The sequence below is a fragment of the Uloborus diversus genome, chromosome 9 (assembly GCF_026930045.1).
Source record: "Uloborus diversus isolate 005 chromosome 9, Udiv.v.3.1, whole genome shotgun sequence".
Taxonomy (NCBI): Eukaryota; Metazoa; Arthropoda; class Arachnida; order Araneae; family Uloboridae; genus Uloborus; species Uloborus diversus.
The window spans coordinates 93,613,183-93,674,130 of record NC_072739.1 but is presented as its reverse complement, the minus strand read 5'-3'; the positions used below and the strand labels follow the sequence as shown (position 1 = coordinate 93,674,130).

Here is a 60,948-nt window from a genome sequence, read left to right as displayed (position 1 = left end):
ATAACAAAATTTTCCCTAGGCAATGCAAATTACATAGCTACAGTAGGTAAATAACAAAAATTATTCTAAGCGATCAATAAACATTCAAGAAATTATTAAGGTAAAAATTATTGCGATCATTCAATTGTCTGATGAGATCATAAAAGATGCATATTTCATATGCACAGTCAAACTTCATGACATAAACAATCAAAGATTCCAGGCTTCTACATTATTTTTATCTCTACATATGCACATACAGGTAGATAAATCTTTTAAATGCTCTTACTTAAAACTCATTCTACTATCCTATAGTCATATTTTAAAACTTCTATGACGCATTCATTTTCTCTTTTGAAAGGACATAATTAGTATTTCAATCCATATTGATTCTAAAAACAGTTTTGTTGATAAATACATTAAACCCTCATTTTATGCGGATTTGATTATACACAGTTTAAGATTTAACGCCTTCATTTCATTCTATGTGAAATTAGCCCTGCAAACAGCAAAAATTTTCCCCTCTTTCAAAATCCAAACTTCTAAAAATGCAGATAACATGCAATAAACTGCATTCTTACATGCTAATAAGAGAGATTGGGCCACAGGAGATATTTTTAGTGGTTGGTTCCAAAGCTCTTTCCAAACCAAGTTATTAAACTCACACAATTAAGAGCTCACTGGAAGAAGAGCTTTTAGAAGTGACTAAGGAGGATGAAACCAATGAGAAGACCGACATTGATGACACACAACCAAAAAACTTGCACATTGAAAATTTCAAGCCATTCCTTAACAATGGCAAATGATATTTCTGATTTGCTGGTGAAAGAAGATCCTGTCATGGAAGTGATGTGAGTAATCATTGATGCGCTGATGCCCTACAAAGAACTGCAGAGAAAAATAATGACTACAATGCACTATTTAAAAGTGGATTAAATAATCAAACAACCTTAAGCTGCATTAGACTATAAAATAATAATTAAAATAAGCTTTTAGTAAGTGGCTAAATTTGTTTAAAAAGCTTTTTGCATGTTATTAAGAAGAATGCTTAAAAACTTTAGTCTTTTTTTTTCCCAGCTGAAGTTTTGGATAATTTCTCCATTTTTTTTCAACAGCATTACATTAATGGAGGAAGCCGGTTTTTTTGTTGTTCCACATAGCATAATGTTATTTGTAATGCATCTTTTTCTTCTGTATGCGATATGATGGACATTTTCATCGAGGTGGAAGTCATCCTCATTGGGCACCATTCTGATGACGTCTTTATCTAATTAAGTTTCTAGCTGAAGGTCTTTGTCAGCCGTCAATCATTGCTCTACATCTCCAACATTGATATCTTTAATTGTGGCTTATAAAAGACAAAAACGTGAACTGTGTCTTCTACCGTTGGGACTCTCTACCTCATCATCTGCGGTATTTTGCCATGAAAAGCAAATTTTCTGAGCGCCAAGATTTCATCAGTGTGGAATGGAAAACATCATTTTTTATGAAATGTTATATATTTTATTTTTACATTTATTTTTGAAACATGACTGGTTAATCTGTTTAGTCTTAATATACAGCTTTTTCGTGGAAAGTAATCCTCGCATAAAACAAGGGTCTAATGCATGTGTTCCTCAATTTATTTTGTATATTCCATGCAACACTATCAACAAAATGGTGCATATTCTTATTGCAAATGACTATGCAAAAGAAATACAAGCTTCATGAGACCAACAAAGTATGCTGGCGGAGTATATTTGTGATGTTAGCATATAATGTACCCTAGGTTAACATCACCATTCAAGCTGTGAAGTACCTGCTTCCAAGTTGTGAACCTTCAATGAACGTTCGTAATGCACACACACACAAGTGAAACAATAGATATCATAGTCATCAATAGGGGGAAGCTTAAAGCTGCATGGCCTGTATGTACATATGTGCACAGAATAACATAATTATATTTCATAAGTAAAAAGAAAGAAAAATATATATGTGCCAAATTATTTTATTTATTAATTTTTTTTTTTACTTCAAGAAAAATTGTGTTTCAAAATATCAACAAATAGGGTTTTTTTTTTTTTTGCAAAGATTTATTTTTGAAGAATATGAATGAAAAAATCCATAAATTTATTACAAATCAAGATAACTATGGCACATTTAACCTTAAAAAACTGCAACAAGTGACTGAATTCATTAAATGGATATCACAGGGGGAAAATAACTTATATAACTTAAATTTTCATCAAATATATCTCTGCAATAATTTTAACATAAATATTAATAAATGTTTTGGACAATACACAAGACATAAATACCTGATCAATGATGTAACAAGAAAAAAAAAAGATTACCTTCCGAAACATCATACAAAATCTTTCAACACTTACAAATGTTTCCAATTTTTATTAGTCCTTTACTGGGATTTAGATTTGTCCTCTTTAATCTTTGGAATGAATAATTTTATAATAGGAGATACTACTGGCCAACCCATATATATGATGTGGCCAATAAAATATACTGATCCATACACCTATTAAAAAGAAATGGATAAAGTAAGTACTGAGACAATATGGCTGTATAAATACTTTCAGCATTTACTGCTTGAATACATTTATAAACAGGGGTGATTGTGAGTTCATCAAAAAATACCTGAAAGTTTCAAAGCGTGAACGGGGGGGGGGGGGGTATCTTTGGCCCCTATTACTTAAGTGCACCTTTACCATAGTTTTAAATAGTTCTGAGTCAAAATATTGTGTGCACATTTAATTAAATTTTTAATGGATTACAAAGTTACTTTTGAGCTGGTGTTATACAAATTATCTTGACATTTGACCATCTTAAGGGATAGTTGTCCATCTTAACTCCCTTGCAGGTATATTTGATGAGTATTATATAATTCAAAATAAATTGCGGAGGTAGGGAGATAAAAGCATAACAAAAAAAGAACATAATTCCGGTATTTTCAGACATGAAAATACCGGAAATACGTCCGAAAATACCGGAAATTCGGTAAAATACCAGACCACAATCACCCCTGTATAAAGTCTTGCACTGAAAAAAAAAATTATAACAAAAAAAAAGAAACTATTTAAGATTTATACTCTTTAAAAATTTTGATCCTTAATTCGGAAGAATCTTTGTCTCGTTCATTGACAAAATAAAGAATAAAGACTCAATCAAACAATCAGAAAATATCTACAGCAGAGTTAAAATTTTTGGCATCAGTCCAAAATCTAGCTAATTCTGAAATTAGAAGTGACATTTCTGTACCTCAGAGCCAGATAACATAAGTCACATTATGATAACTTTACAGTAGAGGGGGAAAAAAATTTTCTGGTGCAGGCAAAGGATGGGACGTGCACTCTTCTAATCCTGGTAAAAAATTGAAAAGGATTATTTGTAAAAAAATTCATTCACATGGCTCGATGCGGAATAGGTTTCCACATACAATACACTAATAAACAGAAAATCGCAATTTCTGGACTTACATCACTCTGGCTCTAAGGTACAGATTTATAGACATTTCTTTGAAGGAAGACAATGCTATTACAGTAAGAAAAACAAAATTGAAAGCACAAATTATTACTTATTATTGCTTTGCTGTAGAAAGGTATATATTTATTCATTTAATAAGACAATATTGTACTATGGGGAGCAAAGTTAAATAGAGTACTTACTTGCATATATCGGTCATATGAAAGTAGGACAAATGGAACAAGACAATAACCCATGAAAATATCGACATAGATCTTCAAAAATAGCATTGTAGGATATTTCAAGGCACTTTGAGTAAAGAAAGCTTTCACTTTGGGTAGTCTAGTATTTAGGAACACTTCCACCTATAAAACATATTACACAAGTAAAAATATAAAAATTGATTGCACTAAATATATAATTATACTAAAAATGAAAAGTAAAACCATGAAATGTAACGTAAAGCATATGATAAAATAAAGCTAACTCATGTGCATGCATTAAGTTGATTTTTGTATCAGTCTACTTTCTGCTTTCAGAGAAAAGTCAAGAAGATTTTAGCATATTTGATGAAAATGAACATTTAGAAAAGAGTAAAAATGAATATGTGTCCTTTCATAAGATCAAAACTATAAACTTTTTAACTTGTGAATGAAAAGGTCTCATGTTAGCAAGCAAGGTTTGAACAAAAAGTTTGTTTTAGTGGTAACAATTTTAATCAATTGATAGTCCAGTCAATAGATACATTTTACCTTGCAAAAAATGGGGTCAAAGATTTTATTTTTTTAGTTTGTACATATTGGTGCCGACATGGAAAAACTAAGTTATCCAACACGAAAGACCCCGGGAGAACTTTTTGGGGCCGAAAAATGACAAAAAATTATGACTTTTTTTGTTTTTTCCAAAATATCTCAGAAATGGTTCAACTTAGAAAAAAGTTTTAAATGAAACGTTTAAAGAACATAAAATTTCCTACAACTTTTGTATTTACAACTTTTTTGTAGCACAAATAACAAGCTTGCTATAGCTCTTTGAAAATAGGCAGTTTTCCTCCACTCCGAAAAAAAAAAAATCTTTCACACTGAAAGCAAGGCGTCATAATTATTAGAACTTGAATAGAAACTTTAGTTTCAGAGAGTTTATCGACAGTTTGAGTAGTTTGAGTTTCTTGTTTTGTTTAAGTTAAAGGGAACGGAGGCATTTACCCTCAGCTGTGAAAGACAAATGATTTCCAAGGTCTCCTTTTTTCCTTCGTCATCCGATGCGCTTTCACGCACTTCGCTGAAGGGGTTCACAAAAAGTGTGACTTTCAAGAAGCTGTAACTCGCTTGCTTTTCATGCTACAAAAATGTTGTAATGACAAAAGTTGAAGGAAATTTAATCCTCTTTAACATTTGCATCGGAAGTTTTTTTGTAATTTTAACCATTTTTGAGATATTTTGAAAATACTACAAAAAGTCACACATTTTTGGGGGTTTTCGGCCCCCAAAAGTTCTCCCGAGGTCTTTCGTGTTGGATAACTTGGTTTTTTCATATTGGCACTAGTATACACAAATTTAAAAAATAAACTCTTTGACCCCATTTTTTGTAAGGCAAGCCCGTTTTTTTCTACCTATTGACTGGACTATGAGGCAGCGAAAAGCAAAGGGATGTAAGCGGTAAAATTAAAAATTTGAAGATAACCAGTACAAAACCTCTCCTCTATCTTGGGGCAAGACATAGTACTAGTAGCCCTGGTAGGTGCTATTATACAAAATGATTTAGAAAACTTTTCAACGATAGCCTACCCAGGACCTTATCTTTAACAGCGTTTTACTCAAAACTTGGAATCAACATTTGAGTAAAAATGTCCGCTTACATCTCTTTGCTTCTCCTGCCTCAATAGGGAAGTTGCAACCTATTAAATGTTCATATTTTGGCTATTGGATATTGTTAATTGACCCTCAAAACTAAAAAATTCACCATCACCGAATTTTAAAGCACTGTGGTTGATTTTAATATCCTCATGTAACATCAATGAGGATATTCGAATATTTCCGAGAGGATGAGAGGTTTAATGTTCCAGAAACGCGAGGAGATAAGCCTTTTACGTTTCGTCTTCGAAGTCGAATGCGTGACCTTCGGCTTCTCCCCTATCGGAAGAGGGCATGACGTCACTTCCTATGCCATTTGATGTCACAAGAGCTTGAACTATAAAAATTAATTAAAAAAAAACTACTTATCGTATCGCAAAAATGTTTTCACCTATGATGTTCATACATGTTACTCTATCATATAAAAATAAAATTGAAAAATCGAAAACTTCCCTATTGTTGCTTTCTTTCCACATTAATATTAAAATTTGTCTTGAAGAAGTTGCTTTTCATTTCTTGTAACACTTATTATGCATTGAGTGTAGTTTTTTCCGTCCCTATCATTTCAGAGCTATCATTTAACCCAAATTTTTATACAAAAATTTTAATACGTTTTTTATAGCATCTCACGATTGGGCAACTGCTAACATATTTAACATGCATTTGATTAAGTGACTGTCATTAAAAATCAAAACCAACTTTAAAAGTAGTTTTAAGGCATTAAATTTTATTTTACAGCTTCAAATAACTCATCCATTGTTGTAGCATAACTTTTCACTTAGAATTTCTTAAACTATGAAAGGAAAAGTAGCTTACGTCTTTTTCCAAGTACATCACAATGAATTCATTCAGAAAACAAACATAATATCCTGAATGAAGGCCATGCCATACTGCCAGGAAGAACAGGGCTGCAGCTTGAGATATATAACGGTTTCCAAGAAATTTTAATCTCTTAAACACATACCTTTCAATAAAAAATGTAGTACTTCAGAAACAGGTAACACACACACTAATAACTACAAATAAAAACACGTAAAGTGAAGAAAATATTGAAATTTTAAGAACCACATAAAACCAGTAATTTAAAGAAAAAAATAAATACACAAAATTACTACATTAAATTCGCCCTTATATCTTCGGTCTTGTCACGAAGTTAAAAGTTATCGATCAAAGTATTTTATGTTACTGTCATAGAGGAAGATTGTGTAGTCTTAAATTAAAAAAGAAGAAGTTTTGAAGGAGTACAAACCAAAATGAAGGAGTCTGAAGGGCCCTTCGGCAAAATTTCTTAAATGAAGGATTATTGGAGCAGTTTGAAGGAGCATACGAACCCTGTGCATAAAAACTTCAAGAAATTGTCACTGGAACTGGTTTTGCAAAAAATTTCCCAAGAAAAATTACATTAGAAACTTGCTCTGTACGCAATTTTCGACGTATCAAGGGTTGGGAAAAATAAATTTTGAACTGTAGAAAATACATAGGAATTTTTATGGAAAATATTTTTTTTTTTTTTTTTTTTGAGACATTAAGGGTTTCAAGGCAAGAAGGTTCGAGACATCAAGGTTTGACTGTATATTAATAAATTTCCCCATTCTCTTCAAATATAAAGTTCACATTCATGCAATGAATGTGATTAACAACATGATCTCTAAAGATACTTTATCTGGTTTTGATCATGTGGATTTGCAAGCCACTGATGCACTTGAAAGGCTTCATTGCGTTCTTTCAACCAATAGACAATGCTAGACCCACAATGTGAAACATAGCCCTATAAAAAGGTCTTTTCCTATATCAATGCAAAATTTAGCATGAACAGGTGTTCATGATATGCAGCAATGGGCATATGTAACCCAATGCATTGAGTGTACTTCCTATGCAAGAACTCAGGCTATGGAATGAAAAAATATTTCCCCCCTAACAATATTACCATCATTATATTCTTTTTTTCAGCATTAGCTACAGTACTTTTATTTTAAGATGTTCATCACTGCACTGTACAACAAACATCTATTCAACAGAGCAGAAAACAAGGATTAATATTAAATTAAAAATTTAAATAACCACGAATCTTGATTGCCAACCTCATATTAAGATGAATCTTGCAGATCAGAACATGCATAAAATTCAAACATTTAATTTTTCTTCTAGAAAACATAGGAAACATGGAAAGGGAAAGATAATCACAACTAGGAAAATTTGCTAGTCGCAAAAATAGAATTAAGAGAGAAAATCGAAAATCCTTTTAATAGCAGTTATTTATACTAAATTACAAATATTTTATTTGTTAACAAATACAAACCAGCAACCGATAAAAATTTTAAATCATCGAGGCTTTCCCTTTTCACTGGCTAACGATGAAATCATTACTAATAGAGGGGATTAGATTTGTATTTAAAATCTGCTAAACAAGTTGTACCTAAAGTTCTATCTATCTTGGAAGTTTCAAAGAAATTCCATTATATGCAGAAAGATTCGTTTTTTAAAGTTAGCACTATAGGTTAAAATGTGTTAGTAAGTCTTCACAATGGAAATTGTGAAAGAACAGAAATTAAAAGTTTTTAACTAGAATCTCAGCTAAATAAAATCCAATAAAGATGGGACCTAGCTAAGAACACTCTCAAATAAGTCATTTTTCGAACAAAAAATCAATTATTAAATCAGTTTCATCCGTTATGGAGCTACAGTATCCCAGACAAACACATAAACTACTTTCTTTTTATGTTGGGGGTTAATAAGCTCCCCCCACCCAACCCAATTCCAGACGAATGAGCAACAGTGCAGTTGTGGTGTTGCCATACAAACTGAACTGCTTTTGTTGATATACCTTCATCAAAATGTATGCAGCTACCATTCATGATTCGAAGCCCCATACAAAAGTTTTCCAGTAGAGACATTCCACAATTGACACAGGTCTGGAAGTCCCCTAATACACTTAACACATTAATTGCTTGAAAGTAGTATGCTGGTCATTCTAAACACACATTGTTGAAAATGGTATTTGTCTTTTATTTATGCCCATGACATGGTGCACTACAGCTTCCAAACTGCTGATGGTGGTGCACTTCACCGAGTGCAGTTTAACAAAATAGCCTACATTTCAGCTTTTATTTACCACCATGTTGGGCCTAGAGGCAACCGGCTAATTAATTGCAGTTAAACTTTAGCAGTAACAGTTTAAAACAGTAGTTAACTGCAGCGGGAAGATAAAGGGCAGTATTTGCAGAAATGAGTTTTTGAGATATTTGAAAAAACCTGTTTGGGATTTCAAACTAACAACATGGAAATGTTGGAATTGGACATTGTGTGGTTTTCATCTGTAACCAAACAAGCAAGCTTATACAAAAGTTCATGATACTTACTGGCCAATCCACAGATTTGTATTTATGTTAAAAGACTTGATTATGCCTTCAAATGTTGTTGTAATTGAGAAATCATGCAATTTTACATTAGCGCAGCCATCCCATAAATGCTCTCCATCTTTATCTTTTCCATTATAGGTCATTCCAGTCAATATACAAGTACCCTCCTGAAAAAAAAAAAGTTATTTTAGGAGACATGAGAGAGACATCAGTTTACATAATGAACCAGAGGTGATAGTGGACTCAAGTAAATTTTTCTGAAGAGTGAAATCTTTGGAAACTATGAAGAAGTTTGACAACTGAATCAAACTGAACTTATAACCACAATTATCAAATGACAGAATGAAAAAATAGTAATGACATTGTCATTAAAAGTTGAAAAATCAAGCCAAATGTAAATTACATAAATGAATTACATTGTTGAAAGCGGGAAGGACAACAAGTTTAGTTCTAATTACTCTTTAGCCACTTAATAGTTCTTCCCTCATATTCTAATCATACATGTGATTGAGGATATTTTAACTCTTCATTTGATTAAAAAAATAAACACAAGGAGAGCAAAAGGAATGTTATGGTGAATAGAATAGGGTGGGGGGGACTGAGTTAGTTCTATTTCCACTATTCATTTAAAATTAACAAGAGTATGAAAGCTCCATTAAAGCACTTAAAATATTTATTCTAAAGCTCATGAAAATTACTCTAACTGTCAAACAAATTTGTAGAAAAACCGAAACCTTTTCCCAAAAAAGGAATTTTTTTTGTTTCTGTAAAGTTTAAATCGCGAAAATTTGCCAACAAGCAGAAAATTCTCATCCCTGTAAGTACTCTCACTGGTTAGGAAGATCTGTCAGCTATTAGAGAAGAGTAGGGTTTTTTTTGAACTATTAATAATCATTAAAAAAAAGTCTTGATTTAAAATAAACAGCTATTACTTCCCTAAGAGAATGAAAGTTGCACAATATTTACTACCTAACTTTCTAAATGTGTACTAATCACTTTGTCAACACATTAGAATTGAAACTGATTTAAGTATCCAAAGTAACCACTTAGCAAAATTCGACTTTACCTTTTTGCAGTGAAAACTGTTCAGTATAAATATTTCAATCACTTGTTTTCCCTGGGTCTACAGAATTTCCCCTCTTTGCTCATCATAATCAGAAATGAGGAAAATATTTTTGTAAAAATCACACTCCTTAATTATTAGCTGTTCATTTTCATGATAGTTAAATGAAATATGACGAACTTAGAAGTTAGTTTTTAAAATATATTCTATAAATAACACTCAAGAACAAGTATAGGCTTAGACCAGGGGTGCCCACAGGGGGGGAATATAACGCAAGTTGCGCCATCAAAATTTTTGGGGGGGATTTTTTTTTCAGGTTTTTTTTTTTTAGAACATGAAATCTTTGAATTTTGGAAAGAAAAAATATTCTAACTCATTCAACAAGAAATAGATGCATTAATAATACTTTGTTTCATGTATCCCTCAGGGAAGTTCCCATAGCCCGTCCCCCCCCCCCCCCAGTTTTCAGAAATGGGGCCGCCAGTATCATTTTGGCGATGCAACTAACGAAGAAAAAGGGAAACTCTCCATTGTTTTGAAAAATTAAAATATTAATTATAAATGAACAATTAAAATAATTGTGACAAAAAAGTATTTTTTCTATAAAATTTTAATAGAAAATGTAACCTTAAAATACAGTTTAGGAACATCCATGATTCTCTTTTATTAAGAGTATCTAAGTAAGGGCCGCAGAAATGCAAGCTTCAAACTTTTTTTACTAACACAAAAAAAAAGAGTATTCAGCACAGCACAGTCTTCACTAGGCCACAGAGTGGGTATGTCTGCCTAGTCGGAAACTATGGGCACGGCTCAAATTATTGTGCATAGAGTAAAATTAGCATAATGGGAGGAAGGACCGGCGCCAAACTAACACGGTGCACGCCTTGCCTCTCGACGGCCCTGGTTATACAAAACCGTGCTTCACGGTTCTTCAGTAAAAACAAAACATAAATAAATAGGACAGCCCATAGAATAGGAGTCGCCGAAACATTCCCCTTTTTTTTGATAAAAAATGTCCTGAAAATCATTGCTAAGAGCACAAAAATGCATGGATCGCCGAAATAAATTTGAAATAGAGAGAGAGAGGAAAAAAAAAACAGTTAAGTGCAAACAGAGATCCAAAGTATTGTAATGAATACTCACACCAAAAATTTTAAATGTTTGAATGTAAAAATCGTAAGTAAATCAAAGCTTGATCAAGAGATGCAGGTGGTATATTTAAATTAAAATGAAGCCGAATAGAGACCTAAGGTATCGCAGAAAATTACCACATCCGTTCAAAATGTTAAAAGTCCTTTTTCTAAGTCCGTAAACACTTCTATTGCAAGAAAACAAAAATATTAGGCTGGGAATTGGAAAACTTTATTATGGAAAATCCAAGCAAATACAACGTGTTTGGCAAAGGAAAATTGGAAAAAAATATTGCCACAATATGTATATCAATAATTGAAATTTATAATTTAGATAGGAGGGACGTCGCCAAACTGAAAGGAAGAGTGGGGAACTCCAAAGCCTTCTTTTTACGTCCTCAAAGCTGGCCTGGAAGTGAGTTTTTAAAACTTAGGTTTTGAAAAAATCCTGGGAAAACGTTCTCAAACCCATCCTTTACCCTAACGTCATTAAAGATGGCCCAGACCTGAGTATTTAGGACTGCAATTTCGAAAAACCGAGAGAGTGTTCCCGACGTAACCTCCGAGAAACGTCCTCTCAATTAATCATTCATCATCATTCAAGGAAAAATAAATTTCGTCTTTTCGGCTTTAATTTCAAAAAAACTCCGAGATTTCCCGAAACTGTCATCCTCCAAATACTACCGAAGATCCTCAAAAATTTCATTGTTAAAGCTTCCAATCAAAAAAAATTTCGGGGGGTGATCTCCAAAACCTTCTATCCCTCTAACATTATTTAAAATCATCTACGATTGCGTTAATTGAATTTCAATTTTGAAAATTTGCCAGGGGAGGACTCAAAATCTCTCCACTCCTTAACATTATCAAAAAATCTTCAAAAACTGCGGTTTCAACAGATCGAAATTTTTTCCAGAGAATGCCCCACCCTGCTCTCTCTCTCTCTCTCTCGCCAACATCATCAAAAATGTCTTAAATCTCGCTTTTAGTGCTTCAATATTTCAATTACAAAACATTTCTGGTCGCGAGCCCCTTCAAAACTCCCCTCCCCCCGTTTCATCGAAGGTTGGCTTAAATAACGTTTTCGGAGTTTTGATTTCAAGAAACTGACGATGCACTAAATTTTAGCAAAGGTGTCTACAATCACGTTTTTAAGACTTCAAAATTTCAAAACATTCTGGAAGGGGGGTGGCCCCCCACATCTCTTTTCCCTTTAATATCACCATAGATCGTCTAAAACTGCATTTTTCGAAATGAAATTTTCAAGCTATTCCCGGGGGAGTACCCCCGGAACCCCCTTTACGTGTCGCAATCAGAAATAATTCACAATTGGGAATGTGTGCTTGAGGTTTGTATTTTGAAAAATTATAGAACGATGACCCAGAGAGTCTTCCTCCCTTAACATCACCATAGATCGTGTAAAACTGTTTTTCAAATAACAATCTTGAAAACTCTCGGGGGAGGACCCCCGGACCCCCTCTTCTGAACATGATTAAATATAACGTACGATTGTGTTGGGAACTTAAATTTGGAAAAATTATCGGGAGAGGCTATCCTGGAATTCCTCTCCCCTTCCTCCCAAACTTAAAATATAGTCTAAAACTGCGTTTTTATGTCCTCAATTTCGAAATAATGCAAGAAGGTAGCCCTCCGACGTAACCTAATTCTGATTGAATATTATACTTATGATTAAATTTATATTACTAGTACTAAGGTCTAGCAATATGACTTTCTCTGCTAAAAAGAAGCCAAATCTCTCTCTCTGCATATTTGAAAATGAGTTTGAAACAATTAAGGGGCCGCCAAAAGCTTACCCCCCCCCCCCCCCCCAGTTTTTTGACCTAGCGACAGCACTGGTACTCTTTCCAAAATTTAATGACCGTGTCTCTTTTTTCAATGAAGGGAACATCATAGACGGATGGAGTTGGTGTCCGTTTCAAAGCTGGATCAGACGATTTGATTTCTTTTCAGTTTTTTATTAATTTTCTAGAAGTAGCACGATTTTGCTTGATGTATACGTGTGACAGTGATGAGAGGGAGAGAGATTGAAAATGTTTTATTGTTTGTAATAATTCTGACCAGTATGCTCTTAGTTTTTCACTGATTCATTTGCATCTTGACAATCGTCAAGAACTAGTTTTGAAGTTTGCGAATAAAGTATTTTTTATCCCTCCAATCGACAATTAATATATTTTCTTCATTAACTAGCTTAAGCTTATAAAGAATTTTTCTCATTTCACTTTACCCCCATCTTCTCTACCATTTTTAAACTGATTATTTATCAATTTATCATTAGATTATTTTTATTAAAACTTTCAGTGATGTTGGTTTTCGCTGATGGAAGTAGAACAGTCTGTTCTTAAGTTGTTTAAATTATTTTTCGTAAATCATATTTACTTTCTTCTATGTCTGATATGTATAGAAGGATATTTGATTCGTTAAAGTTCTCGAGTTTTGATTTTCGATGTTGCTGAATTGCTGAATCCATTTTTGAGAGTTTCCGAAAAATATCTGTCACGGTGTGTGTGATCCATCTTTTTTGGCTATGTGACATCAATTTTAGAAAATTTCCAGGAGAGTGCCTCCACTGTAACGCCAGAATAACACCCTCTTTATCAACAGGAGTGATCTAAAACTGCGTTTCGAGAACTGCAATTTTGAACTGCATAGGAGAGAGCCCGATTCCCCCTTCCTTAACACGATCAAAGACAAGCCTAGAAGTGCTTATTTGGTGTATCAATTTTAAAAAATTGCCGGGGGAATGGCACCGAAATTCACCTTCCACTAACGTTTTCAAGATCCATTAAAACTGCGTTTTTAAAGCTACAAGTTCGAAAATTTAAGTAGATTGCCATTCTACCCCTCCCCCCCCCCCCTCTCTTCAACACTATTAAAAAATCATCTTAAATTTGGTTTTCAGGGCTGCAATTTCGAGAAAATTCCGGGATAGCTACCGAAAACTTTTTCTTAACGTCTCAAAGGTCGGCTACAATTGCGATTTTAGAGCTTCAATTTTAGAAAACTGCTTTTTTCCCAACCGTAGATAGCGTTTTTAAGACTTTAATTTTTAAAATTTTCCTGGGGTGAGCCCTATAGGATCTCTTCTTTCCCTAACCTTACCACAGATGGTCTAAAACTGCGCTTTTAGAACTACAATTTCGAAAACAAAGGAGAGTCCTCCTTAACACAACGTTAGACTATCTACAATTGCACTTTTAAAGTTTCAATACTGAAACATTAACCGGAAGGGCCCACCAAAACTTTTATCCCCCTAAAATCACCAGAGATCGTCTAAAACTGTGGTTTCGAAAATTTTCCGGGGAGAAACTCCCGGCCCCCTCTATTTAAGTGACAAAAAAATAAAATTCATATTGTATAGATTTATGTTCTATAATTCTAGTAATTACTCCATCTCAAGCCAGAAAGTTGAATCCCCTCTCCCTGTAATTATTCATACGTTTGGAAAAAAATCGTAGCAAAATTCAGGGGTACCCAAAACTTGTTTACTCAAGCTCAACGTTGTAAAATTTGGGAAAGCAAGGCGGGTCAACAATCCAAAAATAATCAAATGGTATTTGTTAGCGCTACCCCCCCCCCCCCCCCGTGAATTTGACTGGAAATTAAACACTCTAAAAACTGTTATCTTTAACCCGATTCGAAAGTGAGAAAATTTTTGGGGGGGAATTTGCGCCATTGAGCTTGGGGGGGGGGGGGATGGGCACCCCTGGCTTAGACTCATTCAAACTTTCTTTAACCTTAAAAATCAAGCTCAAAAAAGATAATGGCATGTTATGAATATTTTACCTGAAGTACATAAATTATCTTAACAAAATTAAAAAACATGTTAAATTAGGAGAAAAAGTGCACAAACTACCTTTTTTTCTTTCTTATTTTTCTAATGAGAAAAAAATTTAAACATGTAAAAAATGTTTTTATACTTACTGAAATAAGCCAACAAGCTATGTATTTATATAATGCTATTTTCCCCCATATTCCTATGATGAGAAGTTTCTTCCACAGCTGATAGTCCTATCACAAAAAAACTTTCTTCAAGTAACCAATTGTATCAATCAATTCAAAACTTATGTCAAAAGGAATCTATTTAAAGAGTACATTACAGTTTGTAAATCTGAAAATATAGTTTCTAAAGTTAGAAAAGGAAGAATTATATACATACAAATTAATTACAATTGAGCAAGGATGTTGAACTGTTGAAAAATGTATAAAATACTATTAAATTCATCTAGTTTTCCAGATAAGAAATAATTCACAGTTACGGTATTCTATGGATTGAATCTTGTGCAAAAGCAGAATTATAATCATTCAAAAATCATGCATCTAAATCTGTACTATAATTGAAGGGGAACGCTGTTCCCCAAAATATATTATTTACTATAGAAAAATAATGCAAATTTGCTTTGAATTGGCTTCTAATCACCTCTTTTTTATAAAATAATTGTGTTTTTAAATTTAAGGTGATTAAATAATATCTAAACTAACGTTTTTTGCCAAATAAAAATAATCTACCATGATGTCTACTCTGCATAGGCGGCTACTGTACAAAAAAAAGTGGGTGTCAAAAGAGGTGTGAAAGATTAGGGGGGCAGGGCCCCTAATGTTTTTTTTTTTTTCGTAAAACTGGACTACAACAGTAATGATTAAATGACTTCCAAAAATGTGGAATATGGCCTTTAAATTCAGAACCGATGGCCACCGTAGACTGTCCCCTTCTAATTTTAAGTTCCATTCTTATGAAATAACATGAGAAAAGCCCCTTATTTCAAATTTTTGGCTTTTATTTTCATGAAATATATTAATTCATCAAGCAAAAAATTCCTATGTTACTCTGTAAACAGGCGAGTTCCCCCAACTACAGCACTGATTTTTTTTTAATATTACAGCAATGATCTAAATACCTTTTCAGAAAAACATCAGTGGCAAAACTACACTAGCAATCTTAACCAGCCAAAAATACCCTTCCCTGTCTCATGGAACTTATTTGCAATGAATTTCATCCCCAGGGACCGCATTGAGCATTCGCCAAAGCGCCAAATGCGATAAAATCGTAAATTCGGCGAAAAAAGTTCGAATTTGGTAAATTTATTGTCCAAAATTTCCATAGAAAAAAAATCTACATTCAGACGTCAATCTAGATAAAAATTAGGTCCGTTTACAAACTTCGGACCATTCACAAAATTTCGAACCCTCAAAAACGAACTGTTCACTAAAACTCCCAGATTAGCAGTTACTGAAAGTTGTTTTATCCTCCGATCATCGAACCACTCCGGGCAGAATGAGGTGCGCGCACGCGCATTAGCATTGGATACAAGGAAGGATGATGTTTGGCTCTTGCCTTGTCTTGTCTTTACTTCATTAAAAGCTTTTATTTCTACTCACAAATTTATTAAAGAATGATAAATACCACTTTAAGTTGTTTTTAGCCATTTTCTCCTTTTTACTGTACTAGTACGAACAATCATATTTCTTGGCCATTTTATAAATTTCGAACAGAAAGCGTATGCGGAGCGAGGAAAATCAGATATTGTTGCTTTATTAAATTCTTTCTTCTTTCGTAACAAGCTTAAAGTATCATTTATTATTACTTTTCTAATTGGAAAAGAATTTAGTTTTTTTGAAAAATCACATATAATTTGTCAAAAAACTGTACTTGGCTTTTTTTCTCGCAAAATTCCTAAAAACGGACAAAAATTCCTGTATTGACCCCTGCCCTCATCCCCAAAAAATTAAGTTATACTTCACTCTCTGATTAAATGACTCTTTAAACTACCATCGCTTGACCTGTTAATGGCCATCTGAAATGTCTTAGATCTGCACTGGATCGAAAGGAGCCCATTCACCTATACTAAGTACAACACCGAGCAGGCATCACCAGTCATATTCTAGCTAGCCTGGGTTTAGATAAGGATTAGTTTTTATATGTCCTCTTACTGTTGTAGATTTTCCAGACAACTTTTGGGCTGGTGAACCTGATGTAGCCAAGAGTTAGTTAAGGTGGGATTAGAAATAAAAATACAAAAAAATAAAATAAATCAGAATTTAAGAGGAAACTATGACCCTGTGTTTAGATTGTAGTACAAAAATTAATGAAAAAAAAACTAAGTTAATTCTAAAAAATTTCATTAATAGCTCATGCTCAATCAAAAGTAACCGATTCAATTCATCTGCAAAATTACAGGGTCATTATTTTCCTCATATGAGGTACATGGGCGGATTTATGGGGGGGCAGAGGGGGGCAATGCCCCCCCAGTTTTGGGAGGACTTTATGTAGTTACAACACATCTTCCAAAAATTTAAAAAAAATCATTATTTTTTTTGTTTTTGAACAGTTCAGAAGAGCATGGGTGGATTTATGGAGGAGGGGGCAAAGGGGGCAATGCCCCCAGTTTTGGGAAGAGTTTATATAGTAACAACTTATCTTCCAAAATCTTATAACAAAAAGATGATTTTTTCTTTTTTGAATAGTTCAATGAAAATGAAGAGAATAGCGAATGTCCTTTTTTGAATGGAGAAAAGAAAAAGAAAAAAAAACGAACATTAAATACAAATAGTACAGCTGTCACTGGGGTACTGAAAATTGGTCTAAATTCACTATTTTGGACTGAAAACCATTTGGTCAATATATGAATGAAAATATAGGCTAAACGAGCTATGCATTCAGCTGCAACACTTATAATAATTGACGTTTGGGACACTCCCTTTCCCCTCCCCAATTTGCTCTAACAGAACGATCTACTCGTTACGATTTGTTTTCTCTCTTTTCAAAATGTTTAATTTTCAATTTGCGTGATTTCAAAAACTAGATGTTTTGGGTTGTTACAGACGAAAGATTTTGAAGAACCTTCTGGATTCACACGTTCAAATGAAATTGGCTGATTTGAAATGTATGCTATTAGAAAAGAAGTACATAGCTAAAAGGTTTTTGTACAGCAAAATACTATCAAATGTAACAATTAACACCATACTCAATGAATGTATGTAACAATGAAACAAAAAACTGGAAAAATTGTCCAACCATTGAACAAACAGAACGTAAAATAATTAAATCAAAACTAAATTTCTGATTTTCCAGAATCATACATTGTAAGGAAAACATCTGAATAAAAGAAAAAGTGAGGGAGATATATTTCCGGCATGAAAGTTTTGCACAATTCTTGTAAGATCGCATTATTACCTGATGAAATGTTTTTATAACTGTGTTTTCTTCATTTTTTAAAGGAAAAAATTTGTATATATGAAATTAATAGTTAGAAATGTACTTCATGCGCTTGGAAAGTTTTCGGCTTGGTTTTTTTTTTTTTTTTTGAGAAAGAAAAGTAAATACTATCGCAGACTGAATAAATTTTAGTTATCTGAATGTTCTGATTGATTGAATCTTTTTACTTAGAGGGAAAGTACCATTTTCCTTACTTTCTAAATACTGTTTAAAATTTATGGTAAGTCATAATCATCTAAGTCTAAATGAGACAGTTATTGTCATTATTGAAATCTGAGTAATTCAGTCATCAAAAGTTTTGGAAAAGTTTGCTGAAATTTGATAAAAATCTTACACAGATTGGTAAAACCATAAAAATCCTTTAACTGTAAAAACTGAGGAATATTCGTTCAAATTATAAAAAATCTACAGGTAAGAGTGAATTACGTGCAGGGCCAGATTTGCCTATAAGATAAACAAGCTATAGCTTAGGGCCCCTGCTTTGAAGTGGGCCCCTAACTCCCAAAAAATTGTGATTCGTTCCTTAAAAAAATGGAAAGTGCTTGAAAAACTAATTTCATTTTCAAGTACTTGAAAACTTTGAATATTTGGAAACGTGTGGCTACAAACCTTAAATTTTAAAATTTCTAACAATTTGTAGGGGGAGGAATGCCAAAATGTGTCAAATTCAGCTACTTGCTACATCCTGCATCAAAAACGTAAAAATCATGGTTCTCGCGTTTGTGACATATTACTTGAAATAAATTTTTGTGACTCACATGCTTCATATCTTGCTATTTATTTAATCCCGAAAGCAGAATTTTGGAAATTCTTTTGTACTGATTGCTTTTATCTTACTTTTACTGCATATTGTTAATCTGTTTAGCCCGGGGAAAAAATGATACACCACCCCTATTTCTTTTCGTTTTCTGCACTACTTATAATTTAAAAAAAGTTGTAATGAGATATTAAAGTTTATTTTTTCTCTTAAACATAAAAAAGCCGTTTCTTACAAAGTTTGAACAATACTGTACAACTGTATATAATCTACTAAATTTCAGAGACTGGAAAGTGCAAATTATTAATAGGTTCTAAAATCCCTGAAAAGAAAGTGTAGTATATAGCCTACCAGGGCTCTTGAACCAAAAACCCAATCTAACCAACCAAACCTTGAAAATAATTAGACAAGTCTTTGAAACTCCTAAAGCAAATTGTGCTTCAATTTTATTTCTTATCAAGTGTATCAATTAAGAATTGTTCAAATGGGTAGTATGTTACTCTCTTGATACCTATTCTCTAAATCTGTGCACCATTTCTTTTAAAGTATTAACTTGCATCACAAAGCACTTTTAAAGCGTAAAACTTAAAAAAAAAGCCTATTATTTCCAATTAACCTTTATAAGACTTCAAGATGCAGAATTTTATATCCATTTTATATAATTTCCTCCGGGGGAGTACCCTCAAAATTGGAGATATTCTATATCCCACTTAAAAGGGAGCCCTGCGTCACTCTCTCAATACCAGCCCCCTCTCTTTTAAGGTCAATTCAAAAAGGACACCATGATTACACACTGTAATGAAAACGACACATAAAAAAGTAAAGAATGGCCTGATACATCACAGAAAACAGAGAAAAACATGGGAGAGGGGTGGGGAGGGCAATTAAAAATGTTGCTCCAAAAAAAAATCCTGCCCCCCCAGGAACTCAGTCCTAAATCCGCCTATGATGAGGTAATGAGAAGTAAAGGGATGTAAGTGGCAAAATTAAAAATTTAGAGAAAACAAGTACAAATAGTAGCGAACCTCTCCTTTGCCTTGGGGCAAGACAGTCTTACACACAGTAACATTAGATACTTACATTACTATACATACAGTACATAAATACAGTAACATTAGAGTATCTGGGGGCAAGAGATAGAACTAGTAGCTCTAGTAGGTGCTGCTATACAGCATGATTTATAAAAACTTTTTAATGAAAGCCTACCTAGGACCTTATCTTTCAACGCGTTTTACTCAAAACTTGAAAATGTCCACTTACATCGATCCTTTTGCTTCTCCCTGCCTCATGTAATATTTCATTAATTATTTTACTCTTTTTCTGGAATGCATTTTAATGTTCACTTCTTTGGCTTGTAGTATGAAAATATTCTTACCATGAAAGCATCAGACACGAGAGTTCTTTCAGGAATAAAAATACTGCCCACTTGATAGATAGATAATATTAACATGCCGAGACCTAAACGAGTCATTGAAGCCTTCACACTAAAAAAATATACAAATGCAACTAACTAAACAATCATTAAAAAGTTTTTTTTTTCCTAATTTACAATTCCCAATCACAACCCAGGTGGGGGGAGAGGGGATTTTTAGTATTTTTAGCTGAAGGAAATTCTAGAAAATTATTCTGTTATTTGATTAGGGATACTTGTTTGGAATTTTATGGCAATAAGAAAATTTAATGATTAACAGAAATAGCTTCTAGGTGTTCTTATACAAACATGTCAAGCTCAAGACAGCCCTTTTTTGTGAAGAATACTTGAAAAATGTACTTAAAAAATATATAGAACATGCCTTTTTTAAAATACATTATGAGAAAATCTAACAGCAGAAGAAATCGCAAAACAATATAGCCAATTTTGAAAATGAAAACACTCTATTTTAAAAAAACGATTTTGTCTTAACACCAGATAACCTTGAGACGTCTCCTCTCCTTTTCAGACCGTAGAAAAGTAACCAAAAAGTTGCAACCAAGAAGACTGGCTCAGCTTGTTGTACATCACACAAGATAGATTTTGTACATTAGAAATCAAAAGAAATACAGTGAAATCCTGTTACGAGAGGTTCATGGGACCGCAAATTTTGTTCGTTGAGACGGGAATTTCGTTACAATAAAATTCAAGCAATGTTTTGAAAATTAAATCAGGGCTGAAAATTCATTTCATTGAAACAAAAATTTTGTTGAAATGGAATCCTAAAACTTTATGAGTATCTTCACACATCTTCAGAGATTGAAATTAGATAATTTTAAAAGGAATTGTTTAAAAAAATCACTTTTTATTGAAGTTTAATACACTATTCAACAGTTACATATTACTGGGTAAGCTTTATTGGTAGCATTAATATAATTGGTAGCATTAATACTTACGTACTTTGTTATTATCGTGAGAAAAATTATAATACCAAACCACTCTCCTCTTTGAAAAGATATTTTAGAATAGAATTTGAAAATTAATTTGAATAGTACTTAGATTGTAATCCAAACAACTGATTGTTTTATGTGCTTACAATTGGCTACATGGGCAAAGCACAAAATGACCTTAAGGTTGGTTGAAAGACTCACAGCTTGAAGTGGAATTTTATTTAACAAGAACATGATTAACAAGGTTGCTATATCAATTTACTAGCAGTACCCGCACAGCAATGCCCGTGTCAAGAATTTAATGGAAGTTTGTTGAATAAAAAAAATTGACGCCCCCTCCCCCACTGACGTGAAATGATCATTTTTCTTTGTATAAAATGCTTACACACCTTTTCAACAAAAAAAATATATATATATTTAAGTTTCTTTGGAATATAAAACTTTTCGTCAAATCACTAAATTAGATTTACAGTTGCTTTAAAACTATTTTTTATGACTTTACTAGACATTAATGGGTGAAACCAAAACAGACCAAAGTCAAACTACAGGGAAGTGGAATGAAAACACTATTTCAAGCCATAAAAGAAAAATGAGCTTTTTCAGACATGACATCAATTTCATGACTAAGCAACAACTATTTTTTAAAATCTGATTTAAATTTATATCATTTAATGTATTAACATAAGAAAAAAAATATAAGAAAAATAAAAGAAATTGTTTCCAAATTAAGCATATGGACATTTTGAATGCAAATTCATCAAATCAAAAAAAGTTTAACTATGTTTAAGCACAAGAGAGGTTGAAAAAAAAAATGTCATAAAAAGAATACAAGTTACTGAAAATACTTACCAATCAGGTTTACCATCTGTTGTTTTTGCAAGGCACAAACCTTCAACAAACTCTGTGTACCTTTTCATCGGAAACTGGGGAAAACAAAGATAACATGACCTTACTATCAGTTTGTTTTCATTTTAAAAAAAGAACAGAATCAATGGAAATCATATTAGAGTAGTTGAAGCTTGAGGTACAAAGTAAAGATAGGAAATTCCTTATGGTACCTTATATATTCTTCCCAGAGAGTAGAAATTCACTAGGGAAAAATAAATTCCAATACAAAAAAAAATACATAGAGGATTATCTTTGATAACACTGGATTAAAACTTTAAGGTCCTAGGTTAAAGTACGCACAAAAAGAAAATATAAAATGGTGGTACATTAATTATTTCAACAGTCACAATTACTTTGAACGCAATGTAAACAAGTATTGTGACATACAGATATCATTTTGTGGGATGGACTTTATAAGTAACTCAGTACTTTAAAGTGGTAAAATTACTTTGATAAGCTTAGGCCCAGACAACAACAGAGGAGCTAGCATCTCTAGCATTAATAGGTCATAATGAAAAAGAAATAGAACATAGTGGTCAACTAATAAAACATATTCACCACTCTTACTACAGAGAAAAACAGAATCTTTAAAAAAAATTCTTTTCTCAAAGATTTTTTTTATTTAAGATATATTTTTCAACAGATGTGCTTTAAAATGTTGATCCTATTACTTTTAAACAAATTAAAAATCACAAATAACACATAGCTAACGGCAAGATAAGAAAAGAAAACATTTAGTTTTTACAGGAAAAGTCACTGAAATAAATTGCTGCAACAAAAATTTTAAAACCATAATCTTTACTAATAATAAAGCTGAAAGTCTCTCTGTCCGGGGGATGTCTGTAAGATGTCTGGATTTCTGTGACGCGCATAGCGCCTAGAACGTTCGCCTGATTTTCATGAAATTTGGCACAAAGTTAGTTTGTAGCATGGGGGTGTGCACCTCGAAGCGATTTTTCGAAAATTTGATTTTTTTCTTTTTCTATTCCAATTTTAGGAACCAAATTATTATAAATTCGACGAGTAAATTACGAAATTATCATATCGTGGAACCGTTACATGGGCACAAGCCAATTGGCGAGATACGAAATTATCATAACGTGGAACTGTAACATGGGTACAAGCCAATTGGCGAGAAATCTTAACTAATAATAAAGCTGAAAGTCTCTCTGTCCGGAGGATGTCTGGATGTCTGTAGGATGTCTGTGACGCGCATAGCGCCTAGACCGTTCGGCCGATTTTCATGAAATTTGGCACAAAGTTAGTTTGTAGCATGGAGCATTGGCGTCGTCAGCTGAAATTTATTGGGGGGGACAATTCTGACACTGTCATTTTAAAGTTGTATCAAGAAAAATGCGTGTGTATATATATATATATATATATAGTATAGGAGATAAAAACTTGACATCAAATAGAAAGGGGTTTACATTTAAGACAAAATTTTTAAACAGGTACATCTTGATTTACATATTTACACAATAAGAAAAAAAAATTAAATTCCACCAAATACATTTTTTCTAGACTGCACATGGGATACGAATATCCGTGCTATTTTTTGTGATTAATTTCATCCAAGATATTTTTGTGAACGTAACATAAAGCAACATGATTAACCGCTTTTGTGTCATAGTCGACCTTAGATACATTTTGAGCTTTCTCAGCGCACTAAAGCTTTTTCAGCTTCACACGACGAAGCGGGGCACACCAAAAGCAGCCGCACCAAATTTTCAACATTTTGAAACAGACCCTAACTTTAACGGCTGACGACAAAGCTTTCTTTGCTTCATCTAAGCAGCTAACTTCAAAGTTTTTATGGGATAGTTGAAGCTCAGTTTTTAAAGTAGCCATTCTATTAAAATTTATAAAAGAAGGAACATTTCAAAAAAAAAAAAAAAAAAGTTGAACGCATTAGTTTCGATAGAACTCATAATGTTAAAATAATTCTAGTAAACGCATACCTGATTAGCAGGCATTCAGGGGCTACATGATAGAGGTCACTATGACCTCCCATAAACTTTTCTTTCCCAGAAAATTTTGTCTGACAAGTCCAAATTTCGAGTAGTTTTTTGTGAAATATTGCATTAAAAAGATACTCTCATTAAATGTACAGTGGCTCCCAAAAGTGTTCGTACACCTTGAAATTTTGTAGTAAAACTAAATTAACGCAAAACTAAATTCGAATTTGAAATCTAATTTTTTTTTCACATCACAACTGATTTTATTTTTGAAATTTTTCAAAAAACAAAGAGATAGAGAAACACTACGCCACAAAAGTCACCGTACGCTGAAATATTTTGGAATATATTCATGATTAAAATTGTCACAGGTCATTTTTTAAAATTATTTTTGCATTGTGTTGACACTATAAAATCATTTAGCTTGAATTTTTTGTGCATTTATTCTCTAATATTCTGCTTATTATTTTTAAATGGCTGGTATTCGTGAAAAAGCAATAAAGAGCATTCAAAATTTGATTTTTACCCCTCACAGTAGTGGTAAATTGGTTTGAAATGTCTCTAAATTAATTAATGTATACCATTCTATAGTAAAGTGCTTAATAAAATACTTTTGAGAACGGAATCAGATCAAAAGCAAGGTTAGAAAAAGTCAACCGGCTTAATTTTCTCCTAAAATTGTTCGCCAAGTTCTCTGATTAGCTGGATCAAATGGGACCTTTTCTCACAGAAATTTTCTCGTTCTTGCGAAAAACAGAAAGCTTACGCTTTTCGTCGCAAAATCAATGATAAATAAGCTCAAAATGTTTTGGAATAACGTCTTACTTACAAATGAAAATGAATTCAACATTTTAGGTTAAAATGTTGTAATTGTAAATAGAAGAAAAAATGAGGAATTTGAAACACAATTTTTAACTATTAGCCCAAAATTCGGCTATTGGGAACAACTTTGTATTTTATCAAGATAAAGATGAGAAGCACACGGTTTTCAACGTTTGCATCTGGTGCCTCAAAAATTGTCCTTAATCTTAGAAATATCTCCTCAATCCCCAGATTTAAACTTAATCTAGAAAAATTAGAGATATCTGATGGCTAGATTACGAAAATACGGCATTGAAACGAAAATCAAACTAGAAACAGTAAGACTCGAAGTGCGGTTGAACACTTACTCAGAAATTGCACAAAAAAAGAAAAGAAGAACAATGAAATCTATTTCCAGACGTTTAAAAGGTGTTGTTGGTATATTGCACGAACTTAGTAAAAAGTTAGATTATTTTTCTAATATATAGATATTTTTTCAAAGTGTACGAAAACTTTTCAGATAAAGTTTCTGGCACTTTTTGATTATTGATTTCTTAAAAATCAAGTTTTATTATGTTATTAAAAATTTACATGCGGTTTTGTTGAAAATAGATCATAGATCTTATAATTAAATACCTATTCCAAAATATTAATTTTAACCAATGGATAGGGGCGTATTTCATTGAAAATTGTAAGTGTACGAACACTAACACTTTTGGGAGCCACTGTTTAGGAATTTCATTCGGAAAATTGAAAAGTAATCCCATCTGAATGGTATAAAATCGGGGCGCCCCTGCAGGCATTACACTTAACAGAATGGTTCTTACCAATCGTTGTCTTTTGCCTTTTTGAAGACGGTTCCGTGGGATGTTGATAGTGGCACCTGGATGTTGATGGTGATTCAGTAGATAAAAATTGCTCAGGTTCATTTGATGTAGAAGGTTTGCTACATTTTCCCGTTTAAAGCCACCTCTCCATAGTTGTTATTGAATGTGTAAAAAAAGTATAATAACCAAAATAGGAGCGCTCTTCGGGTCACCTACTCTCAAGGAAATCAAAAGATCACATGAAATTATCTTAATTTTTGTCGCAACTTTTCCCAACAGGGGAAGCTTATTTTATTTCTGTCTTTTTTTCTGGTCATCTTGAGCTTTTTTCGTTGGTCAATTGGAAGTGACATCACAGTATCCGTCGTTCTGCTGGCTTACGATTTGCTTTCGAAATTACTCTTTAATTTTTAGTCTCCTCTCCTTTTTTTCTTGTAACGTAACGCTTTTTCGGTCAAATTTGAGATGCCGCAAACACATTTAAGAAACCTCGCTTCGGTAAGGTACTTTGAAGCCACGTGTTGAATAGTTTTAAACACATGAAGCGTCTCCTTTCCCTTTCTACCCCAAATTTAACCTTTGACCAGCAAAGTGGTTTTCTAAGTTTGTTAGCATCCTTTGGCCAGGGTGTTCTTGCCAGCTGCAAAAAACCGCCAAAGAGGTCTGGTGTCTCATTTTGTTTGGGTAACATTGGGGTCGATATAAATTGAATCGAATTGGAGAAGCAAACACTGCAAAACTCGAAACAGAACCTTGCCAGCGCCGAGAAACGAGATAAGAAAGAAAGGAGCCGAAACTCAGATCCCCGTCTTCTGCTGACTTATTAGCGCTTTAAGCGAGAGAGCCGAAAAAAAGGGGGAGGGGAATTGTCCATCTGATTTCAGTATCACAAATTTGTCCAGTTGTTTCCCCCCAAATAACAACAAATACGCTGGAATCACTTCCAAGCTGGGAACGCCGGGGACACGACTTGTGTTTTCAATACGGGACCGGAATTAGGATACTTTTTGTGAGTTAAGGCATGGCTTCCTGCCATGGCTAAGGGATCCCCCTGTTAACAATTTATTACCCCGCTAACACATCTCTACTCTGTGACTGGTTGACATTGCGCTCTGAAGAAAGTGTTACCTTTCTTGCATCCTCTACTGAAGCTATGCTCAGAGAGCAGAGCAATGGTTTGTCATTGAATTTCACTTTCCGTTCACTATACACATCGCCTATTTTGTTATTATTTAGTTCTTTTTCGCTTTTTTTTCCTTCTTTTTTTCGATGTTCATTTCGTTTTGTTTGATATGAATTAAACATGGTAAATTATGTATTATGCAACTGTTTAAAGCCTTTTTTTTTTTGCCAAAACAGTAATAATTTCCCCCAAAATAATGAATTTCATCTTGACAATTATCAAGAGGGTCCGATTTTCAAATATTGAGGGGGCCCGGTTCTCAAATATTGGGGGGGCCCGGACCCCATGGACCCCCCCGGCCGCGACGCCCATGGCATGGAGGTGTGCACCTCGAAGCGATTTTTCGAAAATTCGATGTGGTTCTTTTTTTATTCCAATTTTAAGAAAAAAACTATCAAATTGCGAAATTATCATAACGTGGAACCGTAACATGGGCACAAGCCAATTGGCGAGGTACGAAATTATCATAACGTGGAACCGTAAGATAGGTACAAGCCAATTGGCAGGGGCGTAGCTAAGGGGGGGGGGGGGTTTGGGGACAAAACCCCCCCCGAAAAGTTAGTCTCAAAAAAAGAGAAAAAAGAAGAGAGAAGTGAAAGAAAAAAAAAAGAAGAAAAGGAAAAAATTCCAAGCGATTATACATTATATATATATATATATATATATATATATATATATATATATATATATATATATATATATATATATATAAAAGAAGTAACCCCCCCCCCCCCGAAAGTCGGGTCTAGCTACGCCACTGCCAATTGGCGAGAAAATTCACCATACATTATTTGTAAATATACAGGCGAACCAAAAGACCTTTTAATTTTTCTATTACGGGCAAAGCTGTGTGGGTACCACTAGTCTCTAATAAATTTGGAAAAGATATATTTTGCACATTTATCATGTAAAATTGTAAACTACTTGGGGAAAAGAAAACAACCTGAATTATTAAAATAAGTACAAAAATATAGATTCTCAAGTCAAGAAAAGTTACTTGCAGAAATTTTTTTCAACTTGTAATATGAAAAATAAACAAATTTAGGGGTATTTCCAATGAAAAATAATTGTAATTACAATACACCTTTTAAAGTGTGAACTGTTCAGAATATTTTTCAAGCTAACCTGTGGTCCAACCATAAACCCTCCAAAGAAATAAGTGTGTCCAGCTATCTCTAACAGTGAAGGACAATGTTTCAATGCAGTCTTTTTCTGCTCATGAGACAATTTATCCTATTTAGAAAATGAAAGAAACATAATATTAATTTTACCAAAGAATCTTCACAGCATAACATTTAAACTCAATTTTGTAAACTGTTTCACTGTAACTTTTTTTTTTTTTTGCATTTGAAATTTATTACAGATTTAAATATTTGTTGTTTTTTAATGTTTTTTGAAAACTTTACAAATTAAAAGAATTATTTATTAATTTTAATTGTACTTTTCCAGATATTCTGTGACTTTTTATAATAAATTTACCTTAGATGGCTTGGAACAAAAAAGAATGTATTGGCATGATCTACAGTTTGAGAAACAGTACAATGAAGGGCCAAATGTCCCTTCATTCAAGCAGCGAATACAAGGGAAGGGTCATGTGGGTCATGACCCCCCCCCCCAAACCATCGACAATAGTATCCACCGACATTGTGTTCAAACCTTTTTTGAATAAAATGTCAAGGATTTTAGTAGTCTTTTCAATTTATAAACGATTTTTGAAAGTAAATATTTGAAATTCTTTATCTTTTCATTGCTTATGAAATTAATTTATATTGTTTATGCTTAAAAATGTGCCGTATTTCTGACTGATTTGTTGCTTATTATTGTTGACGCCCAAGAAGTTTCAAAAAAATTTCATACCCAAAATCGGAGGTTCGTTCATTGTGTGTATGTAGGGGGGGGGGGGGTCATTCTTCAGCACGACCCCCCTCTACCCTAAAATGATATTCTGTTTCCACCCCTGCTTCTCTCCACTTTCTTTTTCAAGAATATAAAACCTTTAAACTTACAAAAGATTTGCCTCAGATACATTACTGATGGCATTCACAATTTACACTGACTTTAGAGAAAATTTGTATGGCAAGCAATCTCATGAGATATACATCTGAATTTAGCAGAATATAAAAAAGCCCCATACTTGGACCCAGAAATAAAAGAGGCCCAACACAATATTAAATATATTACTTACATATATCTCAAACAAAAACAAATAAATTTATAACTTTGTCTGCATGAAAAGAAAAAAAAGGTTTTGTTTCATAAATGCACATAGTACGATCCAAAAGTTCAAGTTGCATAAAACCGCGCCCTGAATAGTAAACATCACCAAGCTACATTCACCTTCAAAATAGTCACCTTGAGCAACTATGCACTCCTCCCAACATTTGTATAACTTTTGGAAGTACTTCTGGAAACCATATTTCGCATCCTCTTCTAAGGCCTCCTGTTATGCAGCTTTAATTTCTTTGTGGTGAAGAAGGGGACTTCCATGTTGAGGATGCAAACATTGATTGGATGTCAACAAATAACACTACATTTCGTTGGACTTAGCCCAGTATGACTTTTACCTATTCCCAGCAGTTAAAAAACATTTGCAAGGGCGCTGTTTTGGTTTGTCAGATGAAGTTGCATCACAGGAGGCTTTAGAGGATGTTGCGAAAAATGTCTTCCAGAAGTGCTTCCAAAAGTTATACAAATGTTGGCAGAAGTGCATAGTCACTCAAGGTGACTATTCTGAAGGTGGATGTGCTTCAGTGATCTTAACACTATTCAAGATAAGATTTTATACAACTTTTTCCCGAACTTTTCGATCGTAATACGTATAGCAAGTAGCTGGAGGTTGTAAATAAATATTGCAATAACTTATTGTTCATGCATCAAAGTAAGTATCAAAGTGTCTGCACTTAATCAGATATTTTTTGCAAGAGTTTTTAAAAATTTTCAATAAACTTAAAATTCTGTCCAGTCCAGGACTGTATATATCTATTACACATATGAATATGAAAAAGTAAATGTTTATTATTAGTTAAACTAATTCTTACCGGATCTTTTTGTCCATCATAGACATCGTAAGCAAGACCTATAGTAAAATAAAACATCAGTAAGCAAACTAACAGTCAAATTGAGCACAACTTTAATTCATAGCAAAATCATGAATATATACCAATTAGTCTCAAGGTTAAAACACATTGAGGCATGCTCCATTTGATGTCATAATCATCAGTTCCAGTTAAATAGTAACCAAATATTAGGTAACCCTGCAAAACATTAATAAAAAAATCATGTCAATGAAACAAAAAAATAAATTAACTGTTTTTAAAAAACTTTAAAACCCAAATTCTTTACGTATCATATTACATATCTTTTGGAAATTATGATTATGTAATTGTCTTGTATAAAGGTGAAAGTTAAATTTTAACGGAAAAAGTTGCACTTTTGTACAAACTACGAAAGCTAATAAAAGCCCAGATAAATGTGGCACTTTATCGTTACAGCAGGCATGTGCAGTGGCCCAATTTTTGTAATATATCTGTTTTTTGAGTAAAGCGTGTCAATTGTAGTAACTGCCATGTTGAATAACAAATTTTTTATGTAGCAAAAACAAATATGTATTACATAACACTGATTAATTACAAAAATACATTAGAAATGTATTTTAGCAACAAATTAAGAAAACAATGGCTGAATCTGGGAGTCAAAAATAAGCAGCGTTATAAAATAATAAATACCACCAACTTTAAGAGTTTTTAGAAGCAAATACTGCATTTAATTTGACAGCATTTTATAAAATGAATTCCTTTTTTTTCATTAGCAGCAAACTATTCAATTAATGAATCAAAAAACACTTTTCTCTCTTTCAGAGCGATCATTTAACAATTCACCTTCAATCAAAATCAGTCCAAGATTAGAAAGCCACTTTTATCCTGACAAAATCCAAAGAAAGTCAAGAAACCAAACAATTGTTTTTCCCAATACATCAAACAAATGAACTAAACCATTAAAATTTGGATGCTTCAGAAGCTCTATGTAACTGCTGGATCTGTTTTGGCCTTGATATACACTAGCCTCAAAAAGTTAAGGTACAACATGTTTTTCGAAGCTTTTGTGTTGTTCACAGAAAAGTCCAGATTTACATTGGAGAGTGTTTCGGGGTGTCCACTGATCTGGAGGAAACAGCGCGCTAGACACTATCAATCCAACACTGTTGAAAGACCACAGTCATAGACAGGGATGGCAAATAGGGGGTGCGAGAGGGGGCGGTTACACCCCCAAATTTTTCACTAAGAATAATAAAAAATGGGAAAATTGAATTTAGATAACTTAGAAAATCATTTGCCTGAATTTTCAGAACAGAAAAAAATGATGGAGGATAAGTGTTTGCCTTAACTAAAGAAGTAATCTCTTCATATGGGTAAAATATTTCAAAATTGAGTAATCTATTTTATGATGGTGCATCTTGTATGAGGTGTCCGTACAGTGTAGAGACTGCGCAATTTTTACGCGTAAATTCCATGTCATCTATATATATATATATATATAAATGAATGTTTGTCTGTATGTCATCCATAAACTCCAAAACTATTCGGCAGATTTGGCTGAAACTTTCACCGTTTGTTATTTTTGGTACTGGGAATGTTTATAGACCAGTTCGAAAAAATCCGATCGATAGTTCCTTTTTTATTCCAATTTAAGTCACAATCCATTGGATAAATACGAATAAAATTATCGGCTGCAGAAATTAATTCGCGTGAAAGATCTCATTGATAAAATGTTAGCTGTTGCCATTTTTCTTGAGTTTGAACAAACAAATTCTTTATTGTTTTATGGCTTTTCATGCAACGGGGGGATTTAAAACTTTTTCTATTTGATATTTTTAGCGATTGATTGATCTTGCAAACTGCGTGAGCAGGGGCGGCAAATAGGGGGGTCAAGAGGGGGCGGTTGCACCCCCAAATTTTTTGAGCAGAATGATAGAAAGTGGGTGAATTCAATTTATGTAAGTCGAAAATCAATGTTCATGAAAGGAAATCTCGCTGGTTTTCAGCAACTATTTGATGAAACTCGAGACATTCTCAGACTAGAAAAAGTTTTTTTCGTTATTTGGATGATGACTTAGAAATTTATGAAGTATTTTCGGCTTTTTCACAACATAGACAACTGACAGAGAACAATGGTTAATTTTAACGAAAGAAGACATTGCCTCATATAGGCTAAATATTTCACACTTGTGTGCCCAGTGTAACGATGGTATCTACAAGGCTCGTGAAAAGTGGTGTGGCTGCATGGTTTTCACAAAAAAATTCCTTGATATTTTACATTCACTTTTACACTCATTTTTAAGTGTATATTTATTTAATGAGTGTTCATCGCTTTCTTCTGCTCGAAACACTTTTCAGCTGCTCAATACATTATAATGCTTTAATAGAAACTTCTTAAAAATGCATGTGATTATTGAATAAAAAAAACATATCAACCAAATACCTTTTATGGGGCTCTATAATTATGCAATCGCGGAGTGACACAAGATAATCTTCAAGCGTTAAAACGATAAAAACATTTCTCTAACTTCAAAGCAGTGATTTGATGACTGGAAGAATTATTGCAAAACGATTCTTTCAATGGTGAAAAAGCTCATGCCCTTTAGGATGTATGACTTCGTTTGAATTTTTATCCACTTTGTTTGCATCAGGAAAAGGTTTTTGAAAAATGCTTTATACTCTATCAAAATCTATATCTTCAATCCGCTACTCGACTATTCAAACCACAGTTTAATCTACAATTGATCTGTGCACCAACTACCATAGTTGAATCTACAATTGAAACTGAAAATAGACTTTTTATAGATGTATATTTCAATCAATCGTGAAGTTTTTCCAAAAAATTCTTCCTCCGAGTCAAGTTTAAAGAGGCGCAAAAAAAAAGTGACAAAAATTCACATGATGATGTGAAGTTAAACATTGGTTTTTGAATATTTTGTATGAAGTAATAGATTCAGTTTCAAATGAAATTAACACAAGATTTGATGATAATTATTTTTCTGTATGATTGGCTGGGATTATTATATGATTGGATTGGATTTTGAAAACGAAAAATAAAATGTTTCAACTGTGAGTAAAATTTTTAGCATGAGGCAAGAAAAATTACAAGCAATATACCGACAGAACGGTTTTCACATCCAGAGACTGCAGTTTCGCCCTTGTTATGGACTCATCAGCCTGGAAGAGTGAATAACAGAGCTGGAGGCAGATGATATCTCATTGAAGCTGAAAGCGCCGACATGACTAGATTATTCAATCATGAAAAGTTTAAGCCCCTCACAGTTTTTGAAGTAGCCTGGGTGATTTTGAAGAGCAAGATATAAAAAGTGTTTTCATACATAACTTTGTAATACTTCAATTATTTTTTAACTATTACAAACAGCTCAGCTAGTAGAGAAAGATTTTTTTTTAATGTCTCAGAAAGTTAGAGAAATATTTTCGAAGCGCAAAGGGGAAAAAAAACTTTTTCCATTTAGCTGAACTGGTAAAACAGCAGACATTGAGCACTGATACATTAGTAACATGATTCCCTGCTCTTCCGAATTCCAAAAATCAAGCATTATAACTTTTCCAAAAGGTATAAAAACTTTAGTAGCAAGATGTTTTGTATGATAACTTTTTAGTAAATGAATCAAAATTTTAATTGTTTCTAAACACTAATTTTATTCATATTAAACCGATTTTATGACAACTTCTTGTTAGCTAATGTGTGTATGGTTTCGCTTTGGGGTTATACATATTTAAGAAACGCGACCCCCCAAATGAAATGGTGAAATGCCGCCCCTGTGCGTGAGTACAAAATTTGAGTATAGTCACTGCTTCACTTCATACCTGGACCGATTATTATGAAAATTGCTATATATATGTATTTTTCCACGGAGAAGGTGTATAATATGCTCATTGAAGCCACTCGCCACCAGGTGGCACTGCAGAGTAGCAACTTCTGCCCCGTTCAACCGATTGTCATGAAAATCAGTATAATGATGTATTTTTTTGTTGGCGTAGCAACGCGCGTGGGGTACAGCTAGTTTTACATAAATTTTTATGCTCATATTATAACTTAATGTTTAGCTGGTAAGTGTTCATTGATGTCATGTACTAGAAACACATTTTAGCAACTCGGTGTATCATATGATTTCATGGAAACTTTTTGTAAAGATATGCTATTTTTGAAAAACATCCCACATCAAAAAATACTTTCACATCAACAAATGTATTTTGAGGCTTTTTACTTGACAATCTCTGAGTAACACAAGATGGTCTTCAAGAGTTAAATCTTTAAAAGACCCATGGAAGAATTACTGGAAAGCGACCTTTTCATTGATAAAAAATTTGATGTCATTTTAATATGTATGCCTTTGTTTCAATTTTTTGTTTATACTGCGGAGTGTTTTTTTGATAAATGCTACACTCTATCATAAAAATTTTAATTTCCTAATCTTAATTCTTGGATTGACAATTGAAACTCTTAGTAATTTTCGCACTAATGCATACTTGAACCAGGTGTGGAACTTTGTGACAGAACTTTTCATAACAGTTTTCACTGTATGCCAATGTAGAAGAGGTGACAAAACATAGATGAAGTTTTAGTCAAAATATTAAATCAATATTTTGAATAAACTGATCAATTCAGTTTCTCAAGAAATTAAGACAGGATTTAATGAGATATATTTATTATTGGTCTTAAGTTAAATATTTTGTAGGTCGGTTATAGAAAGCGAAAAAGAAAATATTACACTTATAAGTAATAGCATGAGGGAAGAGGAATTGTTTTGTGAATTGTGACTATTCTTTTTAATGACACAAAATAAATACTAGCCCATTTAAAAAGCTTTCTTGGTTATTTTAAAGAGAAGAATCTAAAGGAAATGTGCTTTTTGACATAACTTTCTTACTTCCATTGTTTTTTGACTGTTTCAATCAGGTCAGTCATTTGTAAGATGACTTTCGTGATTAAATTGAAAAACCAACGCAAATAAAGCACAAATTTACATGAAAATACAGCATGTAGCTATTTCAAGGCTACAATAATGAACCTCTTCATCGGTGTAAAAAACTCCGCACACAACCAGAAAGTTGTAGGTTGAACGTCAACCAATTTTGACTTTTGTGTCTCAGGAGGTTAGAGAATTACCTTCGAAGCGCAATGAGGCAAAGCAAAACCTTCCTCTTTAGCTATACTGGCAATAAATTAAGACATTGGATATTGATTAAATTTTCTGTTCTTCCCGACTCCAAAAATAGCAGATTAAAACTTTACTAAAAAATAAAAACTAGTACCGAGATATTTTGTGAGACAACTTATAACAAAATTAATTTAAAGCTTTCGGTTGTAAAAATTTTAATTGTTCTTTACAAACCTAATTATTCTTAACATTAAAACCATTTAATTATCAGTTCTTGTTAACCAATATGTATTTTATACCGTACTGAGGAAATTCAGCTTCAAGAAACTCGACCCCCCAAACAAAATGCTGAAATGCCGCCCCTGGTCATAGAGGTGTTGGAATCATAGTTTTGGTCGAGGATCTCGCTCGGTGGTCACACTGATCTGCATGTGTTCCATAGAGGAACTCTGACTGGTCTGAGACATCAGGTTGAGATCCTTGATCCAAATGGCTGCCCATATGCTAGGGCTATTGGTAATGACTTCAGTCTGATGAATAACCTCACTGAGCTCAAATTGTTGAAGAATATCTTGAGGATCATGGTTTGGAACGAATGGAAAAAAAATTGCCAGCTCGATCTCCAGACCTGAATTCGATAGAACATCTTTGGGACTATCTAGGCAGACAGGTTGCTGTTTTTAATCCTCTTCCTAGGTCGTTACATGAACTGGAACAAGGCTTTGGTCTTCGCTTCCTATTCCAGTGTCAGAACTTACTAAACAACATGGAAAATCGATGCAGCCAATGTATTCAAGTTGGGGGGGGGGGACCATTCTTTATTACAACCCATTTTTGTATTGTTTCTTTGACATTTTACTACATAACACTGTGATTAGCTATTTTCCCTAAGAATGGACTATTCTGCAAAAATGCTTTTTTTGTTGTAAATAGTTTAATTTCTAGGAGGTATTCAATAAAAAACTATTTTTGATGCACATATCCTCCAAATTCTTCATTTCAATGTTCATTCATTTGCAAATTAGACGCAAAAAACAGATTGTACCTTAACTTTTTGAGGTCAATGTATTTTTGATTCCTTAGCTCTGTTGTATTTTTTTTTTTTTTTAATTTTCCTGAAAACAAGAGCTGTTGTTGCATAATTGACATTCATTTCCTAAGACTACTTTTGAATAACTGTTACATCCATTTTAGCTTTGTAATTTCAACAAGATATTCAAAAACATTACCACATGACAGCAACTACCAGAATTCAAAAATATCATGATATTTTCGAAAACATCGAAAATATCTGATATTTTGATATACATCCGATATTTTCAATTAACGCAAACTAAAGTCTTCAAAATAGTAAATGCATCCTCAAATCACTCTTTAATATCTTATTTTATAATTATGATAAGTAGACTTTAAATTAATGTTTCTTTCATTACTTAATATCTAATATTTCAGTTTACATTTCTATCAATTTTAATGGAATTAAATTAGCATTAGCTGTTTTCCTCATTTTTCTTCTGTTATATACTTTTTTAAAATTGTTATGTTACTAATAATTTTATGAATATTAAACAGAAGTAAAAAAGGAATATTATATTACTTTGTTATATTAATTATGTATTATACATTACAAAATATAGTATATTATTTTTTGGTTATTTTTTATAATGAATAAACAAAATTGCTATGATTAACATGCTTTTTATATTGAAAATACCATAGTTGAAAAAATAAATATTGAAAATATCATATTTTCAAAATAAATATCAGATACATATTGTGATATATATCATGATATATATTGACTGATCAGGGGTCTGTCCAGAATTTTTCACAGGGTCCGTTTTTTGTGAAAAATGAAATAATTTTGTGAAAAATGAATTAATTTTGTGAAAAATCAAATAATTTCACAAAAAAAAATAAAATAAATAAATAAAAAATTGTTAAACCAAAATTTTAGAATTTAGAGATTTCACAAACTGCATCATTTAAACTTAAAGTTGAGTGTTTTCCTCTTCTACATCGAGAAGATCATTCTGGAGTGTTTTTCTAGTTATTGGCGGGGGAAGGGGGGGGGGGCACATCGCTCTCTCAAGTATCAATATTTATCTACCATTCTGCATTATGTTAAATTGTACTGGAAATATTTTTTGTACTGGACTTAATTTCTTTCCAAGAAACTAACAGGCATAATATTTATTTGGCAGTAGCAATTATCTATCACTTGCAGGAGCATTGCAAGAGTGCAGATTTTTTTTTTTTTTTTTTTGCAGAACTAGCAGATTTTGTATAAGCTGATCCCTCTAATTTGACTTCAAAAAAGGTTCCAAAAATTATCGGTTTTATACATGGAAATATACATCATTTTGCTTTCATATTTGCTCTTTCAATAAACATTTCGTGAAAGATCCGATCTTGTTTATCAGTATTTTGTGAAAGGTCCGTTTTGTTTGATCGGGATTTTGTGAAAGGTCCGTTTTGGTTGATCGGATTTTTGTGAAGGGTCCGTTAACGGACCCAAATATCCTCTGGCCAGACCCCTGCTGATATGTATCAGCGAACCCTGGTAACTACATACGAACTTTGGGATAAATAAGACAAATGGGATGACCAGGGCTCTTTTGACCTTCGAAATTAGAGGAACTGCAATCCCATTTAGGGAGCCCCTCACTTTTTTCTTGGGGGAACTTAAGGTAAAATTTCTATGCCCATTGAACCAAAATATACTAATGCTGTTAGTTCCAAACCGATTCAGTAAAATTCAGATTAAAGTTGAATTAGTGTAAATTATGCCTGTAGTCGTTATGTTCGTTGTAGTAGTTCATAGTTTGCTGCTAACTTGCTTTTTAGAATCTTTGATATTTGTTTTACTATTTATTCATTCATTTGCAAATAAAATAATGCTATGAAATCACAAGAATGTTTTCACTAAGACCTGAATAAAATAACATTTTTCTTCAGTAAATATAAATTACATAATAAAAAATATTATGATAGAAACATAAGTAGAAATTCAATGAAAAATGACAGTAATTATGATTCTACAATAGATATTGAAATCACAGGCCATATTCCTGATTTTCAAACAATTTAACATTTCAATCAGATTAGAGGACACTTTTCAAAGGCCATACGCAATTCATCAAAGACGCTGCTTATCAGTTTATTGATTGGATGTTGATAACTTGATACTTTTTAACCTTCATAATTTCTTATTATTATTAAGTAAATTCCATTTAAACTACATTCAGTTAATTTTAGAAGGAAATAGATCCTGTATTTTCAAAAAGTAAAAGCTTCATAAATCTTACACTTAAAAATATTTTAGCTGAAGATTTTTTTAAAATATTTTTTCCCCCCAAGCTTTAAAATTGATTGAGGAGTAAAAATGCTTTATGGGACCAATAGATTGGTTGGATTTATACCATTTTTTCTGGGAAGAATGGACTCCCATATCCATTCCGTGAAATTCATAATATAAGGCCTTAATAATAATTAAAAAAACACTTAAAATGCATAACATAAGGCCTTGATAATAAAAACACTGAAAATAAAATAAACACATTTAAATGTGATGTTGAATAATTCTAAATTTCTTTAACCTCTCAAACACAATCTTCAAACACAGTTAATTTAAAGTCTTATTCAGTTGATATTAGAACAAACCAGTTCTTATAGTTTCAACAAGTATTAACTATTTTGTTATTCACACTTGTTTTGACTTGATTTTCGAAATTTTTGCAATTGAAAATTTTTCGTCAGGTTTCTTAGCCTATAATTTAGTTTCTTCCTTTCATGTTTTCTACATCAATTTGGATATTTTGAAGTTCAATCCAAAATATACTTACAACAATATTTTACTTTTATTTCTTCTGCAGCAAATTTTGACAGGATATGTACAGTAGGGTGGTTCAAAAAAACTTTTTTTCAGCTAAAGTCCAGGACATCCTTTTTTTTAGACATACTAATAGTACTATGCTGTAAAAGTTTTAGCTTCTTACTCAAATTTTAAGAGGGTGCTCAGTGACCCCTTAATTTAACATTAGGCGTAGCATAGAAAATGACACAAATTTAATAACTTTTAATTTCCTCAGCTGTATTTTTTTTTTTGTAAATAATTATTTTATTGCAATGTTTATGCGCATTACTAGTGTATATTATAATATGTAGCATTGTTTTTTCCAGTTCGATATATCTTAACCCCCCCCCCCTTCATACTTATGAAGTTTGGGGGAGAGGGTTGAGCACACTTTTTCAGTTGAAATAGGAAGCTCTAGTATATTACTATCTACAGGTCCAAAAATATTGAGGGATATCCCTGTCCCACTATCTAAGAGAAACTTTTTTTACATGCATTTTTGAACCACCCCAAATGTACAGTTACATGAGTAATAATCAGGAACTATTTTAGGCTACTATAACTTCTTGAATTAAAGAATTTATATTTGCACATGAAAAAACCTTACCATGAGAAATGTAAATGAAATGACAACTGATTTAAATGTGCCACCAATGGTGATGAGAATGAAATACATAATAAGTACGCAGAAAACAGAATGAAGTACATCAATTCCTGTAATAAATTATTATTAATTAGAATATTTTAAATAAAAATTACAACACAAAATCAAAAAAGCTTTTTCTACACTTTTTGATTAAAGAAACAGGAGCAAAATAGCAAGCTTTATGCCTTAGTATTTCCAATTTTAATGAAATTTGGCATGAAGGACACATATAGTCATCACTGAACAACAGTAAAACATATAATTCCAAAATAACACTAAGATAGCTTACTGTTGCTCTGAGGCGACGATATGACAAGATAAGGCTGGTACCCGCGATGGCAAAGCACAGCAAAAAAAAGATATATGTATTTACATGTTTTCTGATCTTTTGTTTCATTACAGTGACCTCTCACTCATATGCGACCAAAGGGGAAAACTAATTTTTCGCGCACAAGTGAGATTTGCGTATAAGCAAAAAACTCAAAAATAAGCTTAAATGTGAAAAGTTATCAATACTAAAACAAATACTAACAGTACACTAATACTAATCAATAAATATGCACATAACTTCCATTTATGTACTGTAATTCAATAAGAACTTGAATTTTTACGCTTTGTCTGCTTTTATACAGTGTACAGAGGTAAGCGAAATTTCCAAAAACCCTAAAGCATTGAAAAAGAGTGTTCTGGGAAGAATCCGAACAATGGATGAAGAACGTTTGAATGCATTCCAAGAGACAGAACAAGAAGGGCGTGTTCTTGTGACAAGCAAAGTGCAGATCGGCGATTTTACTAAAACTTGAAAATTTTAACTAATGGCAGGGTTCTTTAAACAACTAATGCTTGTAGTTTTGTCCCAACAATACTCAAAAACTCATTTAAAGTCTTATGACTCTTATGAAAAAAAATTCTCAGAATTATTTTAAGTAAAAATGTTTTATTCGAACAATACACACCAGAAAAAGCTCATTTCAATAACTATCATCTTAAAAGGTAAAACCAAATCTTTAAAAACTCATTTCATATTTTTAATAATGAAATGTGTTTATCAAATAAATTTGTACTCATTTGCACTCATTCTAGCTTGTGTTGAAAAACCTGTCTATTTTTTAAAATATAGGTTTTTCATCAATATAACGCTCCCAAAATATTAAAATACAGAAATAATGTAAAACCTCGGCAGAAAATATGTGACTATTCCTTTTTTATTTTTCAGTGCCTTGTTGTTTCAGTGTCAGTCTAATTTTTATTACAATGTAAGAATTGTGTTCAAGAAATAAAATATATTTCTGTCAAAAAATTCGGAGAGCGTGTTTTAGAGATATTCCAGGTCAAAAATCAGTGAATGACTTTGAAAATTAAATCCACTGGGAGAAAAAAAAAAGTCATGTGATTTATCAATAGAAAGTTCTGTTCCTGTGCTTTACAAGGAGTTTTGAATTTTTATTCTACACGAGACAATAGAACTCCAATAATCTGAATCACTATTAGAATTTGAAAAGAAAAAATAATAAGATGAAGATGTACGAAGATTTTGCTAAACTAGCTGTGTTGCCCGGCTTTGCATGGTCTACCTCAAAATTAAAAGTTATGTCAAGTGACAACAATCAGACTTGAACAAAAAAAAAAATCAGTAAACTTTTTTTGCAAATTGCAAAAAAATGACCAAAACGGAAACATTTTTTAAATCCCCCATTTACAGGAAAAGCCTTTAAAACAAAAGCATGAATTTTATTTGTTCATGTTCGAGAAAAAAAATGGAAACAGATCTTTCTTCTCAATAATTTTCTTCAAGCTACTAATTTTAATACAAACATATTGTTACAGAAAGTTGAGATGAAGCATTGAATAATAATTTGACTGGAGGAAAGCCTATGAAAAATAGGGACTTTATGACGAAATCTAAGTGTCATGATTAATAGTTTTTAATTGATATCTCCGCCAATTATTAACGGAGGATTATGTTAAATAGCCAGACATAAAAGCGGGAAGATTACGAAACCATCGATACCTGGTTCGATGGTCAGTTCACTGTCGTTCGGGAGGAGTAACTTGAACATAGATACATACATACATAGATATAGGCACATGCTCTCAGTTTTTAATATAAGATAATAATTCTGTACATGGGTGCTATTTTCCTTTCTTCCACAAAGCTAGTGCAGGCAAAGCTCTATTGGGATGATGAGTCACACTCCCAGTGCTGTTCTATTATTGACTTTTATTGCGCAGCACTTGTAACTTGTAAGTATGCCAAATTTGAAAGTATTGCTTTTCATTTAGTATATTAAAAGCTATTTTTCTTTTAAAATGTGTTTTTTTCCCCTCCTATATAAAAAATATGCACAGTAATTAAACAAAATAGACCCTTTGTCAAGAAAATTCCAATTATCCAAATGTTTCATTATTCAAACGGGATCTGGTCCCAATTGATTTGGATATTTGGGTTTCTGTTGTACTACAATTTAGAGAGAAGTTAACAAATATTTGTATGAGCACTTTTAATTTTTCTCATTCACATTGAGTTTTTTTATCAAGCCTTTATATTGAACAATTTTCGAAACAAATCTAAAAATTGGCAGAATTACTTATCTTGTCATATACATGTCTTATATGCCAATTTTTATTGAAATCAGAAACCGTGAGGCCAAGAAGGTGACTGATTTGACATGGAATTGCTCATAAGATTCAAAATAAATTTAAAATGAATGTATGTTAGGTGTAGATTTTTCATGGTTTTTGCAAGATATCATTAAATGTAACATTACTAGAAACCAGTAGACTGTAGTAGTTTACCTGACCCAGCAAAATGTTTACACAATCAAAGAATGGCAATCTAGAGTCGGACCTCCATATATCGAAGTAGGAAATTGCCGGAAAAAAATTCAATATATAGAAATTTCGACATATGGAAACCAGTGGCGCCGACTCCATGGGGCCTGAGGGGGCCCAAGCCCCCTCAAAAATATTTTTAAGGGGGCAGAGCCCCCCCAATAAATCAAGAAAATTATTAGTTATATTATGCTTTCTAAACTCATAAATTTAACTTTTATTTTCTTTCTTTGAAGATAGCTTTTCTTTTAAAATACATTCAGTAACAAGTTAAAACAAATAATTATTGCGGTAGTAAGCAGGTTAACTGAAAACGAGTGGTGTGAATAATGATAGTGTTACGGTGCTGCAAGCACACTTAGAATTTGTCCCAGTGCGCGAACTTACGGGTCAAGTCAGTTGCTGGTGGGCAGCGATGCGACGCGCTCATCTAAATGTTGCTGATCTGGAAAAAATATACGAGGGTTTGATTTGTATATTAAATGAGAGGCGTGATAGTTTTGAATACTTTTGGGTATTGTGTTTAAAAGAAAAACCTTCACAAAATGAACAAATTCAACATCCTTCGTTTTCTCAGAGTCGACGTATACCAAAGAAGTATGAAAACAACGAAGCCAGCTCACCGCACACTTTCAAAATCCCACAGGGGCCGTGGTAGCCCGATCGGTAGAGTGTCGGATTCGGGGCTGGAGGGTCCTGAGTTCGAACCTCGATGGTTGAAGGTCCACCGTCGTCATTAAAGGGGACTGAGCGACGTTAAATATGCTCGTGGTCTCAATGTCCTCCAAGTGAAACAATACCTCTGGGGGTGCACCAGGTAGCTATTAGCTCCTGGACTAGTTCTAAATTCTCATTAACTGTTCAATCCGGTGATGGTGCTGCCATCTATCGGTATATAAAATAATGGAGGCAAGGCACTTAGTATGCAGTCCTCGACATAAATACAGTTGTAGTCAGTTGTGACTCTGATTAGGAATAGGAAATCCCAAAGCACTACAAGGCAATACATTGATGAGGTTTGCGAAATGGCGCAATCTTGCATTATTGGGCGGTTTACATCAACTGAACTCCCACAGGTTATTGCAGTTGAACAAGAGTGCTTGCTTTTGTTAAAGAGAGGTGAAACAAATTTTGAAAAAATCAACTGCTTTTCAAGAATGACCTAGACATTGAGAGACTTGCGTTTACATATGAGTATGTTAGCCGATATCACTAATGAAAAAAAAAAACTGGTCTTAAAAAACATGTGTAAATTAAATTACCTTTTTACAAAAAATACTGTGCATGTTTGTATTTATTTTTTTCTTTTTTCAAAGCCAAAAAATGTTTCAGGCTTGTCGAGTTTTCGGGGTTCTAATGTTCATTATATAATTTTGAAATGCTTTAAAACTCACTATTTTTCATCTCAATTTTAGAAAATTTCCCGCTGCGAGACCCTCCGGTATACCCCCCCCCCCCCCGCCCCCACACACACAATATATTTTTTTTAGTCCGCGTCTCTGGGAGTGCCCTTCTATGCAAGTCAAGTGCCCTACCTTTTTCAATGCCTAGCTACGCAACTGCACGACTCCCCGTAAAAATGAACAAAAAATGTCTCTTACTAAGACAAGTGACATGATCTTAATGAAACAGAAAATTTGTATACCAATTTTTAGATTGTTTTACTTTGAAAACGCCATATCACATTTGTTTGTTTAAATTATACACACCAGAAAATATGTAAATTGGCATTTTCAAGGAACAAAAATCTGACCTTTATTGTGGGGGGGGGGAGGACCTGCGTGGAAGTACAAAACCCCCTAAGCCCCCGGTGATGTCTAGCCCCCTCAATAATTTTTGCAAGTCGGCGCCCCTGATGGAAACGATCTTATTTTAACATAAGAGTATCCTAAAACATTAAAACAAATGCTAATTTTCGTGTATGAAACCCAATTTATAATTTATACGAGCATCGGATTAAATGAAAGTTAATGATTAGAAAATTAACAGAAATTACTAGTAGAGGGGCTATGGTAGAAAATATAGCTGGAAACTGCATTTTGTGATAAAATCATGAAACTTGGCATACATGTAGACAATATACTACCAAACATTTTTGGAAGGGGAGGCAATTCAAAATCCCCCCCAAAACCCCCCTGGCAGCCATTTTTGGTCAAAAATCCAAAACTACTTTTCTTTTTTATTTTTTGAAAAATACTCACTGTATCTTCTTTTGGGAGTTCTATTATGCTTAATAAAGCGTAAAAAGTCATCAAAATAACTCTAAACCTCCTAATTTTAAAAACATGATTTTTTTTAAACAAAACTTTAACAAATCAAAGTTTTTAACATTTCTTGAGGGGTCGTTTGAGAAATTTTTTTATGAATTTTAAAGCACTGTGTTAAGGAGAATCAATTCATTTACAGTAGAACCCAATAATCCGAACCCCAGAAATCCGAAACATCAGAAAATCCGGACCTATGTTTTAAAGTTTACTATTAAAAATTGATTACAAAACTAAGAATAAAACTAAAAATTAAAAACCATAACCAAAGCTAGTAATTTTTCAAAACTTAAAACAAACATTTGAATTGTTGTTTAAGAATAACTTTGATTAGTTAAAACAAAATCAATTTCATTATCGGTGAAAAAAAAAAATCAAACACTTGGAAATGAAATATGCAATTTTTTGGAAGTTTCACTCACATTCTGCAGTTTTATCAGTCATATGTGCACTTGAAATAAGGGGGAGGGGGCACGGACGTTGTTTTTGCAGAATTCCAATCTTTATTATTATTAAACGCTTTAAAACAAGTTTCAAGTTTTTTTCTCATTAGACGATTTGAGGCGTTTGTTCTATGTTTTAAACGATGTAAGAGGATGAAATATGTAATTACTACAATAAGAAGCTTAGTGCTATGTTAATAAAGCTAGCAATATTTTCACTATTGATAAAATTGTTATTTATTGAAATATAATTCACTGTTACAAAAACTACAACTAAATTGCAATACAAATCTGATTAAGTGATGCATACAACGATTATATGGAAGGCAATTTAAAACGTTTGAATTTACAAGTAATTTACACGAGTACATACCATTTTCCATTGCAATATTTACACATAGGTGTTTAGATAAGTTCATTTTTGAAACACCCACAAATTATTTGAGAGCAGTTGGTTTTTTTTACACTTGCATAACGTAAATTCGCTTTCAGCAAGAACTTGAAACTTTGGGCAAACTCAAACAAATAAGAACGTCCTTTTTATCAGTTACTGTAAAACCCCTATCATAAATTGAAGTTAAGGTTAAATTTTTGGACATACTGTCCCACTGATGTCCACCTTGATAAGCACTAAATAACTTGCCTTAGGGTTTCAGCTGTGGGTGGTAAGTTATTCATTGATCACTGTTCGCTGGTGGAAAAACAGTTTCCAGCTTCATTTACGGACGGCAAGTTGCATGCAGAGGAGTAGTAGCAAAGATTAATCGCTAAGCTATTTGAAATTTTTAATTAGGTGTGCATTTTTTAGGTTAGGATATATATATGAAAATACATCAGGATAGTCTTTTCATCATTTCCATATCGTCACTTTTTTTCCGACCTGCAAGAAAAGAGGTAACCATGAGAGTTCCGCTGAGAATGAGTGGAATTCTCTTAGAACAACTGATTTTTGCTGACCGAATTTGTACGCTAAGTCTTGGACTAATATAAATCGAAAGTGTTTTCCAGCTCCAAAATCTTCTATATCCCCTTTTTGTTCAGCTGATGGAAGCATCGTTATCAACTGTTCCAACGAATATGGTCATGTGTCCTCTTATTGTAAAATGCAAAACATGAACCAAGATCCAGAAATTAGCTTCCTCGTGATTTTATAGCACTAGAGATGTCTTATTCGATGAAAATCACCGTCACATCTTTAAGAGCCAACATAAGATCATATAGCTAGTGCAATCATAGAAAACAATTCTGTCTTATCTGTGTTTCGTAGAAACTGAACCAGTTCTTAGAAAGCAAACCATTTTCTCTAAAATGATATCTTTCTCTTATTCCTCTTATATGTCTTACTTGTTGTATCCTGAAAAGAATGCAGATACTCCACCGAAAAAATTTCTGTCCTAGGTCGTTTTATGTGAACGATGAAAGAACCATCATAGACAATGGCGTCACAATGTACCTCCATTGCATTTATTTTAAAATTAGCAGTCATCATTTGCATCTTCATCATCCCATCTTAACTCGTTTTCTTCTTCTCTCGAATTGTTTTCATCCGAATACTATAATTTAACTCACTGAGCAGGAATGTTATTGACCAGACTTATTTCCCGTTCAAAGAGCTCCATTTATTGAAATCGATGGAGGGCGAGGTTGATTTTCATAGAGGAAAAATTCAACAAGGTTGAAATTTACGGTATTGCAAATAATGAAAAGCTCTGAAAACGAATCTGTATCGGATTTTAATCTTTTCAGTAAAAGAGCAGACTTACTGATTTTTCTGGAAAAATGAAATGCAAAAAAGTTATTGTTTTTCTATCCGTGAACATAAAGTGACTTTTGAGTCACAACAATAAATTTGTTGCACTGTTTTTTTTCCTCAACTTGCCCAATCTTTATCAGTTGCTGTATATATTCTTCGTCTACTGCTACATTCGTCTCCAATGAGAACAATTCTTTCGATGACTCTAAAAATGGATTCTCATGTTTAGCTATTTCTCTTCAAGACCTTTCTTGAAAATATGCTTTGGAAACTTAACATTTCTTCATTGCGCATATACAGCGTTTCTTTAAATCAGCAGAGGGGCAATTCCATGGTGTCGGACGTAAAAAATTGAAGAAAAATTTCTCAGTTTTAATTCCATTTACCAAATATAAATTGTTCCAAAATGATTAAATTTATGTCCAAGATACTTACTGCATCCCACTGAATAAGAAATCATGTTGGTTTTTCAAAATAGATCCCTAAACTATAAATTAAAAATTTTTAAAGAGTTGGTGTCGGACGTAAACACACAAATAGTAAAATTGATGGTTCACTTGAAAATTATTAAAAGTCTGTGAATTGGCTTACATTTTAATTTTAAAATCAGCTTAATCCTAAAGTATACTTATGATTGAAGCATATTTCACAATTTTCAAATGATATTATAAAGAATAAAATTATTTTAAAAATATTTTTTAGCTTGGTGTTGGACGTAAATTTTCGGCGTCGGACGTAAATTGTTCATATTGGGCATTAACTATTGTTCTTAAACGTAAATACATAACAATGATTACAGTTATAAATATATAAATTATAGGTTACATATACTGAAACAAAATTTAGCAAGTAAATTCAAAAGTAGGGTTGATTGGGGGAAGTGGGACACTGGGGTAAGTGGGTACCCCCAATTCATTAAATCAATATGTATTTTTTGGAAAAAACAGAATTTCTTTGAGAGTCACCAAATATGGTTTGAAAATACTCAAGATGTTGAACTTAGTTTAACCTCCTGTAACTTATTTATAACTGAAGCGATCAAATTTTAGACAGGCATTTCAAAATATACAACTCTTTACCTTTAAATTGACACCTCATTTGTTTAGAAATTTGGATTTTGAAAATTTGATGATCTGGTTGACCTTATCATGGAATTGCCCAGAGGTAACTTTTTCAAACTGTGTAATTAAATCGATAATTTGAAGACCAGCCAACACCCATCTTCTTAACGCAGTTGGATCTGTGAAAGACCAATAGCCCCACCATCTCCTTTTACTATTGCATTGTTTTGCTAAGCATGGTCCGATCCAATTACAGAAAACACGTTCATTGTCTTTTTTACAACAAACGTTCCTTTTTCAAAGGCTTTGTGTACGTCTGGAAGGTTTGTGGGTTAAAGAAAATGATTTGAATAAAAGCTGGTAACCATCCAGCATATAGTTACCAAAGTATATGTATAGCGTATAGCAATAAAATGAAAAAGAAAAAAAAAAAAAACACACACACACACACAAAATCAACTCCTTCAAAGTTTTAGTAAAGATACTAAAGTTGATTGAAATCTATGATCTAATAAACGTTAATTTTAAAAGCACCAGCTTTAATACGGGGCTCCAAAACTTGAATTTGTTTATATATATATATATATATATATATATATATATATATATATATATATATATATATATATATATATATACGGATAATTAACAACAGCAACAATAGTAATAATAATAAAGAACAGAAATTTAAAATTCAACTTTAAATTTCTTTCTATTAGAATTATGTTGTCTTGAAATTAATTTCTCCCTTTTTTCTTCAAGTCCTTATTCTATTATACCCTTCGCAAATAGTTTCAATTATGCGTACTCAGTCATTTAAAACAAGGGGCATCATGACCGGATAATTGGACAGTTCGGGCAATTAGAGTTCGGATAACTGGAACCCTACTTTGATATAACACTAATGTAATGTATCTTCAAATTCAAAAACCTGTAATTCTGTTATGGGGGGAAAATTCACTTCAGGGAACTCACAATTTAAAAATATCGATTTTTTTTAAAAAACCACTTTTTGTGAAGTTATTTCTCAAATTAGACATTTTTTGGGGTTTTAAATAGTAAAAAATGTAATAAACATCCATGGAATGACACAACCAATAATTTAAAAAATTATAATAACAAAAATTTAAAAAGAATCGCCGATTTTGGTTTTGGACCGAAAATGGCCGCCAGGGGGGGTTTTGGGGGGGATTTTGGAATGCCTCCCCTTCCTAAAATTTTTGTTTCTACAATGTCTACAAGCATGCCAAGTTTCATAATTTTATCACAATTTGCAGTTTTTCCCCCCGTAGCCCCGCGACTATACATTCTTACGACGACAGTGGCGTATATATGTTTTCATTTTGCAAGGGGCCCACATAACCAAGATTAGCTCCCCCCCCCCCCCCCGTTTTTTTTTTCGTACTTTCAATTTTTTTCAGGGGGGGGAGTAACAGTGCCCTGATAGTGTTAGAAGGTCACTATTAAAAAAGTTTCGCTTCTGATGCGTAGTGGGTGGGGGGTCCTTTCCCGGAACTTTTTTGAATTGTGGTACTAAGAACGCAGTTTTATACGGTCTTTGGTAATGCTACGGGGAGGAAAAATTCGGGGGCCTTCTGCGGAAATTTTTAGAAACTGAATTCTTAAAAACGCCATTTAAAGCTACATTTGTTGACGTTAGTGTAATGAAAGGAATGGGACTTTTTGAAGTTACCATCGATTTTTTTTTTTTTAAACAGAGCGAAATCCATTACCCCTCCACCCAACTTTTCGAAATTGAAGTTCTAAAAATGCAGTTTCAGACTAACTTCATTGATGTTACTGACAGGGTGATTCTGGGACACTCCAAAAACTATTTGGAAATTAAAGTCTTAAAAACCGAAGTTTAAAAAAAATATTCAGTGAAACAAAGTAGAGGGATTTAAACGCTCTTCACCTTAAATTTTTTTCGAAACCAGTTTTTTTTTCATTTTCAGATTTCATACGAGAGCAGTCGCACCTTCGTCCGAAATTTTTTTGTAATTGAAGTCTTAAAAGCACGACTGTGGGCCATTTTTGGTAACGTTATGGGTTCGGCCATTTTTCAAAATTGAAGCTCCATAAAAGCAATCTTAAATGATTTTCGATGCTTTCAAGGCGTTTGGGATTGTGCCCTGAAAATTTTCGACACTGAAGCCCTGAAAACGAGGAGAAGCTCTTTAATGGTCTAAGTGGGTGGAGGAGGCTGTCAAAATGTAGCATTTTAAAGTCTTTCTTATTTTTAGACTGACTAGGAACAATAATAATTAAAGAATGGGGCGGGAGAGCGGGGGTGAAAGAAATAAGGAGGTGATGGACGAAAGAACCTGATCAATAATAGTCAGTAACTTTTGAATTTTTCTATTTCAAGGTTCTTTTCAAAAGCAATTCAGATTTTTCCCCAACATTAGGCAATTTTTGGAAAGGAAGAGTTCGAGAATCCTCCTCTGAAAGATAAAACGCAATTTCAGGTCATTTTTCGAGACATTTTAGGGTTCTTCCTCCAAAACTTTTCAAAATTGAAATCTTAAAGGCACAATTTCAGACTATTTTTGGAAGTAACCTTAGTGAAGGGGTGTTGATTCGGAAACCTTCCTCCAGAAATGTTTTGAAATTAATGTCTGAAAAACGCCTAAATAAATGCATCTTTAGGACATCAATTTCCATCATTACTCCAACCGAACAACTAAAATTTATTTTAAATTTCTTGCAGAGAACGAAAGTTAAGAAGAGGAACATTTTGAAGACCCTTCTTTTCAGACAGATTAGGAAGAAGAAAAAAAAAGGGGGGGTGAAACAAAGAGAGGGGAACTTAATTTGCTAAGCAATAAGCAGCATCTGTTAAAAAAATAATTTAAATATTTCTTTTTGGAAAAAATTGGGATTTTTTTCCCCAACATTTGCTTTTTTTTTTTGTTCTTATAACTTCGCTCAAGACGCGTTCTTTTCTTGAGTAAGGGGTACGGATCTCCAGACGTCTTCGGAACATTATTGCCTAGTACCATCTAACGCAACACCCAAACTGCAGTGATTCGCGGCACCCTTTGAAGAATTAAAATTTTCTCACAGCATCCTAGTCTGGTTTTATAGATATATCGTTGTTACCATGGTCACTTTGCAGTACCTCTCACTTCTTCTTACGGCACCCAGTTCGGAAATCTCTGATCTAACGTATTATAATCATTATTATTACTATCATATTTATTTATTATCTTCTTTTTTTTTTGTAGCTAAAAGTTTGCAAATTATTTGTGAGCAACTATGATCAAAATTAACTACATTTAATAATTTTTTCCCCTCCAGATTTTGGAGGGGGCCCGGGTCCCCTCAGCCCCTTCCTTACATACGCCCTTGTACGCCGAAATACATCTTCATATTCTTCGGCAATTCAACTTGTTTGCAATATTAGGGGATTTTCGTTTTAACAATGTGATTGAGAGAAAAGTAAAAAATCAATCTACTTAACATGAATGATTTTTACTGAAGCTAAGAAATCTAGGAATGATAATCAACAGATAAAAAGGATGACTTGCAATTGATTTTACAGTGTTACCGGTTACAACTAAGATTTGAAATGAACTTGAGGGAATTTAAGAACTTCAGAGCGGAACAACGACTTTACTACACACCCTTCAACCTCAGATTCCTTATAAGTTCCGTAGCAACCTTTAGTACACAAAATTTTCTCCTCTAACCTTCATAAGACAAAGTCTAAAGGGAAAAAAAATTGAATGTTTCGATTTTTTTTCGATATGTAGGGATTTTTTCGATGCATAGAAAATTTTGATATATGTGGAAGTTTGATATATGGAGGTTCGACTGTATATCAGACATTTTTTCTCCAACCAGGCCCTTCATTTCAATTTTTTCTGGGGGTGGGGGGCAAAGGGTGCATATTGTATTATACTCAATGCACATTTTATCACAACATGAAATCAACCACACCCTCTTATATGTCATAACATTAAATTTTCAATACCTACGTGGGAGGGAATTGACCTTCCTCTTCCCTAAATGATGGGCCTACCTGCCTGCCAACTTGTTTAAAATCCACTACGTTAATATGTACTGTCTTACTTAACTCTTTTGTCAGCACTAAATAAGAGAAAACTGTCGACAGATAATGAATATTGAATGAACAATTTTTAGTTATTTAATTTCGTATAAAAAAATATGCAATAATATGTTGTTTTTTTTTTTTTTTTTTGCATTCCAAGTACAGTATTTAACAAAATTGAAAGTACTTACCATAATTGAAAATGCCTAAAGACAATCCACAAATAATAAAAAACAGATGCTGTACACTGGGAGATTTTCCATACAATAAATGACGATGTATGAGAGCCAATGGATAACCTACAAATGAAATGTATAGGGAAATATAGTCAGACTCATCTTAATTTATCAACAAAATAATACAATCAATCCCCCGGCATCTCAGACGATTTGAAATAACCTGCATAACAGTTTGCACTCACAAAGTTGAAAGGGGGAAAAGCGATTTTTCAGTACTTTATGGTAATAAGGAGGCATTTAAGACTTTTTCCTGATTATAAGGAAAGTGTTATGAAAAATGTAATGACAGTGCAATAAAATGAAAGTATTTATCTATGAAAAATTGGTAAATAATAAAATATTTCCCACCTTGTATCACCAATAACACAAGGTCAATTATTAGTTTAAATTCAAGTACCATAACGTGGAGACCTTTGACCGCTATTCAAATGCATTTCTCAGGTAAGGAAGTAACCTGAAAATATAGAATTTGTTGAGAATGCTACATTCATACTCACCTAATAAAATTGTAAATAATAGCCGGAGAGCGGGCTCTGAAGCTCCAAAAATTTCGGCCAAATAACCGATCGGACCACCACCGCTGACCCTGCTTACAGCCATGTTCGATATTATCACAATATCAATAATGCCAAATCTCAAAAACCAAAAATAGTCATTTAAATAACCAATACTGAGGCGATATTCGTGCCATCTGGTGGTGGTTTTCATATAGGGACTCCAGAAATTCATGAATTCTAAAGATAGTCGATCTATTGGAGAAAAAAAAAATTATCGTTGATTAAATTGTACAGCAGAGTCAAGGGAGAATGATGTGTTCTTTTGCTGCACAGTGATGGATTTACAAGTTTGATTGCCTGGGGCACCCCAATGGGGGTGCATTCGGAAACGCGGATCGGTCGCCTCGGTGCAACCGCAAGCGTTCGGAAACGCTTGCGGTGGAACCGGTGACGTCACTTAACCGCGTTCGGAAACACTGCGGTTGTTTTCTGGCGGTCGACTTGGTAGCAACCTGTGGCACCGCTGTCTGGAAGCGGTTAGCGAGATCACAAACGTCACAAAGTCAGTGTTGGCCAATCCGGTCGTGTTTCATGTTTTGATCGTAACGCACGTGACTTGCCTATTATGAAAGTTGCGCGTTGATTGGAGTGTCGTTTGCTGCTGAACTAGAACTACCGCGGTTTAACCACGAGCGTTCGGAAACACAGCTGTTCTACCGGAATTCCTAGAGAAATTCCAAATACGTCATAACCACACCGGACTAACCACGCGGTGTAACCGGTGGATCGTTTCCGAACGCAGCCTGGGTGGTCATGAGAGGTCAATGTGATCCTCCAAAAAGAAGAAGAAGAAAAAAACGCTTATTCTTCAAATGCCCGAATGTCACTTTTCATCAGATTTACATGTGTGTATAACCGCAAGTTATCATTCGGCAAAATTTGGAGCTCCAGGAGGCCCTTTTGTCATCTTATTCCACGAAGAAACGTTTTGGCTGAATGAAAACAAAAAGTCGGCAATTCTATCACTAAAAGTGTTAAAACTAAAACAAATGTTTAAAAAAAAAACACTCCAAAATAAAGTTTTATTCTTTTTTGAATGGGACTGCGAATTGGCTCCTCTTCATTCTCTATAGAGGGGCTGGATGGTATTCATTTTTCTGTGCGGCACCATCATCAGCCGGCTGCCGTTATCGCTACTGCTTGAGAATTTCAACACAATTCCCACCAGATGGAGGCACCTGTGCTCTCACGATGGAAAACTGCACTAGAATTTCAATTCACTGAGTGTTTAATCCAAATCAATGCTGAAAGATGTCCTTTGCACAGGGGGTGCCCCCCCCCCGGGTAGGCACCGCTGCTTTACATGGCGCATAATGTACGCTGTTGATTTTAGATCCGAGTTTGAATCTCGACCATATGAGCGTGTAAAAGCTATAGCGACCATGGGCAATTACAGGTCTCATTTTCTGAATGGGTTATTGATAACAAAACGCAAACGATACCTTCGGTTGGGAAACCTACGATCAATGAAGCATGTTTTCATTACAGGTACTTAGAAACTTTTTTTCTGACGTTTTCGAACTTCAGTTAAGACGTTTATAACTCCTATTTTAATTAATTTAGCAACTTTCAAATGGCAGACTTCATTTAGGGCAGAAAATTTTGATCTTTCGAATGTAACAAAAATTAAAACTGGCACAGTGTGCTCGTTTTTTATTGATGATTTTAACAAAGCACTTATTAATGACCTAGAACCGAAGAAGACTAGAAAACTCGAGCCAAAGAAACTGTAACACTCCTTCGAATTAAGTTGAAAGATAAAACAAAAAACAAAGCCCATCTCACGCTTAAAAATTCGTATTTTGAATTGACACATATAATGCGCTCACATTTTTCCACCCCCTCCCCCCTATTAGGGAATTTATGTGAAAATAAAAATTGGAAAAAAAGATTCATTGAACTCTTTTCGAGCTATCCTCTAAACCTTTCCAACACTTTAAAAAATGTACATTGAAATTTTTGAGGGTTTAGTGATGCTCAGGTTGCTTGACACACTCGATTCGGTGCGCTCGACTCCCGCCCTCTTTCTGGTTGTTATACTTTCCCTTTTCTTATGCTTTCATTCTTTCCTGTATGTGTTCAGGTCAGTTTATGATTTAAATTATATCACTAGTACAGAGAGATGCAAACACTGAGATTGTAGTCCTCATTAAATAAACCTAAGCAAGAAGCTCCTAAGAAGCAGAATTGAAATTTTCAGCGAAATCTGCCGTCTAGTTCTCGAGTTTTGGGCTTTCAAATATAAATTACGCTTTGGGAGATTTCACTTTTTATTACACATAGATTACGAATTAGATAAATTGACAATTTAATGATTTTCATTAGATTCAATCAACAAAAGTTTCAGTTGGTTGGCTAAAACCAAAAGAAAAATCTGCTACTTTCTTGTTTCACTCTAAAACACTTTCTAATAAGGGTTAACTTAGTTCTTGAAAAAAATTCAAACACTCCTTCTTTCTATAAAGTTAGTTTTCAATTGGAAAAAAAAAAGGTGCTACTATAGCGTATTATCAGGAAAAATGAATTGTGAAACTCAAAACTTCTGCCAGCTCACTTCCACTTTTCAAGCATTAAAGAACACTTAGTTTTTTTTTCAAAGCTTTCAGATTACATTCCTTTTTAACCAAAGGGGTTTAGTCAAGGGTGCCCATCCCCCCCCCCTCAAAGAAAAACGGCACACCATTCCCCAAATGCCACAAAGCCCTCCCACGACAAAAGCAACCCCCTCCCCCCCAAAAAAGAGAAAAATACCCCCTCCCTCCCTTGGTTGGCACCCCTGGTTTAGTAGAATCCCTTTCAGCTCATGTGAGATGTGCAGTAGAGAATCTCGCAAATGACTATTCATTGGCCCACTACATCCGTGTAATTTTTCTCTTCTATGTCCCTTGTCCAAAAATCCATCTGTTTCACATCCCTTTCTATTGCTTATCACTAAGTGACCTCAAGGGACGACCTTTCTTAGCACGGCCATCGCCGTGCGAGTACTGATATTAAGTTATAAAAGAAATATGATCACACATCCAATGTACAAAAATAAATAAATAAATAAATATACATACATACAAAATATTTAGAAAAATGTTTTAATTATTCAATTAATTTACAAGCTTCATTAAAAATACATAACAGTTTACAGATGTATAATTCAGTGCATTGAAGATTTACAGCCTATATACAGCTTCATACACACAAATAGTCCATGAGATGGAATAACATTTACAAAAGAACTGCAATAAAGTACATAACACTACGAAAGAATGATCCAAGAACTTTATTCAGGAACCAAGCACAGATTTTATGAACAGTTAGGTCAAAGTTTCTCCTTTAGTAACCTAAAATAATATTGATGAGTATAATAAAATATGATTAAATGAGCAACATGAACTTCTACATAGTTGGGGCAAACCTAACTTGGCAGCATTGTGAAAGCTACACAGATCACACATTACAAGGCTGCCTGGTTAGGTTTGCCCTAACTATAGGTTAAATCATATGAAAAGCAAAATACATTGATTGAAACATTGTATTAGAAAATTAAACATCAGAAATGTACTAAACACAAAAAAACACAGATATGAATCTCGACACAAAATAAGTAAAAAGGGGGAAAGTGGGCACATGAAATTTTTTTTTTCAATTCTTTATTTTTCATTAAAATATTATCAATTTCTCAATGCAAAAGTGTCGCTATGGTTGAATAAATTTTTCTTTGTGTCATGGATTTTTTGGGGATCTTTACTGCGTAGTAATCTTTACTGCGTCAGTTTCAATCGTACAGTATTTCTCGCACTAATTCACAAAAATACTCGACTACATTAACGGCCAAACATACTTTAAGAGCCTAAAATTCCAGGCTTCCAGTGTGATAAAATTTTCCGTAAACTCAGTCTAATCTTGGCAATTTGGCACAAAAAGCTGAACCGCCACTTGGGATCACATTTTTCACAGATCCTAGATCCTCAGAATTTGGATCTCAGAAGCTGAAAATTTGCATAGGCTAGTTTCAAAAGCCTCTATAAAATTTCATCCAAATATGAGTTGGTCGAGTGGGGACGATTTGCAAAATGTTCGGTCCAGTGGTTGGAAAAACTACATTTTTTTTGGAGCGAACTACAACTACAACTACTTTAACACAAATGTAGTTAACTACAACTACAACTACTTTTTTCAAAATGTAGCAACTACAAACTACTTTTGAAATGTAGTCGCTACTTTGCTACTTTTTAAAAATTAAATAAATAACATACACATACACACCGTTTGAGATTGAATGAAAAAATTAACAAAATTTTCAGATTGATATATTGGCTCATTTGAACATGGAATATTGCTATAAATTATTTATTCTTTCTTCCTTTACTGAAACGATTCGTCAATCGAAACATTTTTTACCAATTGCACGAATATTCCCTGCAAGAAAGGATTTAAAAGTGGAAGGAGTTCAACCTTCAAATTTTTAATCCCTTCCTGACAGTAAATAGTATTTCATTCAAGAAGAGCAACTCGGCTACTTGAAATTGAGATAAATCCAATCGTAATTTAATTTAAATTTTACACAGACTAGACATACATATACATAAAATTGATTTAGATGATGAAGTGCATCAACAAAAGAGAAAAACTTAAATTTTCATTATATGAGTTAATTTTAAAGGAACTTATATTTCATAGTTAGGGATTCATAGGATAACATTAGTTATTTCATAGGAATTGATTGCTTTTGAGCTTCAAGCTAGGGTTCCAGACCTGGACACCATCTCTTTTCTTACGCCCCTGATAAAATGAAATAACAGCATTTTTCTATTTTGCCAATAACCTCAAAAACTCACAACATTTAATAATTGACTTTTAATATGTTAATATATCAACACTCAATCAGTAAAAAAGACAAAATAAAGAAAAATGAAAAATATCCCAATCGGTACTACTAATTATCCGAAACATGAAACATAACTAAAAATGATTACTTTACTTCAATGTGCAATTTTTAACAACAGTGGACTAGGACTACAACGCAATTTGACTAACGCGAAATGTCTATATAGAGCGAGTTTTACTCGAGGAACGAATTTTGCAGCTGACACGAATTCCTCACCCGCTACACGAAAATTTTCTTAATGGAAGCGCAGGGCTTATATCACCTTCTTTCTTGGGTGCTAAATATTAGTTCGACTGCATGTGCAAATGGCATTAATACCGAAAGCTTTTTGCTTAACAGGCAAAGTTTGCAGGAAACGGGGAAAAAATCGTTTCTTTCTTTTTAAGCCATGCTCTATTCAAGGCGAATATTGGGAAAATGTGAAAGTTTCTATGCCAAACAAAGTAATGGCGTCAAACAGATACAACACATGACGTCAAAATTATATGTTAGAGGTCAGCTCGAATTTTTCAGTCTTACGAATTTGTTTGGTGCAACTTTTACTCGCGTAAGATTTGCACCAGTCAGATTCGTTTGAAAATGCGTTTTTTTTTAAAACTTGATTCAAAAGTAGTTTCCAGAAATCGCTACAAACTACTTTTTTTTGTAGCGAACTACTCGCTACTCTACTTTTTTAAAAAAGTAGTGCGCTACACTACAAACTACTAAAAAATGTAGCTACTACAGTTGCGTCGCTACTTGTAGCGCGCTACTTCAAACCACTGGTTCGGTCAGTTAACAAGGAATGACTCGGCAGGAAAAATCCAAAATGAATGGAGGTTTTAGTACCCTGTTCACCTGTTTAGTACCCTACCACTTCTAGTGTGAATGTACGAGACAACACAGGTGAGCATTGTGCCATAACAGTCATGTACAATATCTTATGTCATCCTGTACTGTAAAAGCGGCTCTAAGTAGATCAAACCCATAGGCTATCCAAGCAATCCCAGATATGTGACAAATCAGGGGATTGAGCAAACCAAAGAATGTGGACCCCTAATGTGGAAGAAGAAGTCCTCTGACACCTTTGCTGTGTGTGATTCAGCACTGTCCTCTTAAAAAATGACTACTATAAGAGCCCTACCATGAGTGCCTACCAAACATACCAGAAGGCTGTTATGGTGTTAAGGATTAATATTAGGGCAACCCTGTATATTATGTGAAGGCACCCGATAGTATCACTCCAGTTGCAGTATCACTCCAAAACAAAAGCTGGATTAGAATTTTCACTCTGTTGCCTCCATTTGGAGCAATGTTGCATTAGTCGGGTTGGACTGCAACGGAAGGGATCAAGAATCCTTAGTGATGAACTGAGATTCAATTTGGGCAATGCTGACCATCGTGTATGCTGAGAGAGACACGGTAGTGAATAGGGAAAGAGTGCCTTTACTTTTTAGCAGCACAGTGTAGACCGCACATACAGCTGAGAAAGGGGTTGTTGTGGGGTACTATTGCATGCAAAACATGGCCCCCTAATATTGATCCCCAACACCATGACAGCCCAATGGTATATTTGTGACAGGCTTCAGACACATGTGTTGGCACAAGTAGCCTAACTAGGAGTTGCCAGGAGTGGCTCTCGCCAGGGGCCCAGCAGCCAGGGGGGCGGCATTATGACCAAATATATATATATATATATATATATATATATATATATATATATATATATTGATAATATAATTTTAAAAATAATTTAAAAACACTCACAAGAAAAAGAGCCAGAGGGGGATATATATACAGAGTTATATTTAAAAGGTGAAAAAAACCTGTAGTCAATGTATAAGGCATTGGTTTTTGAACACTGATATAATCTTATACAAAAACTTTTCTTTTGGACACAAAAGCTTTTTTTTTTTTTTTTTTCGCCAAAATGACAGAAGCATGAAAAATTGTTGAGACTTCCCTGGGCAGCACGAACTGCGTCCCACTCTACACCTGATAGGGTACCGAGGGGCTGGCAGGAGTGTCTTTCACCAGGGGCGCAACAGCCAGAGAGTGGTTTTTCAACTAATGAAAAAGAAAGGAATTGGGGTTCGTTTTTTTTTTAATTTTTTAAAAAATTGATCATATAAGTAGGAAAACGCATTTATAGATAAAATTAAAAACAAAAATAAAATTTGCAAGAAAAAGAGCTAGAAGGAAACATGAAAAAATTCTTTATTCAATTTTTAAAAAAAGGAAGGGGGGGGGGATCCGTAGCATGAAATTCTATTTCGATTTATTGAGTTAGCTTAAGGTTTTAGCTAAACACACAATTTGTTTTAAAAGCACAATGTTTGTATACTAGGGAGCAGTAGTGGAAAGCGTCCTATGCCAGATTTTTTTCAGGAAGGGGGCGACATTTTGTCGCGTATAGCTTGAAGTGTATAGTTTTTCTTAGGCTAAGTATTTACTATCATTACAATAAATTATTTAAGCATAAAACGCCTTACTTGAACAAAATATTGGGAGGCTTTAATTAGCGAATACAGTGGTTGTCAAAATTATAAGGACAAACGAAAAATCCCCAAATCTTGGCTGCATTTGGTCGGAAAGTTATGAAAATTTTATGACTGGAAACTAATAGTAAAAGAAGCTTTTTTTTATTACTTAAATTGGAAATACGTAAAAATTTTGTATTCATGGAATGAAGTTTGAATTTAGACATCCCTTTTATATGGACAAAATTATAAGGACAATAAGATTTGTGGGTTCTAAAAAGCAAAATTTGCTCTGCACACTGCTCTACATGACGATATAAATGCTTTGTAAGCGATTGGGGACGTCAGGCAAAAAAGCAGGATACAAATTTCCAAGAACATTAAACTTGCATGACATCAAGACCAATAAAAGTGATTGAAAAAAAAGGGGGGCAGATATATTATTGATTGAAAGGGTTTTTCAGGGCAAAACGCTCCCTGTCCTTATAATTCTGTCCAGTTTTAACAATAACGTTTTTTTTTTATTAATCACAGAAAAGCATTTATATTTTGTATTTTTAAATGTTCTGCATTCTAGATTCATTTCTTGCGCAAAAAGGCATTTTATGTACAAATTTAACTGAATTATTTCAGGATTTTTTTTTTCAGTGCAACTTTTTGCTGTCCTCATAACTCTGACCACAACTGTATATAGTGTTTTTATTTTTCCTGTATGTAAATGGTTGTGTTTTTTAGTCAATTTCAGATTGGCAATGCTTTTTGTATTTGCTTTGCATTCCTAATTAGAATAGAATTTTTTAAATGCTTTGATTTTTTTTTTTTTTTTTTGAAAAAAAATTTTTTTTTCTTTCTTTCTTTTAGTAAATGTGTAAATAATGTTTATTATGCAATCTCCTATTGG

At 33.4% G+C, this 60,948-nt stretch overlaps 2 protein-coding genes across 2 annotated transcripts in view; both read right to left on the bottom strand.

Annotated features, from left to right (window-relative positions):
• Positions 1-2,231: 2,231 nt before the first annotated feature.
• On the bottom strand, positions 2,232-52,771 carry LOC129230691 (lysophospholipid acyltransferase 5-like). Its single transcript, XM_054865110.1, has 13 exons — positions 52,650-52,771; positions 52,105-52,212; positions 39,468-39,574; positions 30,004-30,097; positions 29,882-29,919; positions 27,969-28,076; positions 22,039-22,112; positions 20,204-20,312; positions 14,780-14,866; positions 8,648-8,814; positions 6,105-6,252; positions 3,639-3,800; positions 2,232-2,491 (listed from the first exon to the last, which is right to left on the bottom strand). The coding sequence occupies exons 1-13, from the start codon at positions 52,750-52,752 to the stop codon at positions 2,375-2,377; spliced, it is 1,422 nt and encodes a 473-aa protein (XP_054721085.1). The 5' UTR covers positions 52,753-52,771; the 3' UTR covers positions 2,232-2,374.
• A 3,057-nt stretch (positions 52,772-55,828) lies between these two features.
• LOC129229899 (probable protein BRICK1-B) overlaps positions 55,829-60,948 on the bottom strand; it is a 16,196-nt gene continuing 11,076 nt past the window's right edge. The window contains exon 3 of the mRNA XM_054864279.1: positions 55,829-56,041. Coding sequence (XP_054720254.1) covers positions 56,015-56,041 — 27 coding nt within the window. The 3' untranslated portion in view covers positions 55,829-56,014. The remainder of the gene's footprint in view (positions 56,042-60,948) is intronic.

What these genes read in the sequence shown, in the direction of transcription:
- LOC129230691 (XM_054865110.1), bottom strand. Translation starts at nt 52,752, where the DNA reads ATGGCTGTAAGCAGGGTCAGCGGTGGTGGTCCGATCGGTTATTTGGCC. An exon ending in GGTTTATGGTTGGACCACAG is followed by an intron (nt 22,113 to 27,968) that starts GTTAGCTTGAAA and finishes TGTTTTCCCCAG; the next exon opens with TTTCCGATGAAAAGGTACAC. An exon ending in ACAGATGGTAAACCTGATTG is followed by an intron (nt 20,313 to 22,038) that starts GTAAGTATTTTC and finishes ATATTTTTTTAG; the next exon opens with TGTGAAGGCTTCAATGACTC.